At 35.8% G+C, this 72,089-nt stretch overlaps 1 protein-coding gene across 1 annotated transcript; it reads right to left on the bottom strand.

Moving 5' to 3' along the window:
- Positions 1 to 16,197: 16,197 nt before the first annotated feature.
- On the bottom strand, positions 16,198 to 60,117 carry LOC105152086 (uncharacterized). The gene is made up of 4 exons (XM_011066154.2): positions 58,626 to 60,117; positions 28,335 to 28,507; positions 19,308 to 19,511; positions 16,198 to 18,612 (listed from the first exon to the last, which is right to left on the bottom strand). Exons 1-4 carry the CDS (start codon positions 58,996 to 58,998, stop codon positions 17,950 to 17,952), a joined length of 1,413 nt encoding a protein of 470 aa, XP_011064456.1. The 5' UTR covers positions 58,999 to 60,117; the 3' UTR covers positions 16,198 to 17,949.
- Between the last annotated feature and the right edge of the window lie 11,972 nt (positions 60,118 to 72,089).

Genomic DNA, 72,089 nt, shown 5'->3' with positions numbered 1-72,089 from the left:
GCAGCGATCGAGAGAGTCCATGAGAGCCGACGATCGTCATAAAAAGGAACGCTCCCGTAATATGGAGAGAAATAATACGATTTTTTTCATCACGCAAATGGCGAAAAATTGTAAACGGTAATATCATTGCGCCGGAACGACAATAACATTATTAACTTCGCATTCGGACGACGAGTGGCATAAATCATCCAACACAATCGAAGGCGCTTTTCTCGCAACGCTGAATAAATCATAAACATAGGAAGACAACGCGCGTGGAATATAAATGAATTGTGGTACCTGAAATTTACAGCCGTGTTTTATGTCCAATCTAGAATCTACCTCTGTTCAGCGAGCGAGTACGAACAATATAGTTGTCGAAATTTAATTTAATTTAATGAGAATCATAACGTACGATTCATATTGTGACTAACGCGCTAGATATACTGAGAGAAAAGTATATTTGTGATTATAATTGGTAAAATAATTATCATTAGGAGCTCATTTTTTATCGCATGTTGTATAAAACAGACGAATATTCAACTTTTTTTTAACTGTCGGAAGTGTCTGAGAAATTGTGCGGATAGTCACGCTGAACACTCTGATGTATATAGTGACAGTATGTGAAAATATACAATTATAGACATGATGTGAATTTTTAGAGTAATAATACGTATATGTAATAAAATATTGATAATATTTATAGAATTATTATACATAACAAATTCGCAGGATCAATAAACTATTATTCACATCTCTTCCCTGACAAATTACTTCCATGTGTGTATTTTGTCTATTTATATCTGTAAAGTTATTATATATATATGTAATAATCTTTTTATTAATTCATACTACAAATAATTTTTGTACTGTATGAAAACATATTGGTCTTAGAACATTAAATTTTAATGCGATACATGCACGTCAAGTATTTTTTTCACTATAATTGACTCACTCAAGTGATTGATTATTTTAGTCATTTTCAATTTGTCTTATTATCTAATTATTATAGAATTATTATAGAATTAACAGATTTTTTTACGAATACATTTTTTCTTTTTTAAGTAATACTTGATTAATTGCATTTATTTCCATTTTATTAAAAAAATGTAATATCCTTTTTTTATGCTCTTGACTCTATATTTTACATATTCTTCTCTTTTTTTTAATTATGCATATTTATAATTCTATCAAAACAATGTATAAATGAAACAAGTGAAGAGAATCGAATAAAGCGAGTCTCAGTACCTGATAATACTATATAAATTTGAATTTTCAAAAAAACTACACGCTGATTATTTGACGATCTTGAAACACAGTCTTAAATTAAAGCTGAAGTAATAAGTCATATATTAATTGACAAGCAGTTTTATTGATGCTAATAAGTATCTTTAAAGCAATATAAATAATTTATTGCTAAAAATGTCACCTCAGCTAGTATTTCAATCAAATATAAAGAATTGGCACCGAAAACGACTATAAGTTATAGTTAAATTATGATAATTGTGTGCAACTTTTTTCATCGTGATCAAGATTAATTTTTCCGTATTGACGATGAACGACAAATGGGGAACGACAAATCTCTGAGGTCGTATTCTTTCGCAGGGAATTTCCAAGATTCCAAGATTCGAAATTGATTCCAGATCCGATAGTGAATTATTTAACTAGATTAATTGCACAAATGAGGTGATCAATATTCGCCGCCGCTCGTTCATATGATCGATCACGTTAAGCTACGCGTGATAGATAAGATACGAGGAGCTCGAAGTGAATCGATGCCGGGCAACTTTAGTATGCATAAGTTTTGCGTGCACCATTGCCTGATTAATTTGGCAAAAACAAATGGACGCGGCCGTGATCGTCCGCATGATTAATGAAGTAATGAAGTCTTGACTAACCCTTTAATGGGGCAACGCGCGGCCGCGTCGATGTTGTCAGTCAAGGAATCGGCGACCAGCACTCTCGCCGAGGCAGGAAAATCAATTTGGTTAATTACAATTAATCGCACGTTTTGTTGGAATCGCACGTGAGTTATTTCGCCAATTAAAAATGTAGATTGCCCCGGTTCGGGCGGGCCTCGTCTCGCTTTATTTTCGGTTAAACGCGCGCTCGCTTAAGCTGCCGGACGCTTAAAGCGTCCTCCGTCTGATGAGTCTATTATAAAATTAATAACTATAAATCTCGGCAGAGAGAGAGAGAGAGAGAGAGAGAGAGAAAGAGCGTCGGCGACGGTAGCACGTGGCGGGCCGTTTTTCATACTCCGGTTAATTATACGCGACTGCAAATTGAGCGCGACGAGTAACGAGCATCTTACCGTCGTTTCTTTTTTTTTCTCCTTCTTATATCGGAGTTACATGGATAATGTGTACGACGATTTTTCCTAACGCACTGTCGCAACGAGAAACATCCATCTTTTTGTTGCAATAGCGTGAATGATTTTCCTTCGTCGAACGTTACTCCCATTCTTACGAAACGACAAAATTATTGAACAAAAAAGTTGCTTTTTTAATTGCTTTTTAAACTAGCTTTTTCAACTATGTGTGCACATTAATTCTACATATAAAACTTATCATCTTTATAGCTGCCATTATATTTTTTGTACCACTGTATTTTTCTTTGAGTGTAAAATTAGGGACAAATATTTTTTCAATACAGATACACTCAGAAAGAAAGACATAATGGTAGCAACTATAAAAGTGACGTCTATACAAATTTTATAATTAAAATACATAGTTAAATAAATTATTTTAAAATTTCAATAATTTTAAAATAGCTTATTATTCTATTTTACATTAGTTCTATATAGGTATACTAATTTTATAAAGCTTATATCTTTATAGTTGCAATCACTATGTTTTTTTTAAGTGTAAAATTAGATGCAAATAGTTTTTCTTTTACTCTTAGCGGTTCTACATCAAGATGGACTTTACTTCGTATTTATATGTGATTACAAGAAACAGATTACATTGTTGGAATCTCTATAAATTCCTTCGAGTAACAAAAATTCTTTGTTAACCCAATTATGCCCAATCGATTAGATACACTCAGAAAAAAGTGCAACTATAATATAAAAAGTTTCTCATATGTAGAATTAATGTAAATATAATTTAATAAATTATTTTATAGTTGCAATAACTTATTAAACTTATACGAGTACATTAATTCTACATAATAAAATTTGTATTTTTATAGTTGCTACTATTTTTCTTAAAATGTAAAAAATTGAAAGTAAAATATTTGGCCATTAAATACTCATCAATCATTTGTGAGAAATAGTTTGAACTACAAAAAGTCAAATTATTTTTTAAAATAATACATTTTTCGTCATAACAAGAACTCTCCTCTCTCCCTATATATATTTCTTTCTCTCAGCCTTTTGTCTTTAGTCTTACGAATACGAAGTTGTTTGTGACAGATCATCAAATGACTAACGAGGCAGTTTTTTGGGTAGAACGGACTTTACATGAATTGCTTGTTGGAAGAACGGAGAGAGAAGTCTTTCGGTATCCGAGCATCGCACTCCAACGCACTCACACGCGATCTCTCGCTCTTTCGCGTGCCTCACGGGCATTACGAGGAACGCTCACGGCAGCCAGTTTGAATTTCGGAGCGTCGGGGGGTAATTCCATCGGCGGGGTGTTCTAATTGGCCTCTCATTACCGATGCTCGGCTTGTTTCGGGCCGAGGCGAGGCAAAGGTCCCAGCAGCGTCGAAACTAACCGGTGGCTCCGGCCGATTATTACCAGTTATTATCTACCGCGGGATCGTTCGATTTAATGGCCAATTGTTTCGAACGCCGCGCCGTTAATAGAAATTTACTGAGGACTCGGCTTGGCTGGAGTCCTTTTCTACCATTCTAGTGACACAATCAGGGGATTGTTACTGAAAATCGAATAGCTCAGGACGTGACTATATGCTTCGCTTCGAGAGAGAACTCAAAGACGACCAAATATCCTTCAATTATATGTCCTACAGTTATATCAAGTATATAAATCTGCGAAGATTATATTGTGAATGTTCTTTATTGAGCATTAAGTTTTCTATTATTACGTCTACACGTGTCACAAAATATTGGAATGCTACGCAATTTTAGTTCTTCGTAGAAGTCGAAGACCGGGAGGAATCAAGTTGCAGTTCGATGTCTGCGAACCTGTAATAAAGTGGCAGAACAGTTTTTGACCATACACCACACGTAATTGGCTGTTATTTTAGGCGGGATATAATAGAAATAGGTAAAGAGGTATTTACACTCTACAGGATAATTATGCGATGTATATTAGAACTCTCCCGGAACACGCTACTTAGATTTAGTTCTGATTAAAGTTATTATTTAAAAAAAACTTTCTCAATCTCATGCTATACTATATGTATCAAAACATAATTGTAGAGGCAGAAAAATTGTCGTCTTCTCCAAGTCGTTTTATTATTTCACTCCAAGACGCACATTTAGTGCCTGGAATTTCCTAGTGTAACTGGAATTTTTTTTGTAAACACTATCAAGCTTCTTGTTAATTAAGAAGAAATGTTATTAGAAGCCAATCTATCAAGCATGTTTTATCGAATGGTTTATAATGATTAAGCGTAGTCCGGTCTATAAATTCTAAGTAATTAAGAATGAAGGAAGAGAGATAGATTGTGAAAGAGATATTACTCGAACGTCGTGGATCATTAGTTGCAATAATACCGAGTCGCGTCAGTCTTGTATGTACACAATCATACCAAAAGATCTCTTGAAAATTACTTAACCGACGGTTCAATTAATATGCTAGGCGATCCCAACTCACGTCAGTTTCATTATCAAAATTTAATCGTCAGACGGAGCAATTTGCATTTCCGTTTATCGAAATATATGAAGTAAATTAATTATCAGTTGTTGTGTACTTATACGTGTCAATAACCGTTACAGGTTCTCCCACTCGCTCGCATGTAATCTCAGACTCGTTCTCCTCGAAGACACCGACACTGAAAACAGGACGCACGTCAAACGACCGATCGATTGATGAATCCAAGTCCCATGTGATTACGTCGTAGGCCTCGTTCGACAGCTGTCGGTTGCATCGTGGGCCATTTTAATTGAAAAAAGTCATCATGGCAGAGACGAGAGGGGGACATCAATTTGCTCGATTATCCCAACCGGATTAGGAGAACGGAACGCACGAACGGAGAGTAAGGGCGGCGGGAGAATGAGGAGAGAGGGAGATAGGACGAGCTTGGCAGGTCGGTCCTCAGGCCCGGGATAGAAAACCTACTATAGATTATCAGGCCTGTTATTACGATGGAGAGCGGAGGTTTTTTCGGGACTAAAAATTGGTTTTTAATGCGGGGTTCGTCGCTTTCTTGTGGCCGCGGGGCCCCCTGTTGGTAATAACTATATTATCGGGGGCCTGTGACCACGCGCATGGGACTCGATGCACGCTACACGGCCTTACGGGACATGAAGACATTGAAGACGCGCTCGAAGGCGTCCTCGTCGCGATACAATGTAACTAATGCCGGGGAATATTCGAGACACACATGCGAGAGCAGAATCTGCAGAATAGCCATAGTCGATCTCGCACGCTGTAATGCTGCGAGGCGCATGAGATTATATCTGTCCCTTCCTTTTCCTCCCTCTTTATTTCTTAACACGACGAGGTTATTGCGACTTTATTCGAGTTTAAAGACTGCTCTAGAAAAGGTAGAATCCTGGAAAACTTTGTAACTGCCGGTTACGAAACGGATCATGAAAGTGCAACAATCTGTGGACCATAAAAATCTAATAAAGATTTAACATTTCGCGATGAATGATTTCCGCAAAGAGAAGCCTTCTTCATAGATTCGCCGGGACACCGTCAGGATCGGCCCGGCCGCCTCGCATTGCTCGAGAGATGCAACAGCAACGCCTTTCGCAACAGCGGCGCAGTTTCGCGATCTGGGTCGATCCATTGTTGCGAACCTTTCCCTTCCCTGCTCTTCCCTTCCCTTCCTCTCCTTTCGCTTCCCCTCTTCCCCTTCACCCCTCCAACCCTTCAATTCTCCTTTTGGTCGGTGATCCCTTTGTATATGGAGCGGGCGTCAGTTGTTCGAGGCGATTTATTATGAGAATTATGAGGGGCTCGCGCTCTCGCGGTGCCCCGTGGTACTCAGGGTAGTGCTCGAGGAGGTGCTAGTAAGAGGCGGTACTACCTCGTAAACCTTAGATTTACTTCTGGCTGGCCGCCATCAAAGCACCATGCACCACTACGCAGATCGTTCCTCGTGTTTCGCGAAGTCGGAGCCGAGATACTTATCGCGATATTGCCGCAAACAGAGCCGATTGCTTTCTGTCTCTCTTTCTTGCGTCGGAAGAGAAACACATACCTGGGCCTCCTCTCTCCCGCTCCTCTCATTCCTATTCTGACTTTTCATTTAAAGCTTAGCTTGTCAGAAAATTTAAAGAAAATAAAAACGAGCTACATAAAGCTTTGGATCTTATCAGAAAACTAAACCTTGAAATTTTGTCACAAAATTGTTACTTTTGTCGACACTATTTTTAATTTTATATAAATCAAATGCTTATGAAATTAATTTTTTCTGTACAAAGAATATAAAATGACTTTGACGGATTTAAACAATTTTTACTGTGTCAAACAAGAGAATTAATTACGCTAGATTACCCCACCTTAGCTTCGTGATGAATAACTTATTTATAAAGAAAAGCGAGTGTATAGATCTTGTTATGAATTTATGAGATTATTTCTCCGAGAATGCTTTTTGACAAGCTTACAATCGTAAACTCTTTATTGACGCTTCCAAGAAAGAAATACGAGAAAAACGAAAGTAAAGAGGTTGAGAGATTTGTTCAATGTTACCTAATTGGCGACGGCGATTAGGGTAGTTCTCGCTTACATATCGGCAGACGTATAGAAAAGCTGCTTCCAGGAAGGACTGCGTCAGCAGGTGCTTGATAAAATGACGCCGGCGGATAATCCGGTCGCTTGGCTCGTCCGAGGACATTCTCTTCACAAATGGCGATATTTCGCGCGGCGTCTTTTCGCGGACCGGTTTTTTCTTGTAATAACGGAAAGATTTAGCGCTGGCATGACGCGTCCGTGTCCCTATCGCATGCAACATTGCGAAGAGCTTGCACCGCCATTCACATTAGCATAATACTCAATTTCATTCTTTGGCCGCTCGTCGCCGCTGACACATTCGTGCATTAGCAGGTGTCGGGTGAAATTGCCGATCCTGCGGGATGATTGCGCCTTCCAGCATGACGCTTCGTGGAAATTGTATGAATTAGCTGGGAAAGAAAATACTGTAATGGAAGACTTTGCTAAGAAAGTACGGCGACTTGAGTACAGTCCCTTTAGCATTTTTACTTTTCTAATCTTTCGCTTTTCGTTCATGGCTTGTAAATTTCTATCCCCAATTCCCCATTCAAAAGAAGAAATAAAGTATACTTATTTCTATTTTCATTCCACACCATCGCGTGTTTTCATAATTTCATCTTTGTGCAAGATCCCAAGTATTCTGAAAGATTGAAATGTCATATTGATAAATAAATAAATGAGACATCATGGTTATACAAACTGTGAGAAGATATTGTGCAATACATATACACTACATATACATTCAAAGGAAAACATAACAATCACATAAACGTGACAGATTTTATGTACAATAGAATTAATGTACGTAGTTAAATAAACTAATGTGTACAATTGAATAAACTGTTTTATAACTATTGCAACTACAAAATAGTTTATTCAACTATATATATGTATATGTACACTAGTTGTACATATAAAACTTATATATTTGTCAACTTTATAATTGTCATCACTAGATCTTATTCTTCGAGTGTAGATATAATACGAACAGAGAAAAGCCCGATCAAAAGAGAGTTGATCAACGATGCGATTTTGGGAAAAAATATAATCCCAACATATAAATTACAGAAAGACGTTATAATAGAAGAAAGCTTCAACACTTAATTCTTCTCCTCTCAAGTTGCCGGAATAAATTTTGATAGTATCCAGTAAAACAAGGAGAAAATCGAAACTTCATTTCAAATCTGTACCCAAATTGCAGGAACTTCATGGAGGTTCCGTGTCGGCCTGAGGGCCCGGACGATCGGGAATCGATTTTGGCAGAAAAGTGAATCCAACGAGCGTGGCGACCGCCCGTGAGGCGGTGTGGTATCTCGATCCCACGAACAAGAAGTACATACACAACCACTCTGAGTTCTCTCGGGGTCCGCGAACGGGGTTCGCCAGTTCACAGGCTGGCAGCGATATCTACCATCTTGGCGCGTACAGGCGGAGGAAAATTTGGTAATAAAATTTGTTCCCGCCAGTTAGACCGGGCCCGTTGCCAAAAGCGGCTATTAATTCTTTATCGTGCATCTTCGATCTCCTGCCAAGTCCTGATCCGCCCCCGGATCCGCCGTGGATGGATGCTTTTCAATATCCAGCGGGATTGCCCTCCGAAGCTCATGTTCAAAAAACAAAGCACGAAAACTGCCGGTCGATCGATACTCAAAAATTAATAACGCTCATCTCGCGTGACGAACGCTCCTCGATCACTGCCCCACCGTCACCGCGGAACAAAGTGCGAAATCCTACGTAATTAGTATCCAAAAAGATCGATAAGATTGCGGAATTTCGCATTAACCGATCCCAGGACACGCATACGTTAATAGGTAGCCGGTCGGAGTTTCGCGAGCCCCCATCGTCGTGATTTTTTTTTCCGACTCGTGAGCACTCGTCGTAGTCGTCGTGCGCCCTGACGTGCGCACGTTTCGTGGAAGTAAGAGCAACGTCCCTCGTACAGCACGAGAAACGACTTAATACGTGGGTAGAGCGTATTCCCGTACACAGCGAGCTATGTACTCGCCCTGCACACCGATTTATGTACATACATAATGGCGATTGCCGGGCCAAGTCGCCAGCATTTTATGGGACGAGCTGGCCACGAGCCCAGCGAATGTTGAGTAGATACATTCGTCAAGTTGTCTTAATTCGCAAACGAAAAGAACCGCTCGAGGAAATTGTCGAATTGCCTTAATTCGTAAACGAAAAAAGGATTACATTTTCAATAGTTCTATACAATAAAAGGGACTAGGAAGGGATAAAAATATTTAAAATATTCAAGTGCAGGATTTCTGCTTGTTCATTACAATCATCTTGGATTACAACATAGTAAAAAAATGTATAGAAAATTTTTGCAAACTACATTAAAATGTAAATCCTTTTTAATAAAATAACATCTGTAAGATGTATTGAAAATTCCTTCTATGTTTCAACCATCCCAGACAGCATAGAGAATTAAAAAAATTATTCTTTTGAAATTCTCGGATAAAATGTATTCTTCTTTCATTGCATTTTTGATTCAAAGATATTCAAAAAAATTTCACTTCATTAATTTCGAAATTATTTTTTCAGATAAGAAAACGTTTTTATATTCTATAAGAATTTGCAATGAAATTAAAAAATAGCATTATATCTATAGCTTTTAGATAGTATCCCAGTAGATAGAAAAGTTTTCAAATCCTTTGCTTTTAATTTAAATTTAGTTAATTTTTAACGAGATCTCAGCTTGAATTTTAAAGTTTGTAGTACTACGAACTTTTGTTCCAACCCAATATTTTATTCAAACATATTTTCTCTTCGTCATTAATCTAAATATCAATAATAAATGATCCAGACTTTTAAAAGGAATGATTTCACTCAGTTGTTTTTAAATCTCTGGTATTTATTAGATTCTCTCATTAATTTACAAAAACTTCACAATTAAAATAAATTTTTAAAAATCCCAGTTTGTATTCTGTTGAAATACGTATCCCATCGTATCTAAAAGTTGCTCTATTTTATTTCAAATTCGTTTAGTTCAGGCACTTCTTTTTGGTTCATACTAAAATATAACAGGCACAAGATATTAATTTACACAAAATTATCGAGTTCACTTATCGTGAAGGAGAATGCTCGAATACACAAACACGTGGGAAAGAGGCTGCCAATGAGAGGGCTAGGAAACCAGGTTCAGATATTTAATCTGGTGCGGAGTGGGTAAGGCTCATCTAGACAAGGAGAGAGGGCCTTGTCGGACGAAGATCGAGCGGAAAGATAACCGATACCTCTGAGAAATATCGGTATCGATAGGTGATCAGAGTTAAATGGTTTATGCGAGCGATCAACCTCCGACCCCTTGTAATAACCGGCAAGGAATCTGCCGCCTGATCTATCGAACTTGATCGAGTTACACCTCGGCGGAAGGGGCCCAGTCGTATTTCCATCCGGTCATTTTTTTTTCCATGAATTCAGAATGAGACAAACAAATCACCGAATCTTTCTCTCTCTTTAATTTTGAGTTGTGTCAGCAATAAGGAAGTTCTCAAACTGAGTAAACCTTGAAGATACCAAAGTATTCAGGAAATATGAGAATCTAAAAAGGAGAATTCATATGGATTTGCGCAGAATCCAACAGTGTCGAAACTTTAATAAAATGTGATAGTTCTTCTCGACAAGAGGCATTAAGAGAAAAAAAGCTCATTTAAAGATAACAGTAAATAAACGGTCCAGGATAGGAAAGAACAGGAGGCAGTCTCTCTCATCTTTTCGCCTCTGTCTCTTTCTTTCTTTCCTTCTCGCACATTACGATCAGTTAGGCAGAGCCAGCGATACACATTATTCGTTCAACAATGAAGGCGTCCACTTAATGGAGAAGGAGAACGGCGATCGGGGATCTCGTAAATACTCGGATTATTAATACCTATAGCATCTCCGTGCGTGAAATCCAGCAGGTGGCCGGTCGAATGTTCTAATCGCGATCCTGGAATAATTTACACCCATTTCCTCGGAAATCATGGCGGGAGCATTAATGAGCGCCGCGCAGCACCGTTTTCACGTGATTTCCGAACGCCTGATCGTCAAACGCAAGCCAGATGACGCCTATCTAAGCAATCGTGAAATCCTGATTTCTCTTATGTAAATATCGAGCACGTAATCAATTTCAGTGATAAAAAGTAACTGAGTCTAATTGTATTTCACTATTAAAATGATTCATTTGTATGTTGTATGTTTTAAATCTTTAATATTTAATATTTAATATTATACGCAAATATTTTTCAGTTATAATCTTATAACTAAAAAAACGTTTTATTAATATTCTTATTCATTTATTCTAAAAATTCAGATTTTTTTTATATATAATATATATACATGTAATATGTAAATACATATATATTTATATGTACAAATTTAAATTATATACATAAAAAAATTATAATGATTATATAAATTATAATAAAAATTATAATATATAATATGTATAAATATATTATACATAGGGTAAGTGGTCCAACAATGAACCATGTAAATTTCAGAGGCTTATATCTCAATTATTGAATTGAAAATCTGAGTTTTGGCATATAGTTTATGAATTTAGTTGACTACATATTATAAACAATAACTTTTAAGTTATTTTTTTAATTTAGCTATAATTTCAATTATTTAAAAATCGAGAAGTAGTTCATTGTGTACAAGGGGTACACAATCCATGAAGTGGGAGGAAAAGAAGAATTATTATTTGTTGATTCTCTTATGCGTCGTGCAAAAGTTTGTGCTGCGGCCTTAACGTTCCACGCATACTTGATCGATTTACAAAAAAATTTATCAGTTCGTTATTATCAATTCGTAATCAATACCGATTAATTATTTAACGACTGAGAATTATATAAATCCAAGAAAGAAATTGCATACAGCAATTAATAATCAAAAGTATTCGTCCTTTTATAAATTGTATCAATATGTTCACGGATTTATCCACGCACTTGACTGATTTTTACAAATGAATCTAGTGGCTCACTGCTATTAATCACTGCCGATTATCGGCAACTCAGAATTACTGCAAAGAAGGAAATATTGCACGTGATAATCACAAAATCAAATTTCATCGCAAATACGGTCACGATTTACACTAGCACTTGAAGGACAAAATGAGAAATTTACTAACTTTATTACTATCGTATTAATCACAATAAAATACTACCGATTAATTATTCGACGAGTTTTTGAAATTACTTGAGCGCGTTACACATATATTACTCGACAAGCTCGATGTAAACAAGTCAATGGGTTAGGTTGGTACTGAGTGCGTTCGTGTTCGCGATCACAACGCCGCACAGTAAGCATCTAAAACATTAGGGTGCGATTACATGTAGCGCGGTACGCGGTACAGAAATTAATTAGATAACTATAAAAACGTCGCAAACCGTGCCGCTTGCTTCTTTTCTCTTCTATTACATGTAGCGCGGTAAGTGGCACAGATTAGTGATAAATAAACTTTAGTATGAATTTTTTAAATATATTAATTTATTTCTATGCACATTTTATCAACACTCTTATTGTTTCAACGGATTTACTTAATAATTGCATTTAAATCAATTAATTCTATTAAAAAGTGCTTAGTAATGTGAATTTGTCTGGCTCGTGCTGCTTACAACGCTGTATGTAAAAGAGGAGAGTTTGCGCGGTTCCTATAGTTACCTAATTAGTTTCTGTACCATGTACCGCACTACATGTAATCGCACCCTCATTCATTCTTCTTATTAATAACCAACGTATTCAGTATCAACCTAATCCATTGACTTGTTTACATCGCGCCTCCATGTCGAGTAATATGTGTATAACGCGCATAAGTAATTTCAACTCGTCGAATAATTAATCGGTAGTATTTTATTGTGATTAATATAGTCATAAAGTTAATAAATTCTTTTTGTCGTTCAAATGCTTGTCATCAGTGACCGTATTGCGATGGAATTTGATTGTGATTACCGCACATTTCCTTCTTTATAATAATTCTTAATTGTCGAATGATTAATCAGCAATGTTAACAATAGTGAATCAATAGATTTATTTGTAAAAATCAATCAAACGCGTGGCTAAATTCAAACGTATTGATACGATATTGATGTATTGGGTCATCTAAAAAGTATCCGCAGTACTTTGTCACTAAATATATGGCCATCAACACACATCTAGTGACAAAAAACCGCGGATACTTTTTAGATGACCCAATAATTTATAAAAGGACGAAAACTTCTGATTATTAATTGCTGTATGTAATTTCTTTCTTGAATTTAATTCTCAGTCCCTAAATAATGTGATAAAATAATATAATAGAAAAAATTGTTTACAGATAATAAAGTCAAATGTGCATACAAAACTATTGCACAATGAAAAAAATGATAAGCATAACAACAAAAACATACAAAATGCGCAAAACTTATGAAAAAAACTGCAACTCAAAATTCTTAAAATGTGACATTACATGGCCGTCTTTGGCGCGATCTGCCAGTCGACTAAAGAGCCGAAGAGGGATTCAAATACGAATCGCTGCATGATAACAGCACAATCTGATAACGTCACATTTACGAAATATCGCAATGGTTCATAATGTATTACTGATTCACTGTTAAACTATCTATTCTACATTATATATATTAGGTGTTGGAATTAATTCGTAGCGTTTTACAAGTGATGGGAAGTACTTTCATTAATATTTATATTATTTTTTAATGCTCATGTGAAATAAATAACATTCTTTCATTAAAAAACGCTACGAATTAATTCCAACACCTAATAATATACAAGTCTCAATTTATATTAAAGAATTAAATTTCAGAATAAATGCAAAAATATGATTTATAATATTATAGAATGCTTGTCATGTATATGTACATTATATGTACATATATAAAAAGTAAACACGAACGCCTAAAATTCTCGCATAGACTAGCAAGCAAAGTTAAACGAGTTTAAATAACTTTGTTACAATTATCAATGCAATTTGTCACGGTTTACGGTTAGAGAAATCTATATAATGACACGAATGAATCATTACATTTTTTACAAAATCGGAATGTGTACATAAGAAACAAACACAATTGTACCATTGGATTACGCCAAAAAACAAGAGTTCCTATATTCACATTAAAAATTTCAAATTTGAAAATCGCCCTGGGTTCTAAACAGAAAAGTTTAGCTAATGCATAAAATATATATATATAAAGGCGTAGCCAGAATTTTATTTAAGAAGGGTGAGGCCAAATTAGAGTTTGAATTCGAGACAGTAATCGAGTGATATGGATTATTGGATTTGTTTTATTTTATATTATTATTTTTAATTGATTATTAGCAGGTAAAAAAAATCACAAAATCCTTTATATTTAATTTAATAATTTATTTTTCTTTTCTTTTAAAATTGAAAATTGATTTTTCAAACTGAAAACGCTTAAATTTGTAATACTGGTTATCTTTGATCTTCAGAAAATCTTTTTATAATTTTTACCTCCAATTCTTTTTCTTCTTTTCCAAAATTAATTTTTTTCTCTCTTGTGGATACTCCGTTTAACCGGTTATATAATAATTATTTTTATTCTATAAGATTTAGGGATAGAGCACAAAATTTTTAAGCTAAAATAAAATTCGAAGATTAAATAGGAAGATTAAACCCATAACATTCAACAGCATATTTATTAAGGAATATGAGAAATTTAGATCTTTTGTAAGAAATGTGAATTCTTTCTAAAAAATCTAGTTCCTTTGTAAGAAATATAGATTAAAAATTTTTTAGTTTCTTTGATTTAGTTTCACACACACACAGCTAACAGTAATGGAATGTTGGATCGCGTTTTTCCTGTGGATGTTCTGGGATATTACGATCATCATCGACAATCGGGAAGCGCCGCTTAGGGCTCCACTAGACCGAAGGGGGCACGTAATGCCGTTCGTGCTCGGCGACAATGGGCCGGTAAACGAGGAAAAGGAGGCAGTCGCTGTGCCGCGAGGATTGGCCGGTAATAGAGTCCTCAGGCGAGGGCGATGGCAGAAAGCATCGGCCGTTTAAGCGCTGCTCCTCGCGGACGGCTAATAATATTAACCGCGCCACATCGCATTCGCACAATGGCTCTTTGTGGAGACGTCCGGTTGCTTGCGAGCGCTTGCGAGCGCGCGCTCGCGTAAATGCTCGTAACATAAATCGCGAGCGGCGACGCGCATTATTGTCTTCGCGCGACGCATATTATCATATACTACATCATCCCTCCTTCCTTTCTTACTTTCTTTTTCATCGTTTTCGTAACGGCCGTCGATTTCTTTTCGCTAAAGTGGAAATGCCACTTTGAAGTAACGATCGTTCTCTCCAATCGCGAGTTTACTTAAACAAATGAATTATTTGATAAATATTTGATAAATATTTTCTCGCATATTCTTTTCTAAGAATCAAGGAAATTGATTCTTGATGTTTCAAATTATTATTATTATACACTTACTGGCTACATAATATATTTAAAAATTAAAAAAAAAACATTTTTGGATCGTCATAAATTTATAGTTTATGATAATTAATTAACAACATTAATCCATGTCTTTATCTTTTTAATTTTTCGCAGAAATACAAAATTTAAAATTTAAGCGAGCTGTATAACTGATTGTGTGAGATCTCATTGAAAATATTTGGAAAGTTCGTTCAGAAAGGCTTAGAAATTGGCGGTTGCGATATTTTTAACAGCGCCGAATATAAATAGCGTTGCAATTGCAATATGACAGCGGAAGCGATGTTACGCTATGTCTATGATTTATGCGCGGCTCATTGTTCGCCACGCGACGCCGACAGCGGCCACATTGTCGTACATCGTTATTATTCCACCGGTCTCTTTCCCCTCGCATCGACGTTAAACGAACAAAAGCTCTCGACTTTCAACGAAATCGTCCCGAACTTGTGGCGAGTATAAATCGTGTTCGTGTGAATTTACATAAATATCCGTGCTGCAAATGCGATTTATTCTTCGGTAAACTTGGAATTGACTTTTGCCTAGTGAAAATTGGATGTGTCATATCTTGTCGTTTTAATTTCCAACTAATAATAAATTTCAACGATCAGAGCAAAAGTGTTAATAAGATTTGATCTAATTTGATACTAATTATATTAATATTCTAATTTATTGGGTTAAATCAGTTTAACTGAATTGATTGATTTGTCATAAATTATTCCATTCAATTAAAAGACTTGAAGAAATATGTTTTGTAAGAAGATATTTTTCAATGAGAAAAGTTCTTAATAATAAGCTCAAATTAATTTAGTTTTATACTTACGCTGCCTTGGCCGTTTCGTATCCTGTCACGTTGCTTTCTTCAAATAAAAAGGAACGAGGATAGGATGACGTGTGAAGGGATGCAATGACTAAACGCCAGCATAGTCGGGAGAATAAATTAATATATTTTTAATGGATATATGATAGGTACTGATTTTTCGCATATCCCGGATCATCGTATGGCAACTCTTAATCACCCCTAACTATAAACCGAGCTTGTAGATCAACCTTGCTTACAGGGATGGGAGAACAAATCTTTGAACTGTGACGTACTCACGCTCGTTTAGGGGTTCTTTAAAGTTTATATACAACGTCAAACAAATTCCTATCGCAGAGGTCCTCAATAGTGTTTTATCTTCGTTTTATCGTCATTTATTTTAATCTCTTTGTCAAATTAATCGATATCATTGATTTTTGTAACTGCGTTACTACAAATAAAACGTTGAAAAAAGTTATTCGATTTGACCAGTCTATCTCCCCTATAAGAATTTAACTCGTATTAATTAGAGTTGTAAATTATTAGAGGGTGACAGGTTGAGTTAATTAAATTAGGTTGTCTTGGCCCTTTTGTTCCAATATGGATATTGATTGGTTAACTAAATTATATGATCAAAGTGATGACCATCCTAATAAACAAGAAATATTTTGGAATATTCCAGCAACATTACAGCAACATTACAACGTCACTGCAATGTTGCTGCGATGTTCCAATTTGTTTCTTGCTTATTGGAATATTGTTTTCTTACTATGATTATCAATTAAATCATACTCTTTAGATAGACATCAGGTTATCCCTTCAATGTCGCCTCTCTGATTATCTAGAACTCTAAGCATTAACGAGTGCTTGCTCTGGTAATTTTTATCGAACCGATCGCAAGTGTATAATAAGTTGAGAACCCCCGCCCTATTGCTTTAAATAATATCCGCGATCGACGAACACTGGGGTAGTATCGACTACTGAAAAATTAAATAAAACGGACCTCCTTCGCACTATTTACATTAAATACACGCGTATATGCACAAACACACTCACAAACACACAACACATATACACACACACACTCATTTTCACTCTCTAATTCTCTTTCTCTCTTTTTCTCTTTTATTCCCACACATGCACATTCTATTTTTCGCTTTCTTTCTCTTTCTCGCTTTTGCCTTACATCAAAACGGACAAGCCGCCTAGCGAGCAAAGTCCGCGTTTATTGCACATTTTTCCATTTGTTCTTTGAAAGGAGACACAATGGACAAAATCAAACGCACTCGATCTACAACGGTCACGCATGCATTCGATATGTCGAACTGATATAAGTCTTGCCGGTCCATACCGATAGCACGAAATTTAGATCCTAAAATCCTTCTAGATCCAAAGAGAATTATATGCGTAATTTATTGCGATCTACATGTACTTGTGATCGACTGTAACCTGAATTTTCCATCCCTTTAATACTCAATTTGCCTATACTTAAATTTTTTCTTCCTTTCTTCGATTATCTTCGACTTTAAATTCATATGCATACTCTCAGAGATCTCAGGATATCAAGAATCTAGACGCGCGTTCATCGATGGACGTGAGAATGTTTATAAGTACGCGAGGATTATTCATAAACCTAGCGATTTCAATCAAAGCGAACTCTGGTAGAAATGGGAATGTTACCGTAGCTGATTCTTCCACGCAATTTCATGACCAGGAGTACCAGTTCCGCTTTGCACGCTTCAGTCTTCATTCATCCGACATGGTCACTTCACCGTCACTGGTAATCTCGACGAGGAGTTACCTCATCTCTTTGATCGCGTTCTTCTGCTCGTCAATTTTTAATCTGACGCACCTCGGCATCTCTCCACGCTCCTATTCACTACGTCGTAGATGGCGATGTGCAAGCTGATGAAATGGGAGAGGTCGGCGACGTCGGCGTTGCCGGCCTACGATCCGATGCCGCACTAGTCCGATTGTTCCCCAATAGACTATCGATGGAGAACGGATTCAGCCTCTTTCTCTCCTCCCTACCCTTTACCGAGAGATCGATGCTGCCGCTTTGGACTTCTTCCTCACTAGCGACCTGTCTGATTAGATTCCTAGCGCCATTACCAGTCGGTGGACGTCCAGCTCCGATTCCCACCAGCTCGCGTCGTCGTTCTAGCAAGCTTAAGCCCCAGTGGTGGATACCGGGTTGGTGGTTCAGGTGCTCCATCGGCGGATTCTGCGGAGGGTTTTTCCGAGGCTCACTGATCTCGCTCGCGTTACTGTTGAGCGCCGGGAAACATTCGCCGTCCACGGAGCCGTCGGCCGCCGAGTCCACCCGCTCACTGTCGCTCTCGCTACAGGAATCCAATCCACCGACCACGTCGATCTCTTCGTTAGCGTCGTTACCGGACGCGGATATGTTATTACTGTCATTGCTCAGACCCAGTTGGCCGAACGAATTGCTCAAAGGACCGCTCGCAGAACTACGACCCGATGTCGCCTCGCTACGAGATTCCCACTCGGCACGCAATGTCGATAAATCCACTGTTATGCCCTGAAGTTAAGAAAATGAAGAAACCCATGTTACAAAACTACTGTTTAATTATATAACTTGCGTAGATACAATCGGCATTTAGAAATAAAGCCATTATATCAAAATGTGGTTTGATTAGTTTGTGCTAAATGCGTATGTACAGTGATATTATAAATACATATAGAAACAATAAATGTTTACGTTACAGAAGGTAAAAGTGCATTGTAAAAGCGTTTCTGAAATTTATATGTAATGCATAATCATTTTTACTGTAAAATTACATGTTATTACATCTGTCGCCTTTTAGTCACCTTTTCATCGACTGTATATTCTCTCAAAAGATATATTTATAACATATAGTTATTTTTTAGTCTTTTAAATGACTTTGTGCTTTCTGGAATACGAGCCAAAAGTGAATTTTTTCATTTTTTATGCGATTTTCCTGTAAAATCGACATACTCGGACTTTCTATTTATATGTATTTTAATTCTGTAAAAAAATTTCCCAATCTGTAAAGCCGTTATCGTCATTCCAGTATCCCCTTAAAAAATATACAGTTTCGGTAATCATGAAGTATAATTATTTTGATAAGCAAAGTCAAAAATTCTTTTTCTTTAAAAAAAAATTAATGTGTTGATGAGAAGGTATTAATATACGGTAACATAAGCATTTTAAAATTTTTAGATTGAGAGAGAATATTTAAGTTTGGGGCTTACTTTCGCAGCGAGCTTCCGCTGTTGTCTCTCGAGAGCTTTCAGCAACTTCTTCTGTCGCCTTTCACGCTCTTTCCGTCTTAGTTCCTCGGGTGGGATTGGTTCGCCACTGCAGCTTTGCGGATGAGCATTATGCGCCGGCCTACCAGGGCCCTTCTTCGTATGTTCTTTCTTCCGCCACTTTGCCCTTCGATTTTGGAACCATACCTGCAATGACAATTGGTCGACTAGAGTTAAAAAAATTCAAATAAATAAAGAAAGCCAAATACAGTCAAGACTAGATCTTGAGGTCTAATAATATTTACGTGTAAATACAAAATACACACAGTGTATTCTTATATCTTCCAGTTATTTAAACCGCGCACTGATTACTATCAGTTAAATTTGAAATTTGAAATACAATCATAAACTGAAACTGAAATAATAATTAAATTAATTATCAATTATTAGGAAGTACTTAATATCATTATAATAATGATATTAGGTATCCTAAAATATTATAAACAATTTAAAATGAAAAACCAAGATACTCCCAAACCAAGATTGCAATATTCAATTCATATTTATAATATGTCAATAACTGTTTATTAAAAATTAAGTCTCTTTATGAGGAAAGTGACTCGAGGGACGAGCTTTCTCTAATCTTGCCAACGTTGGTCAGTTTTGACCACGATTCCACTCATTGTCTATCTACTTCTACTGAAAGAAGATTAAATCGGCCACAAGTTCGCGTCAATTGACACCGATGAAAGCTAAGCGTTGTTCCCTGTAGGTCTTGAATTGTAACGGGCGTTTGCGGTGTCGCGTAAATTTACGGATTCCTTCCCCCCCGGATCTTTCCTTCTATCGCCCTCCACGTTCCACGCGAAATTTCTCTGCGAGTTGCTTAAATCACAGCACCGCCTTCGCCAAGGCACTATCAGAAGCGACACGAAGGGCGGATGCATTAAGTTCCGAAATTACAGGAAGGCTCCTGTCTCAGAACGAAGGACCAACGACCCTCTCGGGTGTCCTGATTCATTGAGGACGACAACCCTTTGCTCGCGTGAACGCTCGTGGCATGAACGACGATTTAGGGTTAGCGTGAGCCACGACGCGACCGAAGGGTAGCGAGGGGCTAGCTTTCTCTCTCTCTCTCTCTCTCTCTCTCTCTCTCTCTCTCTCTCTCTCTCGCAGGGCGGGAGAGAGGTGGCGAGGGGGTGGCTGTGAGGGGAAAGATGAAGACATTAGTTGTACCGCCCTGCCGGCGAGCGGCGCTGAACTCACGCGAGCCGAAGATCAATAGATCCCCTCGCGGCTCCCTGAAACACCTTTCTCGCGTCACGTAGCTTTACGAAACTTTCTTCGACTCCGAGATACTTTACGAACCCCCAAACGAGCCCAAAGCGCTCGTTTGTCTCTACTTCCCGTCGCTATCCGCGAGTCCTCGTTATTCGCGATTAAACTTCAGGCGATCGTAATTAATTCGATTACTTCGACGGGTCTATTTAGAATCCATCGCACGCGCTTACGCTATTTAATTTTCTAGCTTTATGATTTTCAGCGCGAGTCTGTGTTTAATCTTAAAAAAATAAGTAATATTTAAAAATTTGATCTACGTGTTGTCGATTTCTGTATTCGAGATGTGTTAAGCTTAAATCATATTCTTCAAATTATTTTGTAAATATTTTTTAAATATTTATGTTTTATTATTTACTTGTTTTGACAGATATGTGATAAGGTGGGTCATAAGTACTTATACTAAATATTTGTGTCTATTGTTTCAACAACAAAGCATTTACGATCTAATATTCTAATATTCTAATATTAATAGGAATATTTGTTCTTCCTTTTTATCCAGGAACACTCTCATGAAGTTTTAAAACATACTTATGACTCATCCTATACATATACAAATAAAATAAAATTTAATTATTATTATATAAATATATATATTCTAAAAAATTAACACTTTTTTTTAATATCCTTAAAAATCAACGTAAAGGATCTTTGGCGGTGCATACATCTAATCGACATAGCTCAGCTGCACGATTCTTACAGGGTTAAATTCCTACTACAGCTAATAAAATAATTTTCAGTCCGATAATATCTGAGTGTCGTTGCATTTTATGTCGATAACTCTAAGCTGGCAGCCCTAATTTTCATTACTTATTTCATTATTTAATACCATAATCTGCAGAAAAATGGTAATCCATGATACCATCGAGTATCAAAGAAATTTTTTTATTAAACCATCGTAACTTTACTTCCAATTAGAAGAGAAAAATTTAATAAAAAAGAATACCATAGATTTTATTTTGAAAACACAATCAAAAGCAAAAAACTTTTCAAAAACAGATTCAATATTGAAAATTCTAAAATTATAGATGGAAATGGCGTTCAATAAATTTCCCGCTGATAGAAAAGATCGTTCCCGAATTCGTTGAGGAATCGCTCCAAAATCTTAACCGCAAACTTCACGAGGCGTCCTGCCTGTCTCAGTTCAGAATCAGGCACAGCTGTAACACATTACATTAACACGATACGTGGGAAATACGAGTCAGGCATTAGTGCGGCTATTCGTCAGGAATTATCAACGACCGATAGCGATTTAACAAGTTATTTCTATCCTAAGAGAGACTGATCTCATGTTTCGTCAGACTAAAACAGTTTTTCTTCTCTTGTGCAGCATGTGAGGAGATACTTACATTGTAAGCACACAACATGCATTGACATGCATAAAGCGTATCTTTATGGCAGCAAAAACTCGAAGAAGCGACGTCGTCGCCGATAACCATAATCGTTCATATGAAGTTTGTCGGGAAAGATAATGCATTCTAATGTAATTATGTTTCCGTCAATTAATAAACGATGTTTTCTACACCACGCCGATAAAACGCTGTCATTTGACCGATTAAATTGTTGTATACTGTAATTAACCCTTCGCTTTATGGACTTCTTGTTCTTATCATAATGGGAAGCACTTAAATGGTTGGTACTTTATACAAAATGAGTTAGAAAAATGCAAGAAGTAAATATGTGCAGAAAGAAGTCAAATAATTGTATCACATTGTTTCAAATATTCTCTAATTAATTGCATTATCTCTCTCTCTCTATTAAAAAAAAAACGATTTTATAAACTAAGCTCCACTGCTAATCGCAAATCTATATATAATAACAATCTATAAACAATAACTCGTAATATACATATAAAATCGTAGAATAATCACATGGTTAGCAGACATGATGGACGTATCCAGAACTTTCTTCGAGGGGAGTTCTTATTCTGTTGTATTACATAAACAGAAATCTTTACGCTAATGAAATGTTTTTCAAATATTTTTTTCAAGCTTACAATATCTTCTTCTCATTCCTAATCTTGAATGGAAAAAAACGGCGTTAGCACAAAAAAGATCATTCATTTCATGTATACATGTCTTTAAAAAAATTTGGCAATTATATCATTCGATAGAACAAAGCTTTTAACTCTATTTTTTAATTACAGTACGATTATTTTTAATGGAGTTATAAACAATAAAAGTACTTCTTTCATTTAATCTGCAATAACTCACAATCAGTAACAAAAAATCTCAGGAATATTAAAAAAAAAACTATAATATTTTATAGGGAAAACTTTAAGCTTTTATACTAGAAAGTCCAAAATTTTCTTAAATTTTTTTTTAATACATGACAAACTTATAAAATGAAAAGGAAATTTCCCATTTTATCCCATTTATCCATAATTTTCTATATGTAAAAATTACTAAATTCATATAAACTTAAAAGATATAATGATCTTTCGAAAGTAAATATTATCATTATTACATATAAAATATTCATGATAATTTTCCTATGAAAAAGAAATTTTTTTTAATTGAGAAAATACATAGAAGGACCTCCTGTATGAAAAACATTACCAAGTATTATTATTCCTTTTGCTATTAAGGATAACTACGAATAGTCATCTAAACGCCGAACACTCGCTACATATTTAAGAGACTATAATTGCTAAGCAAGTTCATTGTAAGGGTAACTATAGTCATCCGTCAAAATTTTTATGTGAGGACATTTTTACACAGAATAAACAATGCATATAATAAACAAATTGTGCTCCAATTACCGCGTTTGACTCTCAGTTATCCAATTTATTCCTATTATTTTTATATATATTACATATCGACCGTGTTTGCAAAATTGTTCTATGTGCTGTACAGTGTGCAGATTCGAATTCCCATATAAAAGTAGTAAACTCAGTAGTAAACACAGTTCTTCTGTAGAGAGATAACATAGTGGCGATATTCTAAAATTAAATAAAAAGAAAAGGAGGAATGATAAATAAGATAAAGAAAACTTTTACAGAAATCTAATTTGATACTGGCTCTAATTTAATACTAGAAATTATTTATTTTGAATATTGTACGTACTAAATAACAATGCCTTTCTCAGAATAAATAATTAATCGTTTTCTTTCAAAACTAAAAAAATCTCTATAAGGAGAATCAAAAGTAAAGTTGTATTTTTTTATAATTAAAAATTAAAAAATAAATAAAAAAATTTCGAGAGAATTCGAATCTCTCAAACTCTCCCTCTGGATATACCCATGACAAATACGATCGGTTCAACATTTTACAAGCTCGCCGTTTCACCAGCCGTGGATCGAGCTGCGAGAGCTCGTCGTGGATGCAAATAGCGCCTTGATAATAGCGATTGTCGTGCTCACGAGCTCTTTCACGATAAATCAAAACGCATGGTGTCCCCGATGTTATTTACGACCGGTCTCGCGCATACGAATTTCGCGGGCGTAATAAACGCGAAACGGGGACCACGCCGTGATAACGCGAGATCGTAATACCCGCGTCGGGAAATATTGATCCCGGAGTGCTTCTCGGATCTCTCCTTCGATCATGGACGAGGGATTGGATCAGATTTTGCTGGAGCGGCACGATGACGGAGACGATAACCCGGCCGAGCGGTGACACAATGTGACATGATGTCACACAGCCGGTGCGTCCTTTCGATGGTGCTTCCCCACGACAGGGAATAACTCTCAGATTAGATAACATCGATCACTGTGTATGATAACCCCTGTGAACGTCCTACTGCAGACGCATCTTCTCCAGAATATCGCAACAACTAGATAAATGCGATCGACAATCGATCAAGGTTTATTGATCCGCATTCAAATCTATGAACACTCTCGCAAATATATTTCATCAAAAAAACTATTAATAATAACAATAATTTGAATGCGTTATACAACTTGAGATTTTACGCAATTTGTGTTAAGTTTAACATTAACTTAAACCTGTTCTAAACAGTCTATTCAAATTTTTGTGTTAATTTAACATAAGATGAATATGTTAGCAAATAATCAAATATTATATGTAAAAAAAAATAACACAAAATATGTAACAATCACTGACACAATTTGTAAGCAAACTATTACAGCATATTCTTTCATTAAATTAATATTCATGATATGTTAAGGAGATGCTGGAACAACAACCGAATTTAATACAGATTTTTTAACTATTTAATTTTTTTACATTCGTTCTGTCTCACTCAAATGCGTACATTTGTCCCTATCTGACATATTACAGCGCCATCTCTTCCGCCATTCTCTTCCAAAATCAAACACTCACTGAAGACAATTACAGCTCTGTATTCTAAATCTTTGCTAAGTATTCACGTGAATTACTTCAAACTCCAAATATTATAAATTATTTTCTAAAGCTTTCAATTTTAGTTTTACAACTCAATATCGTATGTTCTAATAATTTTGGGTCTGCTGAGTACTACTCATATGAACTGTAAAACTTTTATATCAGGCAAACTTTAATCTCATGCGCGATCTATGTATAGAGCAGTAGTGGATGAGACTGTCAGAGTAAGAAATTGACTAATCACAGTCGAATGTGAGAAGAATAATCGACTGTGATTGGTCAATTTCTTACTCTTACACTCTCATCCACTACTGCCATTGTAGACCGTATCAGGTGACAGGTGACATACGAGCCAAAAATAATCGATTTTTTTTCATGTGTTTATTTTCGATCGCATGTTGATGCGTTTATTCAGTCTAAGAACTATAATACATGAGGTTTGTTTTTTCCACTCCAAGTTCTGAACTGGTGTACACTGGTGTAATAAATTGAAATGAGACAAATATAGTTTATTTCATACCTGTCTCACTTTAACTCATCGCAGTTCAAAATCGTAATAAATGGTCGCACCATTCAAATACGGATTTAGAAGAGACATTAATTATATTTAAAAAATTTATTCTAATTTGAGTATGAGTGTTTAAACGATTTCTTTTTTGTTAGTACGATATGGCTAATAATAGCTGAAAATTAACCGAAACATCCGATCGATTTTTGCGTCATACGTGTAATAATAAATTTTAAATACTTCATATTTTTAATCATAGCAGATTGATTACTGCGATACCTATTTACTCTCACACTCTTGCTATAGTTATAATTCATTGTTTGAATTCTGAGAGTCCATTAATTAGTAGATTTTATTGGCAATATATAATTACTACAAAACCTGACCAGAGAAATGAAAACTAAATAAGAAGACATAACATAAAAAAATGAAAAAAAATCTAAGATTCATGAATAATGAGATAAAATATAGATATAGAGAGAAGCAGTAGAACGAAAGGCAGAAGTAGAACGAAAGTCATGAAGAAGAACTTTTACGTTCTTACATATACTGTTTGCCACTTTTTGCTCCGACGCACACATTAGAACATTAATCTCAAACTTTGAATCGCTTCGAATTTGGTCCGACTCATGGCATATTCACGCAGATTTATTCAGTGTACTATCAAAGATCGACGAGGCGATAGACACGAATTTAAAATGACTTCAGGATCAGATTTTCGAGGGTCGACAGACAACCGGGGGTTAGTTCTGGCTTCGGTTCGGCCTTTGGCCTACCAGCTTCGTCTCGAGGGGGTAGTTAGTCCATCTGGTCCGTTACCTTCGGAGATCTACTCAAGGGTACAAAATCGACGCGGATTTATCCGTTCAGCGATTGTCCATTTAAATAACATCAGCGTCGATAGGATCTCTGCTGAAAAAAATCATGTCACAACGTTACATGATGAAATCGTGTAATTAAAACAAGTAAATCAGGTAACGGATTGTCCCAAATCAATATGTGATTTTTTAAAATGATGTAATTTGAAAAATCACATGATATTATAAATAATTTCATTCATTATGTGATGTTATATGTGATGTATAGTTATCAAATTTTAAAAAATTGAAATAGAAAAAGATAGAAATAGAAGAAGAAAGAACATATTATCATCATGTGATTTTTCAAAATACGTAATTTTAAAATCACATACTGATTTGAAACAATCCGTTAGGATTTACATGTTTCAATTGCATACGTCATCCAACTATATGACGTGATTTTTTTCAGTAGGGATGTCATTGTTCTTCAATAATGTTTTCGTAAGAATAAATTTCCTTCTTTTTACTTTTTTAATTATTTAACAAATGTTTAAGGTTTGTGTTTTCAAAAACTTAAGTCCACTTCAGAAGGTTTATAATTCCTATCAGAATTCGAGATAAAGCTCTATTTATAAATTTATGTGCCATATAACGCAGGAAAGAATCAGAATATATATAAATTAATTAATACGTACTACTCGTATATGTACGTTTATTTCAAAAGTGATACAACTAAAAAAAAATAAACTTTGCAGAAAAAAGAAAAAACTATTTTTCAACTTGACTTATTGACTAATCAAATGATATCGGTAAAAAAATATATTCTTAACATGATGAAATGTGTTTTTTGTCATTTTCGTCTCACAATATTTAAAAACCATTTTTTAAATTGCGACAATTTTAATCATTTTTAAACCATCTTTGTTATCAGCCTTTTTTAATCATAATGATCTTTTTAAATTACCATTTTTTAATGACTTTTTTATAACAATAAATTAATAAACTTTAGATGATTGATAAGATAATATTTACTTAACTCATTCATGATAATACACAAAACTCACGTTTCTTGAGTTGTGTTATTTTTAAAATTTAAAAGAGCGCAATATGTAAAAAGTATGCAACATATGAAACAAACAGAATTCTACCCAGAAATATAACGCGATATCGTCTAAAATGGTCTTTATAGTATTTAACATAAAAAAGCACATTTTGATTATAAATGTGCAACACTAACAAATTAACAAATTCTAAACGCACGATTAATTTTTCACGGAAATAAAATCTTGGTATAATAACATAGGATAAAAGTGGATAACGTATGTAAAATAAAATCTTATCACAGATCTTTTATAAGAATCTATAATCGCAATGTGTAGACACATGTCATTAAGGCTCCGCGAAATGGCATTAAATCTTTTCGATGTGGCCCACCTTCTTCCGGTATTCGGACAGTTCACGCCTGCGTTCGTCGAATATAGTCCAGTCGAATCCTTCGACAGGACCGCAAAGGGTGAACTCCCAATTTCACGGCCGGTCGGACATACGGTTACCCTTAGGTCTTTCAAGCGGATATTTATATTTATTCGCTTAGACGCATGTTAGGCCCCGCAAATAGCGCATACATCCGTTCCCTTCTTCGACACCGAAGCATCTCTTCATTTTACTTATCTCCTTAACTTCCTCCGTTTTTATCTTCTTTTTATATTATATTCGAATTACATTCCGCAAATAATTCAATATTATTTTGAAATTTTATTTCTCATCCGTATACAAAAATATTAAGCACTTTTATAACTAAATTGGAAATCTTGTTAAAGTTTAATCTAGCTAAGTTGATTACGTTCATACTCCATTTCGAAGTAAATCGGTTGAATTGAATAAAATTAGTCGTGTCGATATAGAATGTTGAAACGTAGTGGTTAATCGAAATGTCTAAGATTTTCTAATTAACTTATATATACTTTTCATTTATTTATGAATCAAAGGCTCCTAATGTCAGCTTCCTTATTTTGATTTCCTTTACATATAATTGAAGAATGCGGCGATATGTACAACAAAATAAGTAAAAAAAACTTACTGCCACGCGGCTCTCTTTTAGTTCGAGTCTCACAGCCAGTGCTTCTCGCATAAAGACATCAGGATAATGACTCGACAGGAAGGCTCGCTCCAATTCTTCCAACTGCCAACTGTTAAAGTTAGTCCTGCTTCTTCGCCTCTTGTTGCCGCCCTCATCCGATTCTCCGTCGCAACCTGAAAAGAAGAATATGTTCATATTCAGAAAGAGATAAACCAACCCAAAAAACATAAAATTTCTATATAAATACAGATGTTTACACAATAGGTAAAACAATTATTTATTATGTAATCATGTTACTTGATATAAAAATAATATAGTTCTAAATCAAACATAATAATTATATACCTATATAACGATTATATGTAATTATTATATATTATGTAGTGTAAAAATTGAAAACAATAATTAATTCAATCCAGTTTTATTGCCAAGAGATTATTATATGTAGTTATAGCATCGCATTTTAAAATTTTATAACACGTTATAAAATGTGATCACGATATAAATACATTTAGAGGCTCAAAAAGCACATTCCGAAAATGTATGGGAATCTCCAAAAGAAAATTCGCCAATTCGATTTTTTTTATAGGATTCCTGGGCGTTTTCTTCTTACGAAAAGCTCATCTCGCGGAGCTGTGTACTAATCTCTTAAATATAATTATATACAGGTTATGTGTATAACAGGCTATAGATATCTTACATATAATGTACATATATGTATATACATATATGTCGCGGGGGTGTCCCGCGAGACTTCTCCTACCACTCTACCTTCCTGACTTCTAACAAGATAATTAAAAGTAAAAAAATCTTAGAAATGACTAAAATATGTCCAAAATTAGTCGTTTTTTAGTCTTTATATGGACAAGGCTTTAAGATTTCTAGCAACAAAATCTATCGTTTGTTAGCCATCTTTCTGTCTACTACATTTTCTCACTAAAAGAGTTATCTTTTATAAAAATCTTTATAAAAATTATCTTTATAAATATATAGTCATTTATTTTTAATGACTTGACGCTATCTCTGGGATGTTAGTTATCCAGGAATTTCCAGCTTCATAAATCAATATCGAAGTTTTCGGACTTGAAGCATTCAAATCACTCTCCAAGGTATCTCAAGGAGTCAAGAAGTTTGATGCTGCGAAACTTCTGAAGAACGAAAATGTAATGACCCGAGAAAGAGGTTGAACGAACAGAGGTCCCCGGGATTCGATGACTCGGAGATTAGGGATCTAAAGGTCCGTGGCGCGCTGCGCTGCACGCCTAGGAACAGAAGAGCCGAGAGAGTAAACGATAACGGCGACATAGGCTGAACACCCGCAATTACTTAATCGGCGCGCGCTATTGTTGCTGCGCGGCGGGATCATGTAAGTGCATGTCTCGCAGCGAAAACAAATGCAGTAGTTACGCTAACCGCCGAGCAATAATGCGGCCCGTAGTTGTAACGGCCGACGCGCGCGTTCCGATAATGAAGTTAACCATGTAGTAAAGTGTGCACTCCTCTTCAATCTTCTCCTCCGATCGAGCAGCTGCACCGGCGCGGTCGCGGCACTCGCTTTCGTGCTCGCCACTTTGCCGATGTAAATCGATGAATTCGCGCGCACGCACACTTGGCAAGCTGTATCGGTCCTTTTGTTCGTGGTGGTGTCAAGCCGAGCGTGACGCGAGTAACGGCGAGAGATTATAGCGGCAATCATCATTGTTAGACATAATCTAACAACGTAACAATTCTTAACGCGAGTTTGTACCTACGTAATTCCAGAATCGCTCTCTCGGTGAGCACACATCGCCGCGCCGGCGTAGATTTTACAGATAAAAAGAAGGAACTTTTGAGAGGGTCGATTTTGCGGATTTAATACTCGGCTCGAGAGTTTAATCTCTCAATCATGTTAATAATCGCTATAAAAATCTGCAAATCTCACTCGACACTCTTAACACTGTCGAGTGTCACGAACTGTCGATTTGATAGCCTCAAAACTCAATTTATTTTATTCCATATAAGAACAGAAAGGCTGCTTTGTTATCGCTTGTTATTGTTAATTATTTTAAGAGAGCTATGATCATGCGAGCAATAATTTACCTTTTTCTCAAAGGTTGGAGTTTGGCGAACGATCGGCGGATCGCTGCATCCGGGCAGCCAGCAGAACGTTATAATTTGCGGCAGCCTATCTCGCGCGTGATCGATATCGATATCGAATTAAGTACTGTATACTTTCGACGGGAATTATTATGTTCGTGCGACACGAAAATGGTGGACGACGTCGATGGCGGACGATCGCGAATTTATCTTAATTTCGCGCCATTTGTAACCGCGGCGCAAGGTAAACATCTCGTCGGGCGTCGAGTGAATCGAGTTCTTACAAAGTGGCCTTAAACACGTAAGCTAATACGGAAAAAAAGGAAACAAGTTACACAAACATAAAAATATATGAAGTTGAAAAAAAAATTAATTAAAAAGATCAAATATAATTAAAGTTAAAAAATGATAAAAAGAATCAATGTATAATATAAAATATGAGAAAAAACTGTAACGCAAAGCAGTTATTAAAATGTTAATTGAAAAAGTTTGTGTTTAATTCATCATCATCAACCAGAGAAGAACGATTCGACGATACCACTGATATTGCGCAAAATCCCTTTGGTATTGATTAAAATGGCGTCGGTTCCAGGAGAGCGAGACGTCCAAGGAGCAATAACCACGCGCGATTCGCAGCGGAGACCCGTACCAAAAATCGCTTTCTCATCCTATCCGGGCACGCGCGAGATAAGCGGCACGCTGGCATACTCCGAGGCATCTCGGCATCCCGGCGTATTGAATAAACATAGAATTCCAGTGATTTTACGAGGACAATCCGCTATCCCCCAATGGCGATATCTCCGATGAGGATCGGCGGTTCCATGCCGCGTGTATGCATGCTAATGGCCGGAATTGAATAAAAGATCGGGAATTATGATTGACTAGGCGATGCCAGCAATCCTCCTTCCACGGGTTATCTTAATCTCATGCGGAGTAAAACGGAGATGGAAATAAATGCTCAATTGCAGTACGAAGGATCTCGCTTCATGGGGGAATCTTCAACTTCGTGATTGCAGAATTTCGATATTGACTATGTTCGCAATGTAAAAGATTTTATATTTGTATAATTTCATATTTTACTCCATATCTAAACGTTTCATAATTTGGGGATTCTAGGAATAGTTTCTAAATAGATAGAAAATTAAACGGGATATTTATAGTTACAAATAAAAAAAAAAAATATTTTTATAGTGTCAAATTTTACTTCCCAAATAATACAGATGATCGTTATAACTCAAAAAGAATTTCTTTCTAATAATTCAAAAAGGATATCATGGAAGTATATCTTTTGACTTCTTATAAAATGAAATCGAAGTTACTCCGAAAGAAGTCTTTCTTTCGATAGGTTCTATTTGAAAAGAATCGCATATTTCAAGTAATATACGGCATAATCGCTAGATGGATGCAGTGATGTTCTATTTCTCGTAAATAAAAAACCATACAAGATAGAAAAAAAAGGCGCGGCTTTATTGAGTTTCTCAATTGTATTTTAATAAAATGAAATCAAAATATCTAGTGGATATTTTCGATTTCATTATAATTTTTATAGATTATAAAAAGATTCTCTTTTATGAATAAGAATTCAGAATTGTGTATCTATGTTGTGACATAAAAGTTGTGATGTAAATTTTCTGGGACTCCTGCGAATATTTTTAGAACAGAAATGAAATGGAAAATGAATACGTTCCATAATTTGGGTAAAAAAAGCAGTTCAGTGCGGGAAATAAAAAGCCTAATACTGCAAATAATTTTGACATTTCAGCAACCAGTTTGATTGTCCAATATAATTATTTGTAGAGCTGTGTCTAACTAAATTTTTATATTTTAGCAAAACCATTTGTTACATATAGAAATTAAATCGTTATTATTTATTATGAATTCCAGAACGACATTTTTGCGCGATAAAGACACGCGGATATTGCGAACTAAAGTAAAAGACCAACTGGAGGACTAAAAGTATCAACATATAAAATGCAGGATCAAGAGATAAAAGTCATTGACGTCGCATTTTATTTCGATCAACGTTTATTTCGAAGAGCTTGTTAATTAAGATTTACCGATGGTAGATATTAGGCACTGTTTGCGAATCGATTCAAGATTGTCGTTGAAGTGGTCGAAGCTGATGAAAAATCGCGGGGGTTGGGCATTAATCAGCGTAATTAGATGCTATTTATTCGCGAGCCATCTCGTCCGCTCCGCATCTCGTTCATTATTGATAATCTATAATCCATAATAAGCGCTCTGGTGCAACGGCAGGTTGAGAGATCGTCACGAACGATGATACCTTTATCGTGTCAATGCCGAGCCAATCGCTGCGCTCACTTGCGCCAAATTTCATAATGGAATGAAGCGGCAGTAATTAATAATCCCAATTAAATGCGATTTGAAGTACACGCACAATTTCGATGTTATGAGACAAGAGGTAAATTATATAAAGCAACGAAACGTATTTCAATGTGTGTTTTTTAAAGCTTGATTCATTTCTGTTTACAAAACCGGATGATAGCAGATTTATGTATAATTTCGGACGTTTCTCATTGCGTCAAGTTGTGTAATTATGCAAAAGAGGAAAGATGTAATTATGTAAAAATTCTCTCCCGATCATGAGCAGAAGATCCATCGTTGAGCCGAAGCGCGTCTCGCTCATATCATGAAATTAGTCGACTCATTATCATCGTGTCAGGTTCATTATGCGCCGAGTGCGTTACGCCGAGAGACAGCCGCTTCCCTCGTTAAGGAGGAAATGCACAATTCTGCTGCGAGGCGAACGCAACGAAAATAGATTAAGACGACACGATCCGCCGATCAAACCGGACGTGAAAATTGTTTAACTCGTTCCCTCATAAATTATTTAGCGCGCCGCCGCCCGCTATCATCTATCAACTTTGATAACCGTGCCCGATAATAACTCTCGTGCCTGGCCGGTCGAGACTACAGACGGCCTCAAGTGCAACCGCGTAAATACATTTTCGACCGAATTGTGCAAACGTCAAGAAGGAAAGAAAACGTGTGCGCGAGTTATATCCACGTGATTTCGTCGAGGTCAATCCGCAACGTTCATCGTACGATAAAAAATCAAGCTACGCAAATTAATTCTATCGGAGGTTATCGTCTAACTTATGATTACACTATCTAACATTTCGTGATTATAGCAACGGGAGACTAGACAAAATTACCCGTGTATTGAATTTGAAAGATGATCTTTATAAAAATCATGTACATATCGTACATATGGACCTTTATAACTTTTTTTTCTGATGATTATACAAATTTCTGAAGAAATTATATTTGTATCACTTATATTATTGTATTTATAAATTTATACTCTAAATTTTAGAGACTTTTCAATAAGAAAAAGTTTGATAGAGATTATCAGTTATTTTAATGTTTTATGTTATTGTTTAATATCTTCGTATATTATTATTATAAATGTATGTAACTTAACTTCTTAACATCTTAAAACTGTAAATCTTGTTCTTCGTATAAACTCTTTTTTTTAATAAAAATTTTGTTTTTTTAATTCCTCATAAGAATGTAAACAAAATCTGAAATGTTTACCGAATGCATATCTAATCACGATAAAAAGATTCCATGCTGTTGCTGTGTTTTTCTGTATTTCGGAATAATGTCAATCGTGTTTTGAATTTAGGTCAGATATCGAAACCTCGAGAGTGTTCTCTTTCTCTGTCCTCTTAAGATTCTTTCAATCTGAAATTATTACATTTTATATTATTCTTTTTTTTATATAGTTTCTTATGTTATGTTGATATAATTCTTGTATCCTTAAAATCTATGATTCATGAAGCATTTTGGTTCGCGTTCTTATTGTTACGCTAAATTAGCTTGCCTCCCTCCTTCCCTCCCCCCTTCTCTCTCTCTACATATTTTATGTAAAAATAAAGTAATAAAAAAGTTCAATAACTGCATTCAGCAAGAACAGCAACTGATTTCTTGAGAAATCTTGTAGTCTGTTATTAAAATAAATCAAACTCAATTTAATCGTTATTATTTAAAGAACTCCGTCATATAATTAAAACACTTTACTCCACAGTGTAAATTTACTTTTTAAACTTTAGATGCTGTTAAACAAATAGTTTACGTCAGATCTGTACAACAGTTAAAATGTTTGAAACGCGTTAAAATATTATAGAATTTTAAATCGGTATAAAAATCACCTATGCTTTATTAAAATAATTAATTTAATAAAACAATGATTTCGTAATATTTAGCCTAACATATATAATGCATATTTGGTTTTTTATTAATAAACGCAATAAATACATTAATGACGTAACATCATTTTAATAAATGACACTACTTCTGACCGCCAATTTAATAAATGACATATACTTCCTCAAACATGATTCTTGTTTGCGATTCCAATGATAGTGATCCAATTAGCGGCCGTTTTCTCGGGCGTTCCACTCTGTTTACGCCGTAGTCTATCCATTCTTTTACTTTCAATGTCGCGACTCCACTGCTTTTTAAAATATGCCTTTAATACTCGGCTGAATAGCTAATAAGCCGTTTAACGATTTACAACACCAGCGATTTATGTCGTGTATAATTAAGTCGATTCAAATTGAAAGCGTACTGTAGAAGCATCCTCCGAGCACTAATTATCGACACATCGATCAAACTAATATTATACTTGCATCTAATATGTAAACAAATATTTTCTAGGCTTGTATGATGTTAAAACAACATCAGAAATTTATATTATTATATTTGTATTATTAATTTATATTATTATAATATTATAAAAAAATATGAAAAGAAAGAGCATAAATATATTATTATATTTGTATTATACTACTAATATTTATTTAATTTATGAATTATTGAATTATCACATAAATTTGATTATTACAAAATACTCGAACGTTCTCAACACAAATTATCAAGTTCTTAAAAAATTGTTTTACTTTAAGAATTATTAAGATGCAATCAACATGTAAATTTTGATTCTGTGTCAATTGAAATTTTCTAATAAAATAAAGAAAAATTAGAAAAATTATAGTTTAAAATAAAGAAAAGCTATTCGATCATTTCCAATCACATCAGTTCTGAATGAGTAAATTATTTACGTGCGACTGTTGATTATTTTGTTAGTTATACTCTTCTTGACTCTGTCACTGGAAATAATTTTGACTTTTAATTATTTAAATTGATTGAATTTTTTCGATAAGTACTCATTTACAATAACGGGAAAGTATTGACAAGACTTAATAAACGCTCCGTGGATGTGGATTAACAAGACTGAAACATTTTCTCTCTCGAGGTGCGGCCAGCATGATCAATGACGAAGAGCATCATCATCCGGCATGGTTGGCGAAGATCGCGCGAAATTCTGGACCGTCGGGGCCGCAATCAATTTGCTGGCGAACGAGGCGTTTTTATAGATGATTTCATGTCGGTGTGCGCGATCGCTTGCGGCTGTGTGCGTTTAATACGCGTTGACGTGGCACGTTTTTAGCGCGGTGTAATCGCATGATGATACGTTACTGGTCTCTAACGACGCACGCGACCCTTCGTGGCAACTCTCCTTTATGCGGACGTCTTACTTGCTGGGAAAATGAGCGAGGGAAATGCACGAGAGACGAAAGAATGAAAGAGAGAAGAAGAAAAGAGAGAGAGAGAGGGGGAGAGGGAGAAGAGCAAGAGAGAAAATGCATGTATATGAGTGTGCATGTCGTAGATATCGGCGGAACTGGTTCTTCACCAGCCACGAAGAGCGATAATCCTTTACCGGAAGAGTTCGATCAGAAACAACGACTGGAAAGGCTGAGAGCGAAAATGGATCTCATAGGTAATAATTAATATAGTCTATCTCATTTGTAAGATTATTTTAATTATATGAATTCATATTCTTCTTCAATAAGGTGGACTTTCCAAATCAGAGTGAACCTATTTTTGTACCAAAGTCTTCTATTTTAAGAAGGTGTGCAATTTAAGTAAGGTATGCAATTCAACATATACTATATAAAGGAAAGAAGACGGTTATGGAATAAATAAGGTGCTGAATACCACGATATCTTATATAATTTATGCTGCATTTTGGCGGAGTGATTATTTTACTTCTTCACAGTCTTCTTAGATGTTAATGGGATGCACTGATCATTAATGTTTAACATGTCGTAAATTGCATTTCAGTTTTGCAAATAACGGACAGTTTTACAGATACATATATACTCTTTACGTAATTTTGAAAAGTATGTCGGTATATATTTTGTAACTTCTGTCTAGCCTGAAAACCTTGAATATTACTTTCACATGATGTAATTGAACTAAATTTGGTAATAAAATATGTGTATCCAACATATAAAGTTATATTACACGCACGAATTGATAGTATATATATTCTACATCCTTCTTTCTATTCTATAACTACAACCTACATATTTCCCTCTTCAGTTTTTTGTAAATTACTTCTTCTTTTTGTACAGTCTCTACAGGTAGAAGTTTCCTATTTATCCATAGGTAGAAAAACTTCTATACTTATAATTGGAATCACTTAATAATTGGAACTTGTACCAAAAGTAGTTATGTCACATTAATATCTCTACTGAGTTATTTCAATAAAATAAAATACTACTGTGATCAAACAGTACCCGAACTTTATTTCTTTTTTTAATTGCGGGAAAACTGTAAATCAAATCCGTTTGCTTTGCTAAGGAACTTGGTACACATGTCCTTCACATTTGGTTAAAAAATCATGGTGTTCCTTCAAACCGTTTGAGAATAACAGTTGTTTACGTCAGTGAAGATTTTTATGCGCGGCGATTTGTATCGAGCAAGAATTTGTTTGAAATTTTGCGTTACAAAGGAAATTTCGTTCACGGACGTATTCAAAATAAAGTGTATGTACCAACTTAGCAAAGCAAACGGATTTGATTTAGTTTTCCCGTAATTTTTAAAAAATAAAATTCGGATACTTTTTGATCACAGTAATATTATTCTATAACCTCTTCACTTTCTTTATATATCATTAATAGAATGATTCTAAAGGTTAATTCGCTATCATAGATAAACATATATACACATTTTGCAAAACTCGCATCAAACTTCGAAAAGTCAGATGGAAGATTCAAGTTTGAAAATTCAGTGAAATCCTGAAGAGAAAAATTCTGTACGGAATTAATTATTCGGTCATCATCAGGTTCTGATGTACCACCGTGAGAAAATTGAGATCTCTAAAAGGAACATCATCCTCGCCTTTCATGATCCTTCCTGATCTCGCAAGAACTAGACAAGGCGAAACGAGTGAGCTCGTCAGTGAGGCAGCGAAGTGCAGCCCGAAGATGTTTAATAAGTTCTTGCCCTACCTTACGCGCGTATACGCATACACCTATATACGGCCGAAATAACATGCAATTAAATTGAAATTACACCTAGGTCGTCCCAGCTAGCACCTTTGTGCATCATGTGCCATCGTAGCCTCGTCCTGGCATAAATGGTTGGCAATTCGCGTACCTTTTGTTGCGTTGTGTTATGTTCCATTGCGTAGCATAGCGTAACGTTGCAAAGCGGCATCAATTTTCAACATAAACGTAATAATACAGGTAAACGGTGGCGTGTCGATTTTATTTAAACATATGTTCAAACGTATCAATACTGGAATAGCTATGACAAACGATATCTGATAATTTCTTTGTCATCCTAATTGTATATCATTGAGAATTTCTAATGTCATCAATATGCTCATCTTCTTATGATATTTACATATTTTATTATTCTTGATAACAAAAATGCGGACTGTGTAAACTTGATAGTTGATTAATCGTTCATTTATGGTCGTGACAAGATAGTGTAACGTGAACGCAAAACGGACCCCGTACACGGCACTTACACGACGAATGCAATTCAGAAGTGAATCCAAGTTTCGTAATCACCGGCTTGGTGAGCGCCGCCGGGCCGCTTCCAGGACGCAAGCCTCCATTTAGAGGGTAGTCTCTTGTTAAGTGAGAGTCAACGACGTCATTAGCGTTAGGAACGACATCCTGGCACCCAAGAGACTGCCGCCTCCTACCTGGCAAGCAACACCAGTTTCCAGGTGAGAAGGTAACACGCCGACGATACCCATTTCGGGTCAGCTGAACTTTGCGTCTGCATCTCGCCCCTTTAAAGTGCGATTAACCCTATACTAGAGGACCGGGGCAACACGCGAGCGCCAAATGCTCAACATTTGCGTCTACAATTGTAACGTTTGTTCCAAAATTTTTCTTACAAGGACAGATTCACATATATTTTATGGATTTTGATCAGTTTTTACGTGGTTATTCGGAGGCATTAAAAAACAATCTCTGTAAAACAATAAATTACATCTTTTACATAGTAAAATAGTTGTCACTTTTATAATTGCTACTATATATTATATTTCTCCTTCGAATATAGAAACTGCCAACATTGATTAAGATTTTTTAATTTAATAAATATAAGTAAAACATTGAACAAACTTAATAATAGTCTGTTACATCATGAATTTGTAACATTATTTTAGCATTCATTTCTTGAAATGAATCTAATATAAAAATTATATAACAGCTTTTTAATAAGAATTGTACAACAGCTTTTTATCATCTATTATTTAATTTTATTATTACGCCCTTAATGGATACGATACTTCTTAGACAAAATTTTAAATTATTATCATTGTTTACCGAGCGCAGTTCATTATTAAGACTCATTATTTTTTACATTATCATATAAATAAATTATTTATTAAGCATATTCGTGACTTCTCAAAATGTTAATTACAAATTTAATAACACCAGTGTTTAACAAAGTGCAGGATAGCTTCTGCGTGAGGACCGACCGGTCGTTTTAGTCCTTTGAGATCGGGAGGGTTGGGAGAATGATCCCGGGAAAAGGGGGTTAATAAAGTAATTTAGTCTGGCGCGCGAGAGCGCGCGAGTGTGATAAAGGACACGGATGGCGAAGAAGAGGGAGAGAGAGAAGGAGAGAGAACAAGATTATTAAGCTGTAAGGCGTTAACTGGCATAAGGCGTCGGTAGGTGGATACGTTGCTTGCGTGCCAGACCGACTGCATTTGCATCTAGACGCCATCAATCCTCCTGACGCCCGGTTACATTCTCCTCTTTCCCCTGCCTGCCGAGAACCGCGTGGAGGGAAAAGGAGGCTTTCGACTTGCTCCAAGAACGACTCCTAACTTCATACCTGACTCGCGATGTGCGAAATGAAGATCCACTTGCTTGGAAGATGGTAGAGAAAGGGAATGTTGTTTTTTAACGATTACTGTTTTGCAGGAATGGTGAAGATAAAGTGGGGCAAACGATGAATTTTGGGACGTATGGGTCAAAATGATACTTGATACATATTCGACAATCGGGCACTGATAGCACCGCAGCCAATAGGTGGCAAGATTCTAATCCAGCTAGCAATCTAGCACAAAAACAAATATCGTGTGTCGCTGACTTAAGTGTCTCAAAATTTTCATTAATACAATTCGCTTTGTGATCCAATTCTCCATCTCCTACTTTATTCTTTGTTTTGAACAAAATGAAAATATATAAAAGTTTCTAGATTTTTCTGTATTTTTTATATAAGTATTTGATAGTAATACAAAAAGTTTTAGAGCAATTTAATAAAAAAAAGTATAATAAGATGATAGAGATGTCTTAAAAAATAATTAAGATAAAAAAATTTTCATTTAAATTATAAAAATTTGTATTGCTAAATATAAATATTGATTTTTTTTTATTAAACTACTTTATTTATAACATTCATTTTTAAGTATAAATTTCTAATTCCAGTCACTTTTTGCAGAGACTGATACAATTTTTATTTTGATGATGTATTGTAAAATACTGTTATTGGATTTGCTTCTTTGATAAACTAAGATACAGAACTATAATTGATAGATAATGTTTATCTTACAACTTTCGAATTTTTCAATAGAAAAAACATGTCTATATCTCTCTCTCGGGTTTACCTCAACTTGCGTAATTGTAGTGTGACACGCATTAATCCTGCGGCAAAAGTCTGAGATATTAAATCCTGTTTGCAAATCTATGCAAATGATCGTCTTGATTATGCGAAGAGCGAGGACCTAATTAAGATGAGACGGGAACCGGCGGGTGAACGCCGAAAAGGGTTGATGGAAATGAGTCCCAAGGAATCTTTGCCACGTTACGTAACGTGGATTTAATTATACGCGTGATCAAATATAATCAATGCAGTTATAAATTAAGGTGGACGACGTCCGATAATGTCTGACTGTATACAGCTTGTTTATTTTTATCCGAGTCAACGATCAGACTTAACTGTCTGGAATTATCATTCTCAAAAGGACAGTGTCCGTTTTGACTCTCTGGTTGCGCTTGGATTCATGTGTTATTGGATCGTCCAGATCTCGTGGACATTCATGTGGCCCGCAAAACTGGATCACAGTAGCTCTGGTCAACGACACATGACTGTGGAACACATCGCAACCGTGTGAGTTTTGATGACAAGCCGTGAACATAAAGAAAAGGACGAAAATGAAGAGACCATCGAGAACAAACTACATAAAAAAGAAGTTTCTTCTCATAATATGAGTAGACGGCGTATCGATCGATAAAGCGGCTTTTCTGATAAGATCTACAATCAGGCCGGTTAATTATATGTTAATACATCTTCTCGTGCGATTCTTAGTCATGTATAACTGACATCAAGGGTGGGTCCTGGTTGGCTGACTGGGCTGGCTGGCTGGTTTTCTGATCGACGGGAAGGGACAAACGGAAGTGAATCGGAAGGCTTTATTGGCTTTAGATCACGATGAGGTGGATCAATTCTCATCAATGAGATGTACTTTCGTAATGCAAAAGCATAGAACATTCAATTATTCTTGTTTTATACATAAACGAATATTTCGATAATTTTGAATGTATGATTTATCGAAAATATTCATTAATCATTTGCAAATTACGTTGATATGATTTAAGTCTCATAATTTAGGTGAATTTGTTTAAACATTTTATTTAAACTTGATTCACACAGAGAAGAAGCGATTGTCAAAATTACTTCACAATCTTTTTAGACATTATAACATGACGTGTGATCATTAGCGTTTACTGCTGTTGTCGTAAAAGCTGCATTTCAGTTTTGCAAGTAGCAGACAGCTCTAAAATTATGTACTCTACGTAATTTACTCTATACGTAATTTTGAGAAGTATATTGATATTAATTTTGTAACGTCAGTCTATTTGGAGGTCTTAAATGTGGCTTTCAAATAATATAATTGAACTAAATTTGGTAATGGAATGTGTGCATATATCCAACATGTAAATAAGTTATATGTTAATTGATATTCCATATCCTCCTTCGTATTCATAGTTTTTTTCCTCTTCAGTTTTTTATAAATTACGTTCGTTCTGTATATTCAAAGAACTTCTATCTATAGCATGATTGGTATTACTATATAACTAACAAAATTGTACAATAAAATAATTACATGAATGTATATAATGTACATGAATGTATATAAACTATGCATGAATACCATGCAATTGTTATTGAATTAACGTAATTTTAATGCCGTGTTCATAGCGGAGAAATGAAATATTTATGGAGAGTAATTTTAAGAAGCGATTGAAGTCCTCTACGCGCGCAGAAAAGCTACATTGATTGTCGTAATTAAATCATGAATAGTTAGCCATTCAATTTGTGAGTAAGATCTAATCATAAATACGATTAGACGCGATCGTTCCGCTTGATAGGGCTTTTCGAAGGTGTCGAAAAACTTGGCAACGGGAGAGCAAACGGCACTGGAACACGCGCGCATACGTGTGGCGACAAGCGGGAAATATATGGCCGCGCCGGCCGGCGTATCTCTTAATTCCCGGTAAATACTGGGAATTTAACCAGCCGGTAATAAATACCCGCATTTAAATCCCACGCGTCCACGAGTCCTGAACTTGTTTCTGCGACGCGAGATATAATTGCGAGTTTGTGTTTATTTCGCGGCGGCACCTTTTTTATTTCGCGCTCTCCCCTCTATCGCTTGCAAACTAATTACCTGTCGTGTTTATTTAACGTGTCAATTAGAAAGATTATACGGAGGCGAAAAAATATAGCGCTCTTAGACAGTTCTTCAAAAACTAAAATTGCCTTAAAGATCGTGCTCGAAGGTGTAAAAAAAGTTAGATATTTATGCGAGAACAGTCATCATTTCCTTTCAGAGTCTGAACTCGGTTTAATGCTTTCATTTAACACGCTCCTTCGGAATTTTTATTATTTACAAAACGTTATTTACATTGAAGATTATGCGATGTTTATAACAGAATAGTATGTCTTAAGCCATAAGAAATTGATCAATCATAATCGAATATATAAGAAGAATAATTGACTATGATTGGTCAATTTCTTAAGGCTTAAAGCTTACTGCTCTATTGTGAATACCGCTTTAAACTAGCCTTTTGAAGATAAAAACATGTAAAAGAACGTAAAGCAATAAAAAAATTCAAAGGAGACTCGACCAATCACAATAAAAAATGTAAAGTAGCTCTCTGCTGTGATTGGCCGATTCGCTTATTGCTTACGCTTTATTTTTTTGTGTGGCTTCAGTATCACAAAACCATAGAAGAAGAAAGAAATGAATTGTATATCTGTATTTGCCCCGATCCATATAGATAAATTTAAATATCAACGCGAGCGACATTGTATGGCCTATCCCAATTATTATTAGCGTAATGCACGAACCGAGTGCGGAAAGTCAATATTGTATGATTCCGCGTGCACTGCATTACGAATGTTTTCGAGCGACCGACTATGTCTGGCTTAAAAAGGAGAAATTGCGTGTCGGACCTCGGCGCGTAGTCTTACACTACCCTAACTACTAGCCACGGATTGCTATTTGCTACCCCATGGCGTGTCATTTGCTGGGCGATATTATACCCCCGTCGTCGCGTGAGATTCCAACCGACGAGTCGATTGTTTTAAATGACCGATCGGCACCATGCATTATCAGTCGTAAATGATAAAATTTATTAGATATTATGTATTTAAGAATACAGATTCGTGATTATATTATGTATACAATATACATTTATTTATATCAACTTTTATATAATTACCAATAAGATATAATTAATAAGGTAAAATTTTGTAGAATTTTCACATTTTCTGAAATCAAAGAAGTTTAAAGATTTTAATGCCCGATAATCTTAAATAAAATCATTATAAGTAAATTTAAAAATATAGTTCGTGCAATCACAAAAAAAAATTAATTGGATACAGCAAATCTATAACTTACTGCGCGAATTTAACATCTATAACTAAGAAGATTTGATGATTTAACAAATCGCTAATGTTATTCAGCCATCAACTTTGCTACTTTAACATAGAAAATTGACTGTTTGTATATTACGACTGAAGATTTGTTGAATCAATAAAGTTCTCAGCTGTGCTTTTTTCCGTAATTTTATAATATAAATAAATAATATTATCTAAAAATATCATTTCTTATAAATGTTATTATTAAAAAGATACATATGTAATTATGTAAATGAATAACATCAATTTTGATTTACAAAGTTACTATACACTGTCATCAAAGTGTGACACTTGAAGAAGAAACAATATATGTAATACATTATGTTATACATTATGTTATACCTACAGTAGTAGTGTCCCTCTTATATATCTTTGTACATATACTGATCTTACACACGGTATATGGGGCCCTACAGTTTAAACATCGATTCCAAACAACCAATTTTTGATAGGGAGATTTCTTGAACAAGTATACTACTCGATGGTTTGCCATTGCCTACCGAGAGGAGCTACGAGCGTACGAAAATTTTTAATTCTGCCGGGGATCGAACCCGAAATCTCTAAGTATAATACTCTAAGTATAGTACTCTAAGTAAAGTACAAATGTACGTTATTGTATAAAAAATTCCAAACCGAATTTCTAAAAATGAATAATGGAATTTTTTGAAAAATATATCAATCTCTTTTCGATATAAAAAGCTTTCGGTACAAACAACGTTTATTTCCTACTGAGAAAAACAAAATGTTAATTAAAAATTATTGCTCTGTGTAATATATAAAATAAATTACAAAAATATTTGATTAATTTTTAATATATAAATATATTTGTTACTTTCATTTGTGATGAATTTATAGATATTCTTTATTAATTTCAGTTCAAGTACAAATTGTGGAAATACGTACGATGCTCACAGCTATGCGACAGATATTCATGGAAATAAAAATGGTATTCCCTGTTCAGTTGGCGAGATCCCCGCAAACAGAATCCGCCGGGAACAACGCCGCATTGAAGACGTCAGGTCGTGAGTCATAAGTTCTTTTAACACGATGTGAAACGACTTAGCGAATTTTCCATTATCACTTATGGTATATTAGTAACCGCCGTTAATTTCGATGGCGAACGGTAGCATGTAATAGAATATAGTAAGCTGCTGAAAATGATAATTTTCGCGAGGTAGACGCGGGAGAACGCGCACTCGTAAAAACGTGGATTTATCACGCGGTACCGTCGATTAATCGAATGCAAACGGCAGTCCCGCGGTTGTATTATCCGATGCAGATGTAGGCGTGCCTCGCGCGATAAATTCAAATTCGCCGAAGGGTTATTTTTTATGGCGTCTCGCTCGCTCGTTTCCCTAATTGAGGATGGTAGTATCAGAGTCCGTCGACTACCAAAATTCCGAAATTATAGCTGAAAGTGTACTGTGCATCATCATGAACAAAACGGTGTATTTTCGAAAATTTCATAATTTACAATCAGAAAAAAAACAATTGAATTGCAATAACTATGTATATATAGTTACTGCAATTCAAATATATATATTAACTTTTCATATCAAACCAGTATTATTATTATCTTTATAATTGCCATCACGTTTTTTTCTCTGACTGCATTATGAAATTTTCAGAATGTATATTTTGTAGAAAATTATAAATATCGAGTTGGAATAAAAATTCGAACTGACAATAGCCATTTAGAAACCGATAGCTTATTTCTATTTACATTCCGTTGTCAACTTAAATTTAATTTTTTTGAAATAAAAAATTCTCAATAACGATCATTTTATATCGTAAAAAATACCTCTTGACCTTTACTTAAAAAATAAAGTGAAATGCCATTCTCCGTACAATAAAGTTACATCAATAGTCATACTTTTTTTTATGTCTACGTATCAAGAATACAGCAGCTTCTACGCCATCAGCGCGGCGTCAGTAAATTACGCAAGAACCATTAAACGATCAACGTAAGCGAATTTGTGTTACATCGTGCTGTTTAGCTACCGTTCTCCACTGTGGCGTTTCGCTTCACAAATCATCCCACCGTTTATGTTCCCCAAGCGAAGACATTAAGGGCCACGCAGCATCGCGGGAAGGGTTAATTCCGAAGAAGAACGAGATCGCACTAAGAGGTGGAGGACATTGTGGTCGACGTACAACGGACGAGATAATTTATTTGAAATAATTCCAGATGAGATATATCATTGATATGCCGCGTCCGCCGACGTTCATTCATTTTTGTCGCGGCAGGTCGTCGCGATGAAAAATTCACTCGTCGGCTGATAAACGCTCCCCTTATTTCCTTGTAATTATGAGCGATCTTACACGAGCGTCTTAATTTACGATGAACAATTAGCTCGGTTGACGAGAAATTGTGGATATTTGAAAAATTCAACGGATTTGCGAAATTATATGTATATGTATTCATTGTATTATATGTATTCATACATGTTGTATGTGTATATATTTTTAAAGATAAAATGTTCTTGGATGAAGGAATTAAAGAAAATGACATAAAAATTATTTTAGAAAAAAAATAAAGATCTCCTAACATCTCCAACTGTTTATCAAATTATTCGATAATACATATATCTGTTTTCTTCAATGTATATTTTACTGAGATATTGCTGTTATTATTATTTGTATTATAAATTTGCTTGTTGAAATAACACAATCGTAATTCCTTCAGTTTTCATAAATTCGTATAAATAATACTTTACACAAATTTAAAGGTGAGATCGTGCCCACCCAAAATAAGAATCGAAGCAAGGTTTTAGCAGTTTGCAGACTGGAGATCGCATTTATAAGACATTGAGACAAGCCAGTCTGAGGCCAGGAAGCGAAATTGGCGAAATAACTCAGAAAGTAATAAAAGAGAGATTCTTATCGTCAAAGACAATTAGCGGGGCATATAAATATGACGTATTTATAGTCTGTCAGCCGTATCTTCCCACTATATATGTACGTCCACTGTGCCCCGTTACACCCCACCTATTCTCCATCATAACTCAAACTATTTAATTAATGTTTCCCTCTCCTCTCTCCCTCTCTCTTTCTCTCTCTTTCTCTCTCTTTCTGGCCGCGGAGAAAACTGACGATAAGAAATCTTGCAGACACGGCGCTTCGTAAACGCCTGGCTGCTTGGTTGGCTTATAGTCGCGTGATTCTTTGCGAACGGTATATCGACGATATCAAAGATTGTAAGATAGAAGGATCATGAGGATCCCAAGTCTAAACGCGCAGGCGTTTAACTCTGATGAATTGTTGCGTTATCGACGTTCTTAAATGACGTAATAATCCTGTTTAACATCCTGGCTAACAATCCTATTATAAACATTTGTAACTAAATAAAGAAGCATTTTAAAATATGTTAATCTGTTTTTGTAAATAATAGAAGACTGTATTATATAAAGATGAATAATATAAAATAATTAATTATATCGTTTATTTATACTCCCAAATCATTACACAACTCAAAGATAGTTTTTTAAGAGTTGTGGAAGTGACAAAACTATATTTGATCATGCTTTTAAGAGTATATTCTTTTTGCAAATATTATTTGATTAATTAATCGTTTTCTTTTAAGTTAAAAAATAGTTTCTCTCTTTTCTAAAGATTTAATTTTTTTAGTTGTGTTACCTTTGATGTAAGGGAAAGATATATGTATTTATTTGATATGTAAAAACATAAACTTAAATGTTCGAAATTTAAATTATATCTAACTGTATTTAACTTTCTTTATTTTTTTCAAAAAGTATTCAATATCCATTAGTGTACATAATACACACACACACACGCACGCACGCACGCATATATGATTAATTAGGATTATGTAATTATATGATTATTTGAAGAAATAATTCAAAAGTGAACAAAGAAGAAAAAATATTCGGACAATGCGAATAACAAAATTTGATGTCTATATAATGAAACTTTAGCGTGAATCAAATTCAATATCCCTCAGTAAAGGAAGTATGTATCCTTTTTCAGTTTCGATCATATATTTTGTACACTATGTCAGATATGTTTAAACATTGAAACATATAATTTACAATTTTGTTCCTTAATTTTCTGAGGACCGACATGTTTTTGATCAACTTTTTTATTTTAATTTTTTATTTTGATCAACTTTTTTATTTTTATCTAAAACTTTTTTATCAATGTCATGAGGTTGAGTGGCGAAAAAGGTGGCGCCACTGTCGAGTCCCTAAAGAGGTCTCCAGTCAGAAAAAAATGACATTCCTTATTTTTGATTTTTTAAACTAAATGTCATTAGATATTGTTAGAATAATTATCTAACATCATTGTAGAGTAAAAATTTCACAAATATGTATGTGAAAACATTTTTATACCACAATTATAGAGCAAAATCAAAATGCATTATGTCTTCATATTAATTTATTTCACAAAAAATGTGTACAGTGTATACAAAATACAAAAGAAATATAGAAAATATAACAAAAATATATATGTTTAGTACACGCTTCAGAACATACTACACCATGCATGGTACACTTAGTACCTGGTGTGGTATGTTCTGAAGCATGGTACAACGCATAGTGGTGCAGCGCAGTTTGTACAAATGTACATCGTTTCAAGACGAAAGGTTGGAACAAACAACACATCGTCTTTTTGATGGCAACATTGATGGAAAATGACGAGCTGTTACCTGAAGTGAATGATGTGGCGATGTACTGTGAATGCGCCACAACTCGCGCAGTAGTACAGTCGAAAGTGCACAATATCTCGCGAATAATTTCGAATTTCATTTGAGGAAAAAACCTTGCATCATTTGGACCATTTTATATAAAGCGTAAGCATTTGCTATGGCCAAATCTATACAATGGAAAAAAGTTTCTTGTACCACTTGATCATTTTTCGCACAGTTTCGCATGTCGCGAATTGTCGGTCAATGGTATCTATTCCACCCATATATTTATTATATTTCACAACAGATGTCGATTTTACAATATCTTCGTTAATTTTATTTCCTCGTTGATGACATTGCGTTTGAGTGTGCGCTCGTCAGGAATGAATACATCCCGCCTATCTCTCTATTTTATAACGAAAGACGTTTTATTGCATGTCGTCTCTTTTTCGCCTATTTTCAATTTCTTTTTCAGTGCTAATAAACCTTTACGGTTTCTTCTAATAGTATCACAAAGTCCTGTTTGGCATTCATGCAGATATTATGACAATTGACTGGATAATTGGAAACATACCAATTGTCCGCGTACAAAATATGACCCTTGCCGAAATATGGATTCATAAATTGACATACTATTGACCCGCTAACACCTAAATTGCTAATGATTTCGTAATCGGATTCCTTTCCCGTATAGACAATAAATTAATCAAAAAATGTGTTTTTGAGTCTACAAGCTTGAAAAGTTTGATACCAAATCTATGTCGTTTTAGAGGAATATATTGTTTGAACAGCAGTCCCTTCCATAACACCAAACTTTCGTCGATGCATGTTTCATCAACAATTATTTACAAAAGAGTCGTCAAAAAATAATAAAAAATACGCTAATGGGCTATTTCCGATCAAAGATACATCACAGAGGCCTGTGTCAAATACAAATGGAGAAATAGAAGGCACAAAGTTTTTGTCAGAATACCATTTTCCATCAACCACGTGATCAGAATCGTCCTTATCACTTTCGATATCAAATTCCTCTTCAGACGAAGCGGTTTCTAGTTCAAACTCCCCGCTAGACCACCTATCATCTACAGAAGTACTTGTTTTGCTTGATAACATTACTCTTCGTTTCGGAGGCATACTCCAAAAATAATAAAACGTTTTTATGATAACGCTAACGTTTCGTGAACTTTGTGAGCGCACTGATATTGAGCTGCTCCTTCGGAGTATTTTTCTTTATAGGCGCTGTTAAGGGAAGGGGATAAATAAGTTGAGCAGAGGGGGGGGGGGACTTCCTTATTAGGCAGTAGTGTTGTGGTTGGATGTTGTGTTTGTTTAAAATAAACTTCTTTACATGTTTCATGCATGGGTACAGTTGTCGAGAAACATGTACGCCGGCATACCCTGGTGCGCATCCTACTCTTCAATACATATGCGGACATCAATTACAACATATTTGAGCTAATTAAGAGCTGCAAGTACAAAAAATTAATTAAAACGGTTCAAAGTTCCTAAAGGAGTCTCCAGTCCTCCAAAGGTTAATTATGATACAATGTTCGAAATATTTTCGTATCGATTTGCATTGTTACCTGAAAATCAAGCGTTATTATCAAACATCATCATTTCGTACCTTCGTGAAATCTATTGGCGAGGATTGGCAGATCACGCAGGATCCGGTATTTCGGCAAGCGGTGCCCACTTGCCCAGAGGCAGAAAGACGAGGACGATTCAATTTGTCGGTCGCGCCGCGCCGCACCGCGCCGCACCGCGCGAGTATTTCTGAGGGCCCGTGGCGATATTCACGACACGCAAGCCACGCTCGAAAATTAGCTCGTGACCGAACGTTGGTAGCTCCGAGCTCCTCGGGCCGCGCGCGAGGGTGCGAGGAGCGAAGAAAGCGAGGGCGAGGGCGCAGAGAGGGTGGCAAGGGAGCTCGCGAGGTAGGGCAAGGCGGCGCAGGAAGGACAGAGAAGTGCGGGGACGGGGAGGAAGAAAGAGAGGAGTTTTGAAAAGGGACTAACGACCGGCAGTTAACGGCGGCTCTGAAATTGCTGGTTGCCGGCGCATCTTCCACGGCCGACCCAGGCCGGGAGAATTATTAAACTGTAGTTTAGTTTAAATTAAGTTATTACCCGGAGCCCCGTGCGCGCGTTTTGCCTGCCTGTTTTCTCCGCGACCTGACCGTGTGCAGCGGATACCGCGATGTGCGCGAGCTTTTCTACGTCCTGCCTCTGCGAGCTTTGCCTTACCGCTAACCGCGGAGCTTCATAAGTCCGGGGCCCCTCCAAGAGGTATCCTACTTGTGTTTCGCCTACCCGAGGCTCAGCCATTCCTTCAGTGTAATGACATCTTTGCTGTTACGCTGAAAAAATTTCTTCACATTGAAGAGTTTTTTGGATTATCGATTCCTTTCTCAAAGAGCCAAGAAATAAAGAGATAAATATTAATTACAATTTTTAATTAAAACAGTTAAATAGTTTATCTGTGTTTACAAATTTGATCAAATATAGATAATGATTAAAATTATATGTGACTCCCTTATTTTAAAATTGACACAAATAAAAAAAAACGTCGTGTTATTACAATAAATGAGTTAAGTAAATATCACTCTATCACACAATCATCAAAAGTGAACTAATTCAACTTCATAAAAAATCGTCAAAATCATTACAATTCAAAAAGGTTGATTTAAAAAAAATCGTAACAAGACAAAAATAATGATTTTTTTTAAAATTTGTGAAATGAAAATGGCAAACTATTTAACAAGTTGGTTTGATGTTTGAACTTTGACGTCAATTCATATGAAAGTGAATTGCCAATACGACATAAAAATATATAAAAAAACAACCCTCTATGATTCCGGAAACTTTTCAATGCATCTATGTAAGAGAGAGATACAATTTTAAACGTTCTCGACTATTTCCCGATTCTATGAGCGGGGCAAATGATCTTTCGGATATGATCATTTCAAACGATGCCCGTTAATAAGCGGTTTCACTAATGACCTTGCGTTTGTCGTTACGTGCCGGTAAAATCTTCCACATTACTCGCAATTTGTACTCATCCCAGCAGTGATAATTTCTAACGCAAAAAGCACATAACCTGCGACTTCGATTATCGCATTAACAAACACGCGACGCGAATCAATGACATGATGCGCGCACAAGCACAATTTTATGTACTGATTGTAGAAAACTTATATTAATATGTATATACGGAAGGAATGATGACTCACAATGTTCAGCTTTCTGATATGATCGACAGTTTATTGTTACTCGCACTTTACAACGTTACACTCATGTGTTTCCATCGCCATGTCTCCTCCTCGATTCTCGTACCCCCCTCCCTCCCGCTCGCTATATCATATCGATACGCCCCGTCGATATTGCTTATCGATATTCGATCCGCCACATGATTAAATTCATTATAACCAGACATTTTCGTAACGATACATTTACATTGTATGAAACAATAATAACAATGACAAATATTCGAGACGTAACGATGGATTGTTATCCGACAGCGTTTGCTGCAAAGACGATATCCGATAACATTATTCTGTTATATGTGATCACATTAATTTTTGCAATCGCGTGTCAATAGTTCTAATAAAATCGTTATTGCAACAATAATGGCGACGCCGGAAACAACCTAATGTTACAATGCGTATAACTCGTGTCTCGGGTGTTAACAATTTCCGACATATTCCAGATAGGTAACAATTTTTATAATCACGTGTTGGTATCTCGCATAGAATTACATATCGTTATCACGGTAGCGCAATGCTGGAACCAGTTCAACTTTGTAATTTACTCGAGCGTAAGAAAGCGATAAAATGTGTGTCATTTTTCACAATTAGGCATTGCTATTCAAATACGTGCCTATCGTTTTGACAGTGATTGTAATGTTAACCGTGCGATTAATGTTTTTTTATTATTATACTTATACACGCAAATATATCCACAATCGGGGCGAGGACTCGTCTCGTTATTATGGTAAATAATAGCGATATGTGATTAACGCCATTTATGGAGAGGCTCTACGTTTAAGATTTGTATTATATATCCTCGAGTCAACACCTCGTGAATTATTCCACCATTTTTCTGCAGATAGAAAGAGAGTAGGAGACAGACGATATTTGTGAGAAACTGAGGTAAATCCAGGTGGTTTTGTGCGCTAAAGTGCTACCTTTAAACTGCTATCTTCCCCGTCCTTCGACCAATTAAACTTTCTCTGCATAGCACAGGAACGAAAATTGTATATCAGACCCATAAAGCGAATTACAGGAACGTTTCGATTTTATATTTTATCGTTAGACCATTTTTAATCTATTGTAAAATGTCTAATAAGAGACATCTGATTAGAACTTTCATCTGTAAATAATTATATGTATTATTGCTTTCAATGCTCAGAATAGTGAATACAGTTTTCGTTTCAACATCCTATATTTTGGTTTAAATGTTTCATTTAAAAAAAATTTGAAAAAACGTCGCTGAAACGTTGCATTGTTAAATGTTGAAATGGGTGTCTTTTTAATATTGAATTTAAGGTAACCGGGTCCAATTTGGACCAAAGTGGACCACTCGTTGTTTGTATATAATTATATGATTAATTTTACTGATGACAGTAGTAATTTGTAAGTTAGTAAGTTTATAGTAAGTTAGTAGCAGGCGATTCGTACGATTCGATTGCATCGATTCATGAATCATATTATTCATTATGTGTAAAAACAGGAAAAACTGATATTGTGGTCATGATATTCCGTATCCGTCGTGTAATATTCCGTAAGTAAGTAATTGCTTTCTATAATTATGAATTTATTATTAAATTATTATACGCGGTTATTAATTTGCGTTCGTATTATTGTAGCTCTATATTTATATTTTATAACACTACATTTAGTTTATACTTTTGTCACAACTTTTGTTTATAATTAAAAAAAAAGGAACTTTTAATGATGATCTCTCTCTCTCTCTCTCTCTCTCTCTCTCTCTCTCTCTCTCCCCTCTCCCCCCCTCCTCTCTCAATGTGAATCATGTCTGAACACATGCGTAAGTGTAACATTTGTCACAAATATGTTCATGAAGATGTATGGGATTAATTAAAAATGGTAAAGGATCTTTTACTTATCCGAACTACGAGTGGATCCATAAGCATTAATTTTAAAAAGAAGAAGTTAATACGAGTATTCAATGTTTAAGTTGCTAATTTTAAATGTTTATACATCAATATGTTTATGTAATGAAATTATAAACTTATAAAAGTAACATTGGATCATTTTATTTTCTGTATTTTTAATATTTTCGTAAAAGAAAAGACATACATGCGACTCACATTTTACTAAAATATCCCAAATGCTACCTTTCTTTTAAATCTTTACTGCATTGTACTTGATTTCCGTTTTGTTTCGATTTTTTGATGCTCGAATTAATCTTTAAGTCTTATGAACTTTCTCACTGTCTTTTCCTTCTCTTCTTTTCTTTCTGTGCCTCTTCCTCCCTCTTTTCTCTGCTTTGTGAAGAGCAGTCGCCCTTTTTTGTCAACTGCCCTAATGCCTCCTCCTTCAGTCTAATCGTAAAATAATAACAGGATGCTAGACAACGCGACCGCACTTATCAAAGGAGTCTGACTCGTTTGGTCTCACCTGCATCCCTTCCAAGTGTATTACATTTCTTTCGATGATGGACACTATTATTTTGTTCGCTATAATCATTAGGGTAGCTTACAGTTCTTGAATTGACGAGAGAAGGAGCGAGTCTATTACTATTTAAACAATTCTTTTTCCGGAAGGAGTAATTTCAAAGAGAATCTTAATTTGATCGCCCAATTTAAAAGCACGAAATAGCCCTAATGGATCGTTGGACATGATACACGCCAATATAGTCACATAAATATGTGTTATAGAATGGAAACGATTAATTTAAAAGCGATACGCCAATTATATTTTGCGATCTGTGTAGCATTCTTAATTTAATCTCATCTCTCATCAATAAGAGACCTGTCAAGGTGCGAAGAGCTATGTTTTAAGGTGGCGTCATTTTGCAAACGGAAAATATAACGCTAACACCTGTTACAATATACCGATATGCGCGAAATACAATGCTTAAAGTGGCAATGAAAATACAATATTTTCAGAACTAATATCACTGATGTAATACAACTACGTAAATTACAATTCATAAATACTTCCTGCTTTGAAAGATCATAATCAAGAACCTACCAATATGACTAATGTTTATGTATAACTTCCTTTTTGCTTTGCTTCAACGCGTCCGTAAGGTGCGTCTATCTATTTATAGTCACGTCTTGTCACGATATGATCTATGTGCGATTACTGGATACGATGTATAAGTTGATAAGAGAGGCGAGATAGAGCGAAAATATCTCCGCAAATTCATATCTCTCAAATATCACGTATGATACGAAAAAGTCGTTGTTCCTGACGCAAATAAGGCTTTCTAAAAGGTCATTAGGCAGATACTGAAACACCGAGGTTCAACGCTCATGCACGTTCCCCATCTGTCGCTGATTTGAATCGCATTAACTTGAATTTGAACAGGTCGAGATACAATACAAATGAAAGCGAGCGGGCATGAACTTAGATTAATCGACAAGTCAGTAAGTTGGAAATCCACAGATAAATGCAGAATGAGAAATGAATAACATTTATATGTAAGACGTGATAAGTTTTATCGGAAAATTACATAAACCAATTGATTAACAAAAATTGAAGAAAAAAAATGGAAATAAAGGAAGATAACAAAGACGTGGAGCAAAAAATATCTTTGTAAAATGCATATCTCTCAAATATCACCTATGATACCTAAACAGTTGCACGTAATTTACAAGATAAATTTAAAATTCGAATTGCGTCAAATGATTAATTGAAATTAATATTTAGAATCTTGGTGCCAGTTCCTATTTGTTCTTTTCTACATAATTCTCTGAATTATAATAATAATTCCGAATTAATCGTTCATTGCCAATTTACGTGAAAGGGGTTTGCGTTTGAAAAGTTTTACACAGGAAAAAACCAATTTGCTTAAAGAATGAATAAAGAAATGAAAAGCAAAACCACCTGATGTGGAGCGTCATACAGAATCTGTAAAGCAACGACAGGACGCCTCCCATTCCGCTTCGCACTGACAGCGGCTCGACCGTCGTCGATGGCGATATCGCTATCAGGTTAACACGTAAAACGACACGTTTTAATCCAGCCGAACTAGCCTCGACGTCTGAATCTTAATTCACGACGACGGGATTGCACAGCATGTGGCAGCTTTGTAAGCCGTTGGGAGCCGCCGCGAGCGCCGACGGGACGCAATTTCGCGGCGACGCTAAGCGCTCTCAACTTAACGATCGCGCTAACGTCGAAAAAGTTTAACGATCGTATAGTGCATAGAGGCGTATACGCGCGTGAGTCCAACACGAGCATTCCGCCGTCGAGCTAATTATGTAAACGAGAATTTCGCGAAGCTATAAAAAGACGGAGAAGAAGAAGGGGAGATTCGCGATCCCTTATATACAAACGGCCTATCGCCTGGCGACATCGATCGGGATAAAATCGCGACACGCCGCGCGCAAACGTTTCATTAGGAATCGGTATAATTAAATGTCCAAGTATAATACGCTCAATTGCGAGGGACACGAATTGGAGCATGGCGAACGTTGCGATTTCGCTCGGTAAGTTAATTTACGTCGATTTGACGCTCGACCTAATTCTCGTTTCAAAGAAGCGAATTTATTCCAAAGTCGAAAACTAGAAAAATTTGGAGTTCTCCAAAGTTGCTTCCAAATAACCATAGACGTCTTAGAAATTTGCGGAAGTTTTTAAACTAATCCTAAAGAGAAACTTAATCACTAATAAGTATATAACTGTAGATTTACAACACATAATTTACTAAAAATTGGATAATCCTTTTATCCTTAAGTATTTCCCTAATTGTTTGTAATTGTTTTAGCAAATAATCCAATACGTTCAATGCATAAAAAATTTTGTTGAATAATAAGAATTTTTTAAATTAAAACAATCGAAGACATAATTATTTATATTTGTCAGAAATTATGTATAAAAATATCCTACTGAATTTTATCTGTAGTAATGTAATCGAATATTTTGACGATTTAGTTTAATTAAATTCCTGTATTAAATTAAATTTCTGCATTTGTGTGACATTCCATTTAAAGTGAGTTGTATACACTGTTAAAAATAAAGTCAGTTTCAATATTTTTGCATGTCTGAGAAAGTCCACTAAATGTCTTTAAGTTAAAATTAACATTTCATTTTTAACATATGATTCTTTCGAAACCTTTTAACATCAATGACATTTTTCACAGCAGAAAAATCGCACAAACGATCGTGGGATCGTTAGGCGAATCTAGTTTGACATAAAGGAAAGGTATTAAACGTGAAAATAAACTTAGCTCATGCTACGACGTGACACTATAAAGGACGTTCGGTGGACGACGTTCGATCAGAGCAGACTTGCAATTACGCGCGTTCCTGCCGTTACCAATAAAACTATTTATCATGACGAAGAGAGGATGGGAGCTTTCATAAATCCCGAAATAACCGGTGGGGTTGATCTGATACACGCTCGCGTGCACGACTGACGTTCATGAACGAAATGCTTCTCCTCGACGTAGAAATCATTATGCAATTATAACGAATCTAACCGCCGTACCGCATACTTTTGTGGAATCGACGAAACCGCCAAGTGTGTTATCCGACGCGGCATGCCGTTGGAGAAGAACTATGAAATTACTGAACAAGAACATCGGTCTGATAATAAGCAGAATTTTTCTTATCCAAACCAACAAAGACATCATTTATAATAATAAAATAAGATATTAAAAAGTTGTACGAAAATATAAAAATATTCCAGATATCAATAAACGTTTCTAAGCATAGTCACAAATCTTTCCACAAATTTAAATTTATTCGATACTTCAAAAAAATGTCACATTGTATCACATTTTTAATCAATCTTGATGATTAAGTTTAATTAAATTAAATTTCTATAAAGCGCACATGCCAGTTGCAATTATCTTAATATAATATTTTGTTATATACCGATAAAAAAATTTTACACAATCATTTGAACAGTCAGTATGATTCTTAAGCTACATAATTAAATACTTTTTTGAATTGAATATTTTGATAGTTAAATTTAATTAAATACCGTGATAGTATTGAGCTTAATTTCTGTGAAGAGACACAGAAATTTAATGCTAGTTGAAATTGCTTCAATACATTGCTTTTTTATTATTTATTGATTATTATCTCTTTTTTAAACGATTATTTTTCAGAATCTCTATTTTAATCAATTCCTCAAATTTTTCTAATTTTGATACCGCACAACTTATATAGTAATCATATATCTATATTACAGTTCTACAACAAAAAATATTACTATTTTTTTTTAAATACTTATATATCACGTATAAAATTAGTAAACATTGAGGAATTATATAGGCCTAGGAAATAATAAATACAAATATTATTTTAATTACTCAATATCTTGTGTTATAACCAATTTGAACTTTGTTCATTAAAGGACCAATAATACTTACGCAAATTCGCGGTAGCGCGCGATAAATTCAGAGCGGCGGAAACAATCGAAAGTCAAAGGCAAGCGAATTAAGTGGCGCTCCCTTCGAAGCATAAACAAGTGTTAGGGACGTGAATGGGATCACGTAAAAAACAGATTTCTACCCTCAGCAACGCGGACATTCTCGCGCACGAAACATGATTTCAGACGAGCGGTCGCCAGGAAGGGCGGGAAAAGGGGATAGGGACTAACGTCGTAAGCGATCCCAGGGGCTCGTCAGAAATGATCTTATGATTGACCGCGTTACGCCACTCCCTGAAGACCGTTTTTCAAAAGCTATTTCGGAAACACCGTCACCATCAACATACTTCAACGAGCAATCATAGAGAAATACTCTAAAGTAGATTACTAATTCGAAGAAGTATAATCTATTAATTTTATAACTATGAATCTTTTATAGAACACAAATTTCTGAAGAAAGAAAATATTTTAAAGGATACTCTTTTTTATAAAAGTGGAACAAGCCATCATCTAAAAGTCTTTTAAAAGAACCTAATTGAAAATTATATCTTTTACATGTTCGTTTTGTCTTCTAAAAAGAGTTTATAAAAGAAAAATAATATATATATATTTTTTTTTTAATAGTTGCAAACACATACACACAACATACAATTCGAGTATTTTTAAAACGGAGCTTGATTATGATTAATTTAAAGCTTTTCATTAGCTTCGTACAATCGTAAAATTTCTCACCCTTTTTTTCATCTTCTTCTTCTCCATGATCAGCAGCATGATGAAGATGATGTACAGTAGGATGATGCCCAGTGATCGCCGGTACCAGGGAATGATTGCTCAACGTCGGATGAGGATGATGCGGATGATGATGACTGAGAAATCTGACTGCAGCAGCAGCGGCCTGATGCTGGGCCTGCATGCTCTGTTGGACCTGACTCTGCACCTGACCCAAAACCGGATGATGTGGCGGCCATCCTGCCAAATGAAAAGGAAACACAGGCGTCGTCCTTTGGAATAATCTGGTCGGGGCCAGCAAAGATCCTCCGGAGGCACTGGAACCGCTGCCGGGAGGCAACGGAAAGGACAGACCGCCTCCAGGCTCCAGGACCATCTTTGGTACCAATTCGCCGGCGCTTGTCTCTCCCTTGGAGAGCGATCAGTCCGCTCGCATCAATCCCTGGGATCAGCGAAACCCGATCACTAGTACACTGATGTCATGTGTCTGTCAACGATGCGAAAGATTGGAAGATATCTGACGCTATTAAATGCTTCCGTTAACGCGCCTTTACGTCTTCCATTTCAGGCCCTTTGAAGCATGATCACTGAGCAATACAGTCCATAGATCATCATTGTCCATAAGTCACTCGCTTATAATAATCATTAAAACGCTTGCGAAAACTGTGATCTCGCAATTTCAAACAGGTTTTTGCATCTTCCATTCTAAGTCTTTCAGATCATTACTCAAATCCATTCCTATCTTTGATCTTCTCAGAAAGTGATCTTAAAAAACGGTGATCAGAGATCTTGTTGCTTCATAATGTGATATTTTATATATTTCTAATATTTTTGAACACTTTCAAGATCCATAAATCAATCCCATAGTCCAAACAGTCTTAATCACTCATAATTCCGTAATCCAATAACAATATTTTACATATTTAATAATTTTTTATGTATTAACATTAAATTGCCCTCGAACAGGTGACTGGCAGAACTCCACGAGCCGTCGGCCAGCTCAACGATGTACTCACAACTTTTAAATGATCTTTGTCTAACTAAATTCGATCAGTATCACAAATTAAGTTATAATATATCAATCATACTTCTATGTAGCGATGATTTTAAATGTAGATTGCACCATCTACAAATATAACTGTCCTTCACTTACTAAAACTCATCGATTGAAAACTAACGATCTGTCACGAACGTCTTTTCAAAAGTCCATCGTAGAATATTTGATCTGTGACGTCACTGGAAGTCTCACAATTCACGGGAGTGATTCTTCTTGGTGTACTCTAAAATTATACGCACGCCGACATCGAAACACCTAATTACGCACGTTTGCGACACTTTTTTAGCCACGCGTCACCGGATATACTTCCGAGTCCACACAGTTCCCGAATACGAGCGCGTGACAGACGAGTCTCCGGGATTTTCTTGGTAGCAAGGACCTGCTGGTTAAGACCACTACGGCATGAGCCAACGGCACAATACTATCTGCCTCGAGACTCGAGTCAACGACTCCCCTCTGTCCGCGAAACTGAAACTGGTTTCAAGAACCGCCCAGAAGCGCGCGATTGGCCGAGCCCACGGCGAGCTCGTGGGTTATACGAAACGTCGGACCAATGCAGGCGCGAGAATTATACGGACGGTGCCACCCTCCGGACGCTTTTTTCGTCCTGGAATTGAATCGACGCCTTGCCTGCGGTGCCTAGTGGGGGCGAATCAATTGGTGGCTGCCCTGAAACAGGCCGCAAGATGGCTCCTCCCTTCCCACAGCCACTACGGCTGATACCCTTACCGATCTCATCGGTCGAGGCATTCGGATTCGATCCGAGTTGGATTCGTCGTAATGGACAGGCAAAATATATATCAGTGAATTGTGTGGTTGTTTATTGCCCAACATTGTTGTCTCGCCTTTCGTCCATTTTCTTCTCGCAAATGAAAGCTTTTGAGATAGAAATTTAACTTCTCGGCCCACAGACACTAGGTATATAATTTAAAGTTTAACAGTCGAATTAAAAAATTATATTCAATAATTAGTATAAAATGGTGTATGAGTACGGATAATTTAATGTTAAGAATACTGTGCGGCAAAAATTCAAACAGATAATTAAATTTACACCCCGAAAGATTTCTGTGTGTTTAATTTGTTAAACATTACTTAAACATTAAATTATTAATGCTTTTCAACAAATGTTGAAATTAAAAATATCTTTAAAATCTCTCTCTGATATATCATGAATGATATTCCATATGGAATATCTTATTGATAAAATTAATGAAATAGGAAACCATCCTCGGGTCTCGAGTGAACGTACGAGAAAGAGACACCCCCATGATCACGCACCACCACTCCCATCGCAATCCCCACTCCGGAAACTTCTTCCGCCCCTCCAACCCCCGAGGGCGCGATCCTCTTTTAATAAAAGGAGCTCGGAGGCGTTAAGTAATTACATCTATTCTCTACTGGGGAGGAAATTACCTGCGCCGAGTCGGTGTGGGAAAAATTGGGAAATTAAAATTAACCCCCCCACCCCAACTGAGCTGTGCGCGCTTGCTCGCCCGTTCTGCCCCCTTTCTCGGATTGCGCGCTCGACCGGAACACTTCGTTCTCGAATTTAGGAGGAGCCGGCGGCCATTACCGCTTACGTAATCTTTTTTTGCACAGTGACGGCGGCAGCTTGTTAGCGAAGTTATTTAGCACGCGATTCGCTCCCCGTTCGTCGACGAGAACCGAGAGAGCCAGCACTCATCTATCATCTCTGGATATTGTTACCAGAATAACACTAATAAAGGACAATACATTTCAACGCTCATTGTTTTATATCCAAATGAAATTCCAGCCTTCTTCTCATTTCAACAACTATATAATTTCTAATCAATCAAGTAATTTATGGTACACTAAATTCTTTTATAGCATATCATAACATTTTGTATGTTGTTTACGACCCAATAGGCTTATTTCTATGCAGTTGTGTAACATATCTGTACAACAATTTTTACTTATTGTGATGTTACATTGACACTTATTGTTTACAATACGTATTTTTCTCAAATAATCTGCACACACACAAAATCAATTGATGAGATAATTTGGTAATAATTATTATATTTTCATTTTACTGTAACTCTTGATATTTTGTCTCTACAGAATCATTTGCATAATAAATTTATTGAAAATAATTTTACTAGACTATTTGTATTGTCGATATTTCAAAATAATAAACTATAGATAGAAAATGAATATATTAAATAACGACTAAGTTTGCACAAGAATCAAAATACTTGTGAAACACATACATTTTTACTTAAGAATGTGTATAATTAACGTTGTAAGAATTAACTTTTCGTTACACAAGTAATTAAATTACTTATCGATTGACAATAAGAAACCGTAAAGTTGATTATGTTGAAGGAAAAGGAGAGAGGTTGAAAGGGGTGAAATATAGTCATGAAAAATTGATCGAGCACGATATCTCACGTTTAGGTGCATCTTGGTGAAGGAATCAGAACACGCGCGGGTCATACATCAAATACCCGGAGGCTTTGCGCTCGCGCGCGCGCGTGCCGCCATGCTTTAATATAAAACTTAAATAACGACATACACAAGAGGGCAAGGCGGAAATGGCGAATAATCTTATGAATAAGTTCTTCGCTCGGTTCAACCGCGAATACTAAAGTCGCATGAGAATCCGCGCCTTTAAGTCTTGCAGTGTATCTTGAATTGATGAACATGGAGACGACCACACTTTCTTTCTTAAATTTTAGATCCTTACAAAATTTTAGGCACTTACAAGAGCTTAGAAAAGTTATCACAGAACATCTCAACTTTTTATAATTTTATATATTCATATATTATTTTGTTTAAATAATGTATTTTAGACCCAAAGAAGTGCAAAGGCTTTATATCAAATATGTTAATTTTGTGTTTACCTCATCAATATAGGAGATACATTTAATTTATTTTAACTGTGACTTTGACGATTATCGCAGTGAGAAATAAATTGGATCTTTTGGCCAATTCCTTTTTTGTTCCGTAACAGACTGCTATTAACTACATCCCGTATCATTTTATCGTTGATAAAAGAAAGAGGGAACAAGCAAAAAAAAAAGAAAGAGTTCAAGAAGGAGAAAGAGAGAGTTCATCTTTAATCAAGGTCAAATCTTCATTTGGCACGTCCTCGCTCGCGCCATCAAATATAATCACCAGAAAGCGCACCATCTTTTTTCCCTCTTCTTCTTTGGGACTCCTCCTCCCTTCTTCTTGCTTCACAGAAGCCAGCACCCTTTCTCCCTTCCTTCAGATTCGTTCTCGCTCTCTCGAATTGAATCTCTCTGTGAGAGAAAGAGGAGAGGGTGAGAAGACGAAGGAGAAGGTTGCCTTGGCAACGACAGAGGGTTTCTCGATGTGGTTGCCGAGGCAACCTGTAACCAGCGACCCCTAAATATGCGCCAGAAACCGCAGAGAAGAGAGCTAGAGTTTGGGGGAAAAATGAGGAAGAGAGGGGCATTTAATAATCGAGTTAAATGAAAGCTTTTCCAAAAAGAAATAACGAGAGGAGTTAAACCAAAGCAAGAAGTAACGAAAGTTCTTGTTACTTGTATTTTAAAACATGCAGTACGTTGTAAATACCTATCAACCATTCGTTGTAAATTTATTAGACAATTTTCTTTTGAGAGGATACTTTAGAAGTATGCAAAATTTACATGTGCATAAATTTATTCCACCAGATTATTCCTTTATTTCATTCCTTTACAGATATTAGATTTTCAGATCTAATAGAATTCGATACAAATAATCCTGAAAACTATAGCAGAATAATAACAGTAAGAATTTATTAATATTATATATAACATTTGTACTTTTATTTTGCATTTTATTTTGCGTGTAATCAAAGATTTCTTTACATTGAAAACATGCTCTCAAAATAATTTTCAAAATATTCGATTCTAAAGTAATGATCTTAGCAATTAACAAAGCTCGAGTAACTTTCTGGAGTACACGCAATTCAGAGATGTTAATTTCAAGGCGACGCGCTATTACGTAAAAGTCACTTTTTGCCGGAAATTAGGCTGACGCTCGTCTCGAGAGACCCAGGCGTATATAATGCGGAAACGGGAAAGACGAGCGCGAAGAGGAAAGCGGCGAGTTCCTAATTTACACAGCCGCCACATCCTCGAAGCCCTTTCCGGCCCAGACGGAACTTTGCCGGCGATTAAAACGCTTTAGTAATTAACTAGGTCTCCTCACCTTCCGCGAGTAGCAGTTACCGCCGCCACGCCACTAGCACTCCGAAACTCCTCGTCTTCCTTCTTCTTCCCATCCCCGACTTGTTTGCATTATTTAACGGTTAACCCTTTGCTGCAGTGGTACTCCAGCTCCGTAGCGAACAATTGTCGACGAGGAATGTAAATCGACGCATGCCAGAAAAACGTATACATGCATACAAAACATACCGAATGACACGCGCGTAAAAACGCGCGTATAGTGTGCTTCTAATTAATGATAAAAAGAAGAACGGGCGAGATATTGTCGACCAGATTAAATGGAAATATTTAGAGATTATCAGTCGCGGGGATCAGTCAACTGGAATTTTGATAGAACTGAATATTCGAATATGTGAGGAAGAAAAAATTTGATAGAATAAATTCATATAAAGTAAATGCGATATTTACTGATCCATCGAAAAAAAAGATATAATAAACAATCTCATTTAATTCTATTCCGTTTGTCTTCCTTCAAGATGCCGTCTTATTGATCGCCACTTAGATTTTTGATCACGCTGCAGTAAACTGCGCATGTCAGCTTCATCTACATCTAATCCTGTTTGGTTTTCATCGATAAACGCCAGCCCCTCTCTTTACCTCCCTCCGGCGCGGCGCGAGACATCCTCTCTTCCTCTTTTCTCCTCCTCAACCCTATGCGCCCTTCTCTTCCCTTCCTCCATCACCCTTCTCGTTCACTTTTCCTGCTTTTCGCACGCGCACACTTTACTCATCCACCAGAACTCGGTGGAGTGGAGTTGCGCGATAAAGTCCCGAAGTAATTAGCTCGATGTTTACACAGTTTAACGTTTCCCTCGTATCTTCGGCTTTACTCCTACGCGCAGCATCTCAATTAACTTATGGCGTACTTAATTAGCTCAGCCACAGCACGCCGCAGCGGCTCGCAAAGCACTTTCGAATCGGTCTTGTCGCCCTATCCCAACAGCAATACCCGGAACATTGCTTGGCTTCTGTCATTTTGCACGCTTTCAGCGGATCGCGCGCTCGATATCTTATTCTAAATGATAGTTTCTTGGAAAAGCGCCGTCGTCTAATTAATCAACTACTTTTGTAATTTCAAAGTCTTATGGGAAACGCGAATCTTTACTGTGTGGAAATGTGTATTTACAATTTTGTATTCATCGCTAAAGTTAAGAATGTATTATACATATTTTTTAACAGAATAAAAAAATTAGGAAATAATTACAGATATTTATAGATATTTTTCTATATTGTATTTGTATATGAAAGTAATATAAAAAGTTTGACTGCGATTTGTAAACATTTTTTTCTCAGTACATTTATATCTGGCTTTTAAATGAAATCGAAATATAATGACTAAAGAATCGCAATATCATTATAATATCGCATTATATTTGTTCTTCAGCGTGAACGTCTGGAAGACCTACAATATGGCAAATGTCGGCTTCGACATCGACAAATTGAAATTGTTATCGACATCCGGCCGACTTTTCGCTCATTCAACGTTGCGTAATCTCGATGATATTTCTGGGATCAATGGATCAAGCCAACTTCATCGACCTTACGAATTGAAATTTCTCAATGCAACGCTCCTCTCGACGCGACCCCGCGCTACATCGAATGACGTCCGCGAAGCTTTATCGCCTCTCACGATTGCGGCTGTCGATTTTCTTCCACCGCACGGCAAAAAGAGAATGAGATGTCTTGAATTTGATGATATCAGTGCTTTTGCCCTTCGATTGATTCTTGTTTCGCTTATGTAAAAGTCCAGAAATTTCAAGAAATATTATTGCGAAAGATAATAAACTTCTTTTTGATCTTTGTTGACTATCGTATCAATTGTATTATTTTACTGTTAATAATACGTATAAATATAATATCGGAAATTTGTATTGTTACCCTAATACAGTTTCGGCCATAAGTATAAAGCACCCCCACAAATTAACACAAACGTTCTATCTAATGAAAAATAAATGAAAAAACAGTTTTATTTAAAAATATTTATTTTTATAACATTATAATTTTAATAGTTTATTGATTTTCTTTTGATTTCTATTAGTGCCTTAAAAAAAATGCAATGATAGTTGAGTGCTTTACATTTATGTAGCCAAAGTAGTATTTTACGCTATCAGAAATTTTCAATGTAATACAGATAAAGAAAAAATTTGAAATAGAATTATTTATTAAAAAGATATAATAGAAAGAATTTTATATTTAAGATACAATATGAATGTAAACAGAAATATATCATATCTCTCGATTAGGTTATTCAAATCCATTGTGTGATAATTATGTATAAATTAAATCCATCGTCAAATTCTCACAACCAATAAATCTGCGAATTGCACGAATCCTTCTCAGAATTTATTTAGTGAAGAGTCTGGCGCGCCTCGTGGCGCTAAATAAATTCCCATAAACCGGCGCGGTGCTGGCCCTCGGTCCTGGCAGAGCACATATATATACATACTCGTTGCTTGAGTATTCGCAGCACGAGAACTTGGCAGCGGTACGTCATTCGCTCTGTTGCTAATCAGAACTAACCGCCGACGCGTGACCCGCATCTTCATCCTCTATCGGCAAAACAAAGAGAAAGATGCTGTGCGCGAGACAAGAGAGAAGCTGCGGCCATCTTCGTGTCTCCCTGTTCCTCCGCTTCATCGCCCCGTTTTTACAAGCGTTTCCTGCCAGACTTGTTATGTCAGGGCGAAAGTATCGTTATCAATATCGGAAGGAAATATAAATGCCTTTGACTGACAATATTATATCAACAGAGCAAGTATAATTATCTCACTATATATGTACTTTATTTCATTTAAGATTCCAACTCAATTTTGCTTTATAGAAATATCATAATCATACACATAAATTTACTAGAGGATTCAGATATTTCATATATTTTGAATAAATTTGATATTTATAATGAACTTATGGTAGATTCAAAAATATACAAACTTAAAATATTTAAAACAAGTAATTATTATTTGTGTATAGCATGTAATTTTCTGTATGTTGTTTTTTTAATTATAAATAATCTACGATCTATACTCCTTAAAATTATATCTTTTAGATTCCATATGCATGGATAATATAACGTTATATCTTTAATTAATTTCAAATTTGATACATATAAGTTTCACATAACTTCAAAAATTATTAAATATGAGACAAATAAAAAAACAAATGTTATTCAAATTTGGAAAACCTTTCTGTGATATTACATCTTAAGGGTTGATTTCTCGTTATGCGTCTGAAAAGTCGAGCAAAATATAGAGAGCATGGGTACGGAAGCGGTCCAAGCAAATTCCCTTAAATCACTATAGGCGGATGGTCGACCTCCTTGCTCTCTCTCTCTCTCTCTCTCTCTCTCTCTCTTTGAGTTCTCGAATCGTCCTTATCGAACGGTCAATCTACAGACCCGGCACTTCGATGCCGTACCGTTTTCCTTGCGTCGAAGCTGGTTGGACGCGCACGAACACATAGAGCAGATAATACAGTCCCCAGTTGATTTATGAGTTAATAGTTAACCGGCCGTAAATAATGCTAATCACACTCTTATTATACGTTCCGGCATCATGCCATGACCGGGAATGTTTTGTCCAGGGTTGTTTTAAAACGACCGTAAAGACCGAATGAGATCGAATTCTGTATGTTGTGTCCTCTATGTCCACTACAATCATTCTCAAATCAGGTTAATATTTTATATAAGTGCATTCATTTACGCAACGGTTAGCGCGTCTAATTACTCAAAGCTGCGTGAATAGTTGCTTGGATCGTATCTTCCAACAGAAAATCTGAAACTAATTATATAGTTAAAATAATTATGTGATTGGGAATTTTTATTTAATTAATTATTTAAATATAATTTATTTATATTCTATCAAAAAAAAATATATATATATATAAATACAATTGATACCAAAAATAACTATAAATTATAATTAAATTGTAACTATTTTTTCTCCCGATCAGAACATATAGTCCTATTTTCTTTCAAATATCATTTTCATTACATTCGTAATATTAGATATCCATTTCAATATCTCCTGAAGGGTGAATACTTCATTACTATGTTTTAGATGATCACAGAAATAAAAATAATAATGAACGCTCTCCAATTTTGTGTCGTTGTTTTATTTATTATCCCCTTTATATCAGAATTCCATACATTCAGCATCTCAATAAAAAAAGGGACGATATTCGACACCCTACTATTTGTACGTGCGCTACGAGCGCAGAAAAGGATAGGTATTGAATGCGCGGGCCAAATCGAAATCCGTACCGTGCACAGCCTCCCTCGAAACCCACGGGATCGGAAATCGACGGCTTGTCCAACCTACATACGACGGGGACGAATAAAATGCTCGATACATTTTATTTGGTCCGCGCGAATGGCACCATCGACGCGCTGACGCTGCGTTTTCCGCCCCAAACGATCGGAGGACCGAAGAAAGAGGCAAGCGCCGGTGGAGTGGTTCGCGCTGAAAACGCCACCGCGCCAGTTCAGATCGGACTGAGGATTTAGCCTGCTCGGAATCCGCCGCGGATTGGATTGTATTTCGAGGCACACCTACCATTTCACCGATACTTTTGCTTAGAACATGTGAGCGAGAAACCCCAGCTCGATTACACTGAGAAAAAGATTTTCACATCACGATCTCATCCGTCCGTCTCTCGATTCGGATAATACGAAAATTCTTTCAAAATACCTCGAATCGATCTGAGCTCCTTCGCTTCGTATAAAAAATATAAAAAAAATTACAATTATATCTTTTATAATAAAATCTATCCATTATCTAAAAGAAAAAAACAAGAAAATAAGGGAGATTTTGTTACGTAAATAAGATACATTGCAATTACATTATATTATTTCTAAACTCGAGTTGTCGGGTTAACAAAAACGCTTTTAGCCTTGTATTAATAGTAGAAATAGTACTAAAAAATTATTACACTAGCAAATTATTAGTAAAATTATTGCATTATTAAACACTTTTTATATGTAAAGTAAAAAAATATTAAGTATAAAAAATATTAGATAATTTTATACTCACACGCGTGAAATTAATCTGAATAACATGTTATAATTATAGTTACAAATATCAAAAATTTTTCTCTCGGCATACAAAATTATAAAGAAAATTTTATCATATTCTTCTATTCATATTTGCGAATTAGAGACCGACTAAAGTGAATTCGATTGTCGTAAAGTAACACGAATAATTAATTTACAGTTTATTTCTAACAAGCGATTCCGTACTCGATCTATAATTTTGCATTTTAATAAAGAATAGCCGCAAAGAGATAAGACAGCGAGAAAATGCATGTGTCGCGCGTGTGTGTGAGTGGTGAATGTGTACATGCGTGAGCAACGCCGAGATATTGATATAAACAGGGGGCAGGGCCGAGTTGGAGCGTGCTTTGTAATCAGGGCCCCATTAACATCGGAGGTGGTCAATCTGCGAGAACGTTACCCGGATCAGGCATCGTTCGAGGCTATCTTCAACTTTTCGCGCGGCTCCACGCTTTTTGCTCATCTCTTATCGCAGGAAGATGCCACGCACTGACGTCATCCTCCTTCCCGTCCCCGCGGGGTGCGCACCTGTCCCGTCACTTACGAAACGTCGATTTATGCTAAATGCGATCCGATATACGACGGATACGCCCGGTGCGAATCTATAGACGATAGCTATGTTTGTATTCGATCGAGCGCCATTTTTTTTGTCTCCATAATTCGCGCTCCGAGCCAAATACTGATGCAGAGTATCTGACCATGATAAAATATTGAAATATCCATACTATCTCTTTATCACCTTGTATATAATATTTAAAAGTACCTATCGATATTTTCTCGCATCAATATTTTAAAATAGATATTGACAACGGAGAATAAGGTGTTTTACTTCCAAATATATACGCGATTTTACAGTTGGAAAATTTGTGTTGAATTAAATACATTTCACGCGTCCCCGACGGTGTCCATCTAATTTCTATGTTAATTTAACACAAGATGAATATATTAGAATGTAACGCAAACATTATATAAAAATTAACTCAAGAAAATGTAACACCTTGAGATTTGGGAACAAATTGTGAAAGCATATTCAACAAAATTAACATCTAAAATATGCTAAATTAATACGTATATTCATCTTTTATATTCATTTATCCTAGAATTTACATTTTAAAATTACATTATTTTTGTTATTTACTCATAAATTATTTTAACACTGAGAAATACTGTATTAAACATCAATTTAACACAAAATATTTAAATATAATTGCATTATATTAAATTAACACTTAGGCATATAAAAATTCAACACAACAATTTTAACAAAGATTAATTTTAATATACAAATACAAAATGTTTTTTTATTGTTTAATTTTCATCTGATATTTTCAAATGATATTATTGCGATTTGACATAAAAAGATGCAACATTGTATCAGGCTTTGTTGTAACGACGGACACATCGCAAAATGTTCCTTCATTCTCTAGAAAATGGCAATCGAAATTCGCGACGACGACGAACAAGCAATGAGGAAGTATCCAATCGAAACAAAGAGGGAAGACAAGAGAGAAGAGGGAAAAGAGAATGGCGTAATCTCGATATTGCCGAGGAGGCATCAAGGCATCGGTGCCATCGAGCTGTGAGGCTAAGTATACATTTTATCCATAACGCGTTCGCCATTACCCTACGATGCCCAGGCCACGGGCTATAAGTAACGGGCCGCGAGGCCCCAAGAACGACTTCGTAATGCGATGTGTGTGCAACATAAGTGGCCATCAGCCAACATAAACAATCGCCATGGTAAGTATACGGTGTGACGATGCCTGTTCTTCCTCCTCCTCCTCTCCGCTTCACCTGCGCAAAGAAGACTCTTTGGGGCCCCGATAGGGGACGATAGGGGGAGAGAGACGGTGCGGTGTGCCACAGTACGCCGCGATGTAATGGAGCCATTATCGCTGGATAACTTCATCATCGGACATTGGCGTAGGCCGGGGGAAAGGGACGCAATCTTCCGGTCAAAGGGGTGGCAGAATCGATGATGGGAACGGCCAGTGGCGTCTTATAGTAGGCGGAGAGACTTGATGTCTTAAAGCTTTAAACTCTGAAGATCTTATCATAAACAATGTAAAGATGTTTCATTATCTATCGACAACGTAAAGCATGTAATTCTTTTAATTTTATTCCAAAAACTTTATTCATTTATCAGTCATAAATTTTTCATCGGACAAGTAAATATCTATAACTTCTAGATTATTTGTAAGCTCTAAAAATTTGTTATGGCATTTTTATAATAAACAAAAAACATTACAGTTATAGATTTATATTTTAGTATACAAATGATATTTCAAGTATAATTGAAAATATAGGATAATTTTTTCTTGTAAATAAGTAATTTATAAAACATTATAGATTTTAAATTATCTGTCTGGATACTTGGGATCCTGAAGTTGTACAGACGATCCTGAGGATTTCATTGCTTCATTGTAGTAGTGAACGGATATTAGGTACATTGAAAGTTCAGTATAATTTAATGCGTGAAAATGATTTCTTGAGCGATATTCGCAACATAAAGCAACAAGGTTGATTAAAATCTGAAATGAAAAATTTTTTTTCACGAAGAATTTGTTAATCATAGATGAGATTGTAATCGAAGATGTCTACGTATTACAATTAAATAACTAATAAACTAATGAAAGACAAAGTAACAATTAATAATGTTATAATATTTAGTTCTGCATAACAATGTGTACGAAATAATGTGTCTAGCATCAAAGAAACACTTCTTCATTGTCCATTCTAACTCGATTGCGGTCGTTGACATCCACGGGAAGCTTGCGTCCAGAAAAGGCCACGTGCATCAGACTCGTGACAGAAATACCAAAGCAGGAAGCGGTTTGTCGACGATAGAAGACGGTCGATTTCCAATCGTTCACCAGACGGACATATCGACCGGTCTCTCTCGATTGCTCGACAGGCGAAACTGGCGAAGAAAACGAGCAGAAGAACGGCAAAGCGAGAGCGCGCGGCGGGAGATAAGGCCTTTGAAGATAGCCGCAAGGTCAGCCGTGGATGTGACCCCAGCATCCTGCCCGACTGAATTCGAGTTTAATGAATAACTATTGAATCCCGCCTCTATCGTCGCCAATAAGAGCAAAGAGGCGGCGCACCATCGCCGCCGCCGCCGCCGCGTTGCATGGAGAAGGAAATCGCTAAGCTTCTATTTA

This window comes from Acromyrmex echinatior, chromosome 17 (genome assembly GCF_024713525.1).
Source record: "Acromyrmex echinatior isolate Ae372 chromosome 17, ASM2471352v2, whole genome shotgun sequence".
NCBI lineage: Eukaryota > Metazoa > Arthropoda > Insecta > Hymenoptera > Formicidae > Acromyrmex > Acromyrmex echinatior.
Note: the sequence above shows the minus strand (reverse complement) of the source record. Positions and strands in the feature narration are given on the sequence as shown.

Bases quoted from the DNA above. Each gene is read 5' to 3' on its own strand.
- LOC105152086 (XM_011066154.2), bottom strand. From the start codon at position 58,998: ATGGTCCTGGAGCCTGGAGGCGGTCTGTCCTTTCCGTTGCCTCCCGGC. The intron at 28,508-58,625 runs GTGAGAAATTTT...TCTTCTTTTCAG, and splicing joins AGAAGAAGATGAAAAAAAGG to GTTGCGACGGAGAATCGGAT. The intron at 18,613-19,307 runs GTAAGCCCCAAA...TCTTAACTTCAG, and splicing joins AGCGGAAGCTCGCTGCGAAA to GGCATAACAGTGGATTTATC.